The sequence below is a fragment of the Salmo trutta genome, chromosome 12 (assembly GCF_901001165.1).
Source record: "Salmo trutta chromosome 12, fSalTru1.1, whole genome shotgun sequence".
Classification (NCBI taxonomy): domain Eukaryota; kingdom Metazoa; phylum Chordata; class Actinopteri; order Salmoniformes; family Salmonidae; genus Salmo; species Salmo trutta.
The window spans coordinates 87947891-88019979 of record NC_042968.1 but is presented as its reverse complement, the minus strand read 5'-3'; the positions used below and the strand labels follow the sequence as shown (position 1 = coordinate 88019979).

General features: G+C 44.9%; 2 protein-coding genes across 2 annotated transcripts; both read right to left on the bottom strand.

The window, feature by feature from the left end:
• Positions 1-1351: 1351 nt before the first annotated feature.
• Positions 1352-9725, bottom strand: LOC115204599 (olfactory receptor 10A4-like). Its single transcript, XM_029770260.1, has 6 exons — positions 9503-9725; positions 5525-5702; positions 4441-4543; positions 3067-3270; positions 2575-2723; positions 1352-1754 (listed from the first exon to the last, which is right to left on the bottom strand). Exons 1-6 carry the CDS (start codon positions 9723-9725, stop codon positions 1610-1612), a joined length of 1002 nt encoding a protein of 333 aa, XP_029626120.1. The 3' UTR covers positions 1352-1609.
• A 12296-nt stretch (positions 9726-22021) lies between these two features.
• Positions 22022-55272, bottom strand: LOC115202662 (uncharacterized). The gene is made up of 14 exons (XM_029766736.1): positions 55050-55272; positions 54118-54295; positions 48419-48583; positions 48109-48247; positions 46800-46948; positions 45945-46041; positions 33277-33393; positions 31380-31385; positions 30566-30794; positions 29665-29842; positions 25564-25728; positions 25258-25396; positions 23050-23179; positions 22022-22176 (listed from the first exon to the last, which is right to left on the bottom strand). Exons 1-14 carry the CDS (start codon positions 55270-55272, stop codon positions 22022-22024), a joined length of 2070 nt encoding a protein of 689 aa, XP_029622596.1.
• Positions 55273-72089: the final 16817 nt, after the last annotated feature.

Sequence of the window (72089 nt, the reverse complement as noted above, 5' to 3'; positions counted from 1 at the left end):
TCACACTGTTAGTAGTCTGTTGTTATAATGTACCTCACACTGTTAGTAGTCTGTTGTCCTCGTTGTCATAACGTACCTCACGCTGTGCGAGTGGTCTTGTTGTTTTGTAACCAGTTGTTTCACTATGCCACTGTGGTTTCATCTAAGCGTCACTAATCGTGTGGAGAAGCTGGCATTAGGTGGGACTGGGTGTGTGGTCCCTGATGTTATTATGACATTGTACTTCTTTTTGGCGGTGCTGAAATGGATTACTGTGACAATGTGATCACGGACAGTAAATCTCACATGGTGTGTGTTTCTGCTTCATGGTGTGTGTGTGTGTCTGCTTCATGGTGTGTGTGTGTGTGTGTCTCTGCTTCATGGTGTGTGTGTGTGTGTCTCTGCTTCATGGTGTGTGTGTGTGTGTGTGTGTGTGTCTCTGCTTCATGGTGTGTGTGTGTGTGTGTGTGAGTCTCTGCTTCATGGTGTGTGTGTGTGTGTGTGTGTGTGTGTGTGTGTGTGTGTGTGTGTGTGTGTGTGTGTGTGTGTGTGTGTGTGTGTGTGTGTGTGTGTGTGTGTGTGTGTGTGTGTGTGTGTGAGGGGGGTGTTGGACACCATAGTGTTTTTTAAGGTCAGCTAGTGACACTCCCTCCTGTGAACAAACCTCCATTGTGCTGCTGATAATAATGTAATCATTGTGTAGGTGTTTATATCCAAAGCAGTGAACACATAGGGCTATTGACTGGAATTTGTAACCTGACTTACACTACCTGATTCCCCCAGAAGTGATTCATCCATTTGACTTGAATTGACTCTATGAGGCCATCTGAACCACTTTCATGTTCCAGTGGTTTATACTCAGGCCAGGATTCAAACCTCAGCGCAGCTTTTAAAAGCAACGTTCCCGAGTTAGCGTGGACCACATTCACAATAAATGCTGCATCTGTCTGATATTACCTTTTTAGATAGGGCATCCCGCTGAATTCCAGACGTGCTTTAAGCATACACACACTGTAATGTTATTGGTAGATGGTAGCACCAAACTCAAGCTAATGTGCTCTGTCTTCATCAGCAGTGATCACAGGATTCATACTGGCAGGTAAATGTATGCATTAGTATCTGGCGCCATCTTCTGGCTAGAACATGGTATGACTCTGGTTGAGAATTAAATAAAAGACCAGCAGAGGGCTTTTTGTAATGAGTTTTATAGAGGTAGCCTCCCTTGTTCATTAGACGTGATCAATATTAAAAAATATTTAAAATAAAATAAATAAAAAATCAATACTGGTTGAGACAGACAACACAAGCAGAGGGCTTTTTGAAAATTAGATTTATAAAGATGCTATTTGAATGTCTAGTTTCATCTCCATTATATTCTTGGAGAATAGTAGCATCTAACAAAGCCAGAGCGATAAGATGACTCTGTAGCCTTATAACCCCGAATGAACATGTTATAGCCCCGAATGAACGTTATAACTCCGAATGAACATGTTATAGCCCCGAATTAACGTTATAACTCCGAATGAACATGGTATAACCCCGAATGAACATGCTAGAACCACGAATTAGTATGTTATAACCCCGGATGAACATGCTATAACCACGAATTAACATGTTATAACCTAACCCGTCATTTAGTGATAACAGCCACAGTGTTGAGTTTACTCGGTTCTGTCTGGCTGTTCCTCCAGCCCTGTCTCCAGCGCCCCAGGATGGCTCTGATCTCCTTGGTCCTGAAGCTATAGATGAACGGGTTGGCCACCGGCGGGAACAGGCTGTAGAATAGAATAGGAGAATAGGTAGAGAAGATTACTTTACTTTGTCGGTTGTCACAGAAATCCTGAAATATTTTCCCTTTAAAATCTCTACAGGATTGGTGTGTCCCCCCCGCGGGATGGTTGAGCTAACGTAGGCTAATGTGATTAGCATGAGGTTGTAAGTAACAAGAACATTTCCCAGGACATAGACATATCTGATATGGGCAGAAAGCTTAAATTCTTGTTTATCTAACTGCACTGTCCAATTTACAGTAGCTATTACAGTGAAATAATACCATGCTATTGTTTGAGAAGAGTGCACAGTTATGAACTTGAAAATTTATTAATAAACCAATTAGGCACATTTGTGCAGTCTTGATACAACATTTTGAACAGAAATGCAGTGGTTCATTGAATCAGTCTAAAACTTTTCACATACACTGCTGCCATCTAGCGGCCAAAATCTAAACTGCGCCTAACCTGGAATAGTACATTATGGCCTTTCTCTTGCATTTCAAAGACAATGGAACAAAAAAACACCTATTTTACCAGATCTAATGTGTTATATTCTCCTACATTAATTTCACATTTCAACAAACTTCAGTGTTTCCTTTCAAATGGTATCAAGAATATGCATATCCTTGCTTCAGGTCCTGAGCTACAGGCTTGTAGATTTGGGTATGTCATTTTAGGCAAAAATTTAAGAAAAAAAAAGGGTCCGATCCTTAAGAGGGTTTAGTGACTTGCTCAAGGGCACAACCTTTTTATCGCTGGCACAGGACTTGAACTAGTGACCTTTGAAATCCTGGTCCACATCTCTAACCTGTGTTCTACCTACCTGTAGAAAAGGGTGAGGCCGATGCGGAGGTCGTGGGTCATGGTCAGGTTGGGGATGTAGGGTGTAGCGTACACTACGAAGCGGGGGATGTAGTAAATAAGAATGATACAGCCCTGAGTAGCACAGGTAGAGAAGGTCTTCAGCCTGCCCTGGGTTAGAGAGGGAAGAGTAGTGGGTTAGAGGAAAGGTTTAGTTTAGATAAGAATGATACAGCCCTGAGTAGCACAGGTAGAGAAGGTCTTCAGCCTGCCCTGGGTTAGAGAGGGGAGAGATGGAGAAATGTTCTCAGTGGGTTAGGGTTAGGAGAGAGTAGTTAAAATTAGGGACACAGACAGGACAGGAAACACACACACCCCGCCACTCCTCCCACCCAGATCCGCTGTACCCCCTACCCACCCAGACCCCCTGCACCCCCTACCCACCCAGACCCCCTGCACTCACTACCACTCCTCCCACCCAGCCCCTCTGCACCCCCACCCCCTGAATTCTGACCTGTGCGTTAGCCATGCGCATCACGGTGACGATGATGTTGACATAGGAGAAGACGATGAAGGAGAAGGGGACGAGGAGCACAAAATAGGCCAGGCCAATGGAGCTGCCCTGGATCGCCGCCATGTCAGAGCAGGACAGTTTAGTCAGGGACAGGGCGTCACAGTAGGCATGGAGAATTCGGTTAGGACCACAGAATGCTACTTTCTGGGAGATAAAACACACACAAAAAAGTAATTGTCAATTTGTCAAATGTATTCAGAAAGCCCTTTTTACATTAGCAGTACGTAACCCGGCCTAGACCCCAAAGAGCGTCACAGTTAATGTGAAGGAGCAGGTTGGGCCCATCAAACGCTACTTTCTGGGAGGTGAAGCAAGGACACGTTTAGAGGAGATGCTGTGTAATTCTCAATCAATACCATTTATTTATAAAGGGTTCTTTTTACATCAGCAATGTCCTTTAAACAGTAACCTAGACTACAAAGAGAAAACTGAATCAGAGTGGCAAGGATAAACTCCCTAAAAGGAAGACAATGGTCAAAGGACCATAGGCCCATTCTCTTCTGGCTGCAGCATGTGTTTTATTGTAAAAGTTTCAAGTTTAAATGTCACGTGCACAAAGTACAGTGAAATGCCTTTCTTGCAAGCTACAGTACAAACCCAACAATGCAGTCATCAATATCAATGTAACACTAAAAATAACAAGGTAGAACAAAAACACAGGAGATATAAACACAAGAAATATGAAGACAAGAATGTAATAAGCTATATATCCATTCCAATACCATATTTCCAATGTGCAAGGATCCTGGGGTGGTAGGGTTAGATATGTATAGAGGTAAGGTGGCATCAGGATATATGACAAACATAGTAGCAGCAGTGTATTTGATTTGATTGTGAGCGGGTGTACGTGTGTGTGTAGTATGTATGTGTGCATGTTATGTGTCTGTTGGAGTGTGTGAATGTGTGTACTCCTGTGATTGGGTATAGAGAAAATAATAAAATACAAAGGTTTGTACTTCGGCAAAAAAATACCTACGTTCGTTTGTTTATTTAAAAAAAAATATTGTGGGGGGGTACTTAAATAATATGTATATTTAACCTTTATTTAGCAAGGCAAGCCAGTTAAGAACACATTTTTTTTTACAATGAAGGCCTACCCCGGCCAAACCCGGATGATGCTGGGCCAATTGTGATAAAGATATGCCAATTTGATTGACCTAGACTTTTTTTTTATTTAACAGTAGTGCCCTGGAACATTGTTTTGTGATGTGTTACCTTGGTGAACTCTTTGCTGCAAACATTCTCGGGCTGTTAGGCCCTCTAATGGCTGTAGTAACACTACTATCATTATACATTATTTTATCATGCCAGTACCCTGGTGAAGTCCATGGTGCCGATGCTAGGTGAGACTGTGGCTGACATCCAGGAGAAGACTGTTAGACCACTCATTATCTGGTTGGTCATCAACATAGGGTATCTAGAGAGGGGGTGGAGGGAGATAGGGGGAGTGGGAGAGGACCCAAAAAAATTATGAAATACTTTCCAACCTAACACACTTTATTTATTTTGCATCAATAAAATCATAACGCATAATATGTGCTGTTGTTGTTGTTACCTGAGAGGGTAGCAGACAGCCAGGTATCGGTCCATAGCCATGGTCAACATGAGGAGAGAGTTAGGGTAAGGGTTAGGTAGATCTATGTCACCTGAGAGGGTAGCAGACAGCCAGGTATCGGTCCATAGCCATGGTCAACATGAGGAGAGAGTTAGGGTAAGGGTTAGGGTTAGGTAGATCTATGTCACCTGAGAGGGTAGCAGACAGCCAGGTATCGGTCCATAGCCATGGTCAACATGAGGAGAGAGTTAGGGTAAGGGTTAGGTAGATCTATGTCACCTGAGAGGGTAGCAGACAGCCAGGTATCGGTCCATAGTCATGGTCAACATGAGGAGAGAGTTAGGGTAAGGGTTAGGTAGATCTATGTCACCTGAGAGGGTAGCAGACAGCCAGGTATCGGTCCATAGTCATGGTCAACATGATGAGAGAGTTAGGGTAAGGGTTAGGGTTAGGTAGATCTATGTCACCTGAGAGGGTAGCAGACAGCCAGGTATCGGTCCATAGCCATGGTCAACATGAGGAGAGAGTTAGGGTAAGGGTTAGGTAGATCTATGTCACCTGAGAGGGTAGCAGACAGCCAGGTATCGGTCCATAGCCATGGTCAACATGATGAGAGAGTTAGGGTAAGGGTTAGGGTTAGGTAGATCTATGTCACCTGAGAGGGTAGCAGACAGCCAGGTATCGGTCCATAGCCATGGTCAACATGATGAGAGAGTTAGGGTAAGGGTTAGGGTTAGGTAGATCTATGTCACCTGAGAGGGTAGCAGATAGCCAGGTATCGGTCCATAGCCGTGGTCAACATGATGAGAGAGTTAGGGTAAGGGTTAGGTAGATCTATGTCACCTGAGAGGGTGACAGATAGCCAGGTATCGGTCCATAGCCATGGTCAACATGATGAGAGAGTTGAGCGTTCCAAAGTAGTGGATCATTTGTTCCTGGAACAGACAGGTATGGAAGGAGATCCTCCCATCGTCCCACCACCACCGAGCTATCACTTTGGGAAGGGCCACTGTGGCAAAACCTGGAAGGGAGGGGAGGGGAAGGGAACGGAGAGGAGAGCGGAGAAACGAGGAGCAGAGAGAGGAGAGAGGAGAAGAGAGGAGAGAGAGGAGAGGGTTGGAGAGAGGAGGAAGAGAGAAAAGTGCAGCAGAGAGAGGAGAAGAGAGAGGAGGAGAGAGGGGATGAGGGAGGGGAGGGGCGGGGCGGGGGAAGGGAGAGGAGAGAGGAACAAAGAGGAGCGGAGAGAGGAGAGAGGAGGAGAGAGGAGAGGGGAGGAGAGGACAGAGGAGAGCAGAGAAAAGAGCAGCAGAGAGAGGAGAAGAGTTGAGAGAGGAGAAGAGAGGAGAGAGGAGGAGAGAGGAGAGGGGAGGAGAGGACAGAGGAGAGCAGAGAAAAGAGCAGCAGAGAGAGGAGAAGAGTTGAGAGAGGAGAAGAGAGGGGTTGAGGGAGGGGAGGGAAGGGAAGGGAGAGGAGAGCAGAGAAAAGAGGAGCATAGAGAGGAGAGAGAGGATGAGAGAGGAAGATGGGAGAGGAAAGGAGAAGAGTGGAGACCATGTTAGACTATTTAGACAGTGATGGAATGAAATCCTCTTGTTGTCCCACCAGCACCAGTCTATCACCTAGGGCAGGGCCACTGTGGAAACATTCTGGGCCCCTTGTTCTAGCCTCTGTCTCTGAGAGGGAAATGGAACACAGCGGCCATGTTTAAGTGCTCATCCTTTTTTGTAAGTAATCACTGATTGATTACAGATCTGTACATGACTGTCTGATGTCAGAGAAGGACTCTCCACATGATTAAAGACGGAGGGACACATACGAGACACATTTAACCTGTTTGGTATAGGGGGCAGTATTGAGAATTTTGGAAAAAATATGTTCCCATTTTTAACTGCCTCCTACACCAACTCAGAAGCTAGAATATGCATATTATTGTTCAGGTTTGGATAGAAAACACTCTGAATTTTCTAAAACTGTTTGAATGGTGTCTGTGAGTATAACAGAACTCCTATGGCAGGCAAAAACCTGACAAGGCTTCAAGCAGGAAGTACCCTGTCTGACAAGGAGTCGTGCGTCTTACCTCTTTTTATTGAAAAGTAAGGATCTTAGCTGTAACGTGACAATTCCCAGGGCTCCAATAGGCTCTCAGAGCCCGCGAAATAACTGAAGGTTTACGAGGGAACCTCAGGTTGAAATATATTATCGCCTTTTGTAAGTGGATGCTCGGAGGACCTTTCAATGATGCGCGTGCATGAGTCGCTTCTGAGGAGAAATTTTATTCGGCTGTTTAGGCTCAATGCATACTCCCGGTCGGAATATTAACACTTCTCTATGACATAAATGGCATAAAAATTGGTTTTAAACAGCGGTTGACATGCTTCGAAGTACGGTAATGGAATATTTAGACATTTTTGACACGCCAATGCGCCATGCGCGACACCGCGAAGAAGCATTCTAGAACTCACGAACAAAACGTCGCTGTTTGGATATAACGATGGATTATTTGGGACCAAACCAACATTTGTTATTGAAGTAGAAGTCCTGGCAGTGTATTCTGATGAAGAACAAGCAAGGTAAGAACATCTTTCTTATAGGAAATGTGATTTTGGTGGATGCTGACCTGGGTGGGTATCTAAATAGCTAGCCCTGTAATGCCGGGCTATGTACTTAGATTATTGCAAAATGTGCTTCATCCGAAAAGCTATTTTAAAATCGGACATATCGAGTGCATAGAGGGGTAATGTATCTATAATTCTTAAAATAATTGTTATGCTTTTTGTGAACGTTTATCGTGAGTAATTTAGCAAACTGTTAGTAAATTCACCGGAAGTTTGCGGTGGTTATGCTTTTTCTGAACGTCACATGCTAATGTAAAAAGCTGGTTTTTGATATAAATATGAACTTGATTGAACAGACATGCATGTATTGTATAACACAATGTCCTAGGTGTGTCATCTGATGAAGATTATAAAAGGTTAGTGCTGCATTTAGCTGTGGTTTGGGTTTATGTGACATGATATGCTAGCTTGAAAAATGGGTGTCAGATTTTCTCTGGCTGGGCACTCTGCTGACATAATCTAATGTTTTGCTTTTGTTGTAAAGCCTTTTTGAAATCGGACAGTGGGGTTAGATTAACGAGATTCTTGTCTTTAAATAGCTGTGAAATAGTCATATGTTTGAGAAATTGAAGTTATAGCATTTCTAACGATTCAAAAATCGCGCCACTGGATTTCAGTGGCTGTTACGTAGGTGGGACGAGTTCGTCCCACATGTACTAGAGAGGTTAAACAGGACACTCTTTCTCTCATGACCTCTCCTCTCTCATTAATGCCTGAGCACCAGCAAGATATATTTAAACTCGATCGGCAGTCACATTGGGGAAGGAGAGAAAGAGAGTGTACACATTTGAATATTCTACCACGGCCCCTTACATGTATCTGACACAACCAGGCTGAGTATCTTACCTGTATCTGACACAACCAGGCTGAGTATCTTACCTATATCTGACAGAACCAGGCTGATTATCTTGACCTATATCTGACAGATCCAGGCTGAGTATCTTACCTATATCTGACAGAACCAGGCTGAGTATCTTACCTATATCTGACAGAACCAGGCTGATTATCTTGACCTATATCTGACACAACCAGGTTGAGTATCTTACCTATATCTGACAGAACCAGGCTGAGTATCTTACCTATATCTGACAGAACCAGGCTGATTATCTTGACCTATATCTGACAGATCCAGGCTGAGTATCTTACCTATATCTGACACAACCAGGCTGATTATCTTACCTATATCTGACAGAACCAGGCTGAGTATCTTACCTATATCTGACACAACCAGGCTGAGTATCTTACCTATATCTGACAGAACCAGGCTGAGTATCTTACCTATATCTGACAGAACCAGGCTGATTATCTTGACCTATATCTGACATATCCAGGCTGAGTATCTTACCTATATCTGACAGAACCAGGCTGAGTATCTTACCTATATCTGACAGAACCAGGCTGATTATCTTGACCTATATCTGACAGATCCAGGCTGAGTATCTTACCTATATCTGACAGAACCAGGCTGATTATCTTACCTATATCTGACAGAACCAGGCTGAGTATCTTACCTATATCTGACAGAACCAGGCTGATTATCTTACCTATATCTGACAGAACCAGGCTGAGTATCTTACCTATATCTGACAGAACCAGGCTGATTATCTTGACCTATATCTGACAGATCCAGGCTGAGTATCTTACCTATATCTGACACAACCAGGCTGAGTATCTTACCTATATCTGACAGAACCAGGCTGAGTATCTTACCTATATCTGACAGAACCAGGCTGAGTATCTTACCTATATCTGACAGAACCAGGCTGATTATCTTACCTATATCTGACAGAACCAGGCTGAGTATCTTACCTATATCTGACAGAACCAGGCTGATTATCTTGACCTATATCTGACAGATCCAGGCTGAGTATCTTACCTATATCTGACATATCCAGGCTGATTATCTTACCTATATTTGACACAACCAGGCTGAGTATCTTACCTATATCTGACAGAGCCAGGCTGATTATCTTACCTATATCTGACAGAACCAGGCTGATTATCTTACCTATATCTGACAGAGCCCAGCTGAGTATCTTACCTATATCTGACATAACCAGGCTGAGTATCTTACCTATATCTGACATAACCAGGCTGATTATCTTACCTATATCTGACAGAACCAGGCTGAGTATCTTACCTATATCTGACACAACCAGGCTGAGTATCTTACCTATATCTGACATAACCAGGCTGATTATCTTACCTATATCTGACAGAGCCAGGCTGAGCATGATGATGTACATGGGTTTCTGCAGGCTGCGCTCCAGGGCAAACAGCACCACCAGCAGAATGTTCCCCACCACCGTGATCACATAGATGAAGAAGAAGAACCAGGCCACCAGCTGGTAGAAGGATGGATGGAGTCCCGGGAAGCCCACGATCACAAACTCTGACACGCGCGTGTAGTTCTCATTCACCTCAAACATACTGTGCTGGGGGAGGTGGGGGGATGGTGGAGGAGAGATAAAGCCTCTTATAATCCTTACCTCCCAAGTTAGAGAGAGAGATAATGAGTGAGAGCTACACACACACAGAGAGAGAGAGAGATGCTGAAGACCCTGGAGGATCCCTCTTCATCCTTACCTCCCAGGTTAGCGAGAGATATTTATTTTACCATTATTTAACTAGGCAAGTCAGTTAAGAACAAATTCTTATTTTCAATGACAGCCTAGGAACAATGGGTTAACTGCCTTGTTCAGGGGCAGAACAACAGATGTGTACCTTGTCAGCTCAGGGATTTGAACTTGCAACCTTTCAGTTACTAGCCCAAAGCTCTAACCACTAGGCTACCCTGCCACCCCAAACTATTACTCTCTCCTTCTTAGGAGTCAAGGATGGAGAGAGAGAGTTCATCCAGGGTCTTCAACATCTCTATGCATAAGGATTTGCTGGGAATATAACTAAACATAGACACAACCATAGAGAGAGATCCATCTATAGAGAGAGATCCATCTCTCTCTCTCTCTATTACTCTATTACATCTCTATTACATCTCTATTACATCTCTCCATCATATAGCATGATGGAGAGATGGATCTCTCTCAGAGAGAGATCGATCTCTCCATCATGCTATATAAAGAGACCCTACATCCTCCATCATTACCTCCTAAGATGGAGAGAGTAATAGAGAGAGAGAGAGAGTTACATAAAAGAGAACAGAGACAGACAAGACAAACAAGCCATGTTTAATTCCATGGACATATAATCTAGTCATTCTATGTCTATGTTTAGTTATATTCCCAGCAAATCCTTATGCATAGAGATGTTGAAGACCCTGCATGAACTCTCTCTCCATCCTTGACTCCTAAGATGGAGAGAGTAATAGAGAGACAGTGAGAGAGAGTTACATAAAAGACAGAGACGTTGAAGACCCTTGATGATCTCTCTCTCTCCCTCTCTACATCCTTACCTCCTTTCCAACCAGCGGCCACAGAGGTGTGTGGCGTCAGCCGCTCTGTACCTCCCAACTTTATACCTAACATGCCTTCTGACAAGACAGTCAACAGCCAATCAGAGACCTCCACCCTGGTGAGGTCATCATTCTCACCTCACTCATGATGTCAGTCACAGAAAGTTTTCATCCCTGGCCATCTCTCAAGTCAGTTCGTCAACTTTTTGCCCTCCTTGAGCTGCCCTGGTGAACTGTATGTGCTGTTATTGTAAAGTGGAAACATCTAGGAGCATCAACAGCTTGGGTGGTGTAAAGCTCGCCACCATTGGACTCTGGAGCAGTGGAAACACATTTTCTGGAGTTATGAATCACGCTTCACCAACTGGCAGTCCGACGGATGAATCTGGGTTTGGCGGATGCCAGGAGAACGCTACCTGCCCCAATGCATAGCGCCAACTGTAACGTTTAGTGGAGGAGGAATAATTGTCTGGGGCTGTTTTTCATGGTTTGGGCTTGACCCCTTAGTTCCAGTGAAGGGAAATCTTAATGCTACAGCATACAATGACATTCTAGATGATTCTGTGCTTCCAACTTTGTTGTAACAATCCCATAGATTCCCATTGTGAATTTGCCTCCATGAACATTTTTAAACCATGACATTGTAATAGGACTCTCATTGGAATCCAATGGGTTTCCAATGGGTTGTATGTTCATGGGTTATTCACTACATTTTCTGTGGGTAATTCATGGGATTTATTTAACATAGACATTGGATTAACATTGACATTGGATTACAAAAAATAATCTAGCATAAAAATGAATTCATTTTGACCAAAAAAACGTCTTTATATTAATACATTATTTACATTTATTTTATTCTGCTTTTGGCTTCATTTGGGTGACAACGTCCTTTAGCTTGTAGGCCATGGCAGCCGTTAATAAGGACTTGTCCATCCCCTCAAAACATCTCTGAACATTAGCTGAAAGTAAAATGAAACAAACATTAATAATGACATCTCATTGATCAACATCTCAACTAAATATTACCCAATCATCCACACTGAAATTATGTAGTGTTCTCAGTGGGATGGTTCTAGGTAGACTAGCTGGGTAGATTGAAAAAAAAAACCCAGGTAGGCAACAGTTTGTTAACACGATTTCCTCTAGAATTCGCTCACTGTAGGCTTACATAATTCACATCACCACTGTAAATTACATAGCCTAATTCAAAAATATTCTATATTCTCTTGAAACCGATTGAGATCAAATGGTTGCCATGCAGATTCTATATGGACGTTTCACTGATAAAACTTGAAGAATAATCTGCCTATCGTTTACGGTTGACAGTGATAAATGTGAGCATAAAAATGTTGCGTAAAGTAGAGGTAAAAAACACAGGGGAGTGGAACAGGCAGCTAGTTAACATTTCATTACTGCAGCTTAGGCAGTTACAACATGAATTATGTTAGCAGGAGACAAGGCTTTTGTCACGACTCCCGCCGAAGTCGACCCCTCTCCTTGTTCGGGCGGCGTTCGGCGGTCGACGTCACCGGCTTACTAGTTGCCACCGATCGATGTTTCACTGTTCGTTTGGTTTTGTCTTCATTGTGTACACCTGTTTTGATTTTCCCTAATTATGTTCATTATTTAAACCTCTGCATTTCCTGTTTGTCTTGTCGGTAATTGTTTTCTGTTGTGTGTGAACGGAGGTGTTTTCTCCGCGATATGTATTGTCCTCGGAGAAGATTTATTGATTATTTAAGTAAACACATTTGTTTACATTGATCCCTGTGTCCTGCGCCTGACTCCTCTACTTCTCCTAAATATAATCATGACAGCTTTAGACAAATCTAACACACCGGTAGAGATATAAATCTGAATGTAACGATGCCTTACTTGAAAAAGTAAATGTACTAATACCACAATATTTGAACACCCGTTATATTACTACGTACACTGCCTTCAGAAAGTATTCAGACCCCTTGACTTTTTCCACATTTTGTTACATTACAGACTTATTTTAAAATGTATTTAATGAATACAAATCCGCAGCAATCTAAACACAATAACCCATAATGACAAAGTGAAAACAGGTTTTTTGACATTTTTGCTAAAGTATTAAAAATAAAAAACAGTAGTACCTTATTTACATAAGTATTCAGACCCTTTGCTATGAGACTTGAAATTGAGCTCAGGTGCATCCTGTTTCCATTGATCATCCTCGAGATGTTTCTACAACTTGATTGGAGTCCACCTGTGGTAACATGATTTGTAAAGACACACACCTGTCTATATAAGGTCTCCGAGACAGCATTGTAGGACCCCAAGGACAAAGTGGCCTCCATCATTCTTCCTAGAGCTGGCCACCCGGCCAAACTGAGTAATTGAGGGAGAAGGGCCTTGGTTTGGGAGGTGACCAAGAAGCCGATAGTCACTCTGACAGCGCTCTAGAGTTCCTCTGTGGAGATTGGAGAACCTTCCAGAAGGACAACCATCTCTGCAGCACTCCACCAATCAAGCCTTTATGGTAAAGCACACAGTCAAGACAACACAGGAGTGGCTTCGGGTCAAGTTTCTGCATGTCCTTGAGTGGCCAAGCCAGAGCATGGACTTGAACCTGATCGAATATCTCTGGAGAGACCTGAAAATAGTTGTACAGTGTTGTGAGCCATCCGACCTGACAGAGCCTGAGAGGATCTCCAGAGAAGAATGGGAGAAACTCCCCAAATACAGGTGTGTCAAGCTTGTAGCGTCATACCCAAGAAGACTTGAGGCTGTAATCGCTGCCAAAGGTGCTTCAACAAAGTACTGAATAAAGGGTCTGAATACTTATGTAAATGTAAAATGTCCATTTTAAATGTTTTAATTAGTTAGCAAAAATGTCTGAAACCTGTTTGTGCTTTGTCATTCTTGGGTATTGTGTGTAGATTGATGAGAAATAAACAACAATTTAATCCATTTTAGAATAAGACTGTAACCTAACAGAATTTGGAAAAAGTCAAGGGGTCTGAAAACTTTCCAAAGACACTGCATGTTATATTACTCTGCTAAATTAAATTTGTGTCTTATCCAGAGCGACTTAGTGTATTTAACTTAAGATACATATCTAGGTGGGACAACTACATATCACAGGCATAGTAAATACACTTTTCCTCAATAAAGTAGTTAGTCAGAGCTAGAAAGGTGAGAGGGTCAAGTGTTGAGTTAGGAAAGGGAGGGGGATTGAGGTGAGAAGGGGGATTATTTAAGATACTCTGTGAAGAGGTAGGGTTTCAGATGCTTTCAAAAGATGGGCAGGGACTCTGCTGTCCTAGCTTCAGGGGGAACCTAGTTCCACCATTGGGGTTCCAGGACAGAGAAGAGCTTGTGCTGGGCTGAGCGGGAGCTGCCCTCCTATAAGGTTGGAAGGGCCAAGAGACCAGAGGTGGCAGAACGTAGTGATTGGGTTGGGGTATAGGGGTTTGACCGTAGCCTGAAGGTAGGGAGGGGTAGTTTATTTTGCTGCTCTTTAGGCAGGCACCATGGTCTTGTAGTGGATGCAAGCCTCAACTGGAAGCCAGTAGAGTGTGTGGAGGAGCGGGGTGACAAGGGAAAACTTGGGAAGGTTGAAAACTAGGTGGGCTGCAGCATTCTGGATACATTGTAGGAGTTTGATGGCACAAGCGGGGAGCCTAGCCAACAGTGAGTTGAAGTAGTCCAGACGGGAGATGACAAATGCGTGGATTAGGACCTCTGCCGCCCTTCTGTGTGAGGTAGGGTTGTACTCTACGGATGTTGTAGAGCATGAACCTGCAGGACGAGTCACTGGTTTGATGTTTGCAGAGAACGTCAGGATGTTGTCCAGGGTCACGCCAAGGTTCTTTGCACTCTGAAAAGGAGACACTGTGGAGAGGTCTTTGAGCGGGCAGGCCTTCCCCGGGAGGAAGAGCAGCTCCATCTTGCCGAGTTTGAGCTTGAGGTTGTGGGCCGACATCCAAGTTGAGATATCTGCCAGGCAGACGTGTCGCCACCTAGGTGTCAGAAGGAGGGAAGGAGAAAAGTTGAGTGTCATCCGCATAGCAATGATAGGAGGCCATATGAGGATATGATGGAGCCGAGTGACTTGGTGTATGGAGAAAAGAGGAGAGGGCCTGAGCCCTGGGGGACACCATTAGTGAGAGTACATGGTCCAGACACAGATCCTCTCCACGTCACCTGGTAGGAGTGGACTGCCAGGTAGGATGCAATCCAAGAATGTACAGAGGCTGAGATGCCCAGCCCTGAGAGGGTGGAAAGGAGGATCTGATGGTTCACTGCGTCGAGAGCAGTGGATAGATCTTGGATGAGAACAGAGTAGAGAGATTCCGCTTTTGCAGTGCGGAGAGCCTCCGTGACACAGAGAAGAGCAGTCTAGGTTAAGTGACCCGTCTTGAAGCCTGACTGGTTAGGGCCAAGAAGATTGTTCTGAGAGAGATAACGAGAGAGTTGATCAGAGACGGCACGCTCAAGCGTTTTGGAAAGAAAAGAAAGAAGGTATACAGGTCTGTAGTTTTTGACGTCAGATGAGTCAAGTGTTGGTTTCTTGAGGAGGGGAGTGACTCTGGCCATGTAGAAGTCAAGAGGGGCCGCAGCCAGTGTTCAGGGATGAGTTGATGAGGGAAGTGAGGAATCTCAGATGGTCTCCCGAGATGGTCTGGAGAAGGGTGAAGAGATATTGTATTTTATACCATCTATTGCGTCTTGCATATGCTGCTCTGTCATTGCTCATACATATATTTATATGTATATATTCTTATTCCATTCCTTACTTCGATTTGTGTGTATTAGGTAGTTGTTGTGGAATTGTTAGATTACATGTTAGATTTTGCTGCACTGTCTGAACTAGAAGCACAAGCATTTCGCTACACTTGCAGTAACATCTGCAGATGGAGTCCTCATCTGCTAACCATGTGTATGTGACCAACAACATTTGATTTGATTTGATTTGGGATGGGGCCTAGCGGACAGCTTGTCAGACAGCCATATCTTACTAATCGCAGGATTTTATCTGGAGAGAGGAAGGAGAAAGAGGTCAAGGCGTAGGGAAGTTCTGTGTGAGTGAGACCAGTGGACTCAATAGGCTGAGTGAATAAGGAGCGGATGTCGTCAAACTTATTTCTCAAAGTGGTTGACAAAGTCATCCACAGAGAGGGAGGAGGGAGGGGGACGGGGTGGAGGATTAAGGAAGGCTGAGAAAGTGGAAAAGAGTTTACTAGGTTTAGAGGCAGAAGCTTGAAATTTAGAGTGATAGAAAGTGGCTTTAGCAGTGAATACAGAGGAAGAGAAGGTAGAGAGGAAGGAGTGAAAGGATGAGAGGTCCTCCGGAAGTTTTGTTTTTCAAAATTTTTGCTCAGCTTCCCTCAGCCCTGTTATGTAAGCTCGCAATGAGTCACTTGGCCATGGAGCAGGAGGGGAGTGCCGAGCCGGCCAGCCGGGAAGAAAGGGGACGGTGTGAGTCATAGGATGAGGAAAGGGAGGAGAGTAGGGTCAAAGAGACAGAATCGGGAACAGGAGGGCAAAGGATTTAGCAGCAGGGAGAGATGATAGGATAGAAGAGGAGAGAGTCGTGGGAGAGAGAAAGCAAAGATTGCAAAGGAGCACGGCCATCTGGGTAGGGGCTGAGTGGCTAGGGATGGAGGAAAGGGAGACAGAAAAGGAAACAAATTAGTGATCAGAGAACTGGAGGGGGTTTCAGTGAGATTAGATAAAGACAAAAATTATAATATCCATAGTTGGTGGGAGATTCTGTCACGGTTGTCGTCGGTAATGGAGGACCAAAACGCAGCAGGTATGTGTATGCTCATCTCGACGTTTTAATGAATACAAAAATGAACACCAAAATAACAAACAGAAATAACGATCGACAAAACAGTCTGCCAAAGCATAAGGCTTACACACAGAACAATCTCCCACAAAATACAAGACAAACACACCCAACTAATATAGGACTTCCAATCAAAGGCAACACCAACCAGCTGCCTTCAATTGGAAGTCCAACCCCAATTAACTCAACATAGAACCACACACACTAGACTAAACATAGAATACATGAAAACCAAACAGTGCCCAAAAACCCCGGAATATTTAAATCAAACACCCTTTTAACAAACACACCACCCCGAACCACATAAAACGAATACCCTCTGCCACGTCCTCACCAAACTACAATACCAATTAACCTTATACTGGCCAGGACGTGACAGGCGGATACTTTTAGAAAGAGTGGGTCCAGATTGTCTAGTCCAGCTGATTTGTAGGGGTCCAGATTTTGCAGCTCTTTCAGAACATCAGCTATCTGGAGAAATGGTGAAGGCTTGGGCAAGTTACTGTGGGGCGTGCAGAGCAGTTGACCTGGGTAGGGGTAGCTAAGTGGAAAGCATGGCCAGCCGTTGAAAAATGCTTATTGAAATTGGTGGTGACAGTGTTTCCTAGCCTCAGTGCAGTTGGTAGCTGGGAGGAGGTGCTCTTATTTTCCATGGACTTTACAGTTCCAGAACTTTTGGGAGTTTGTGCTACAGGATGCAAATTTCTGTTTGAAAAATCTAGCCTTTGCTTTCCTAACTGCCTGTGTGTATTAGTTCCTAACTTCCCTGAAAAGTTGCATATCGTGGGGACTATTCAATGCAAATGCAGTACGCCACAGGATGTTTTTGTGCTGGTCAAGGGCAGTCAGGTTTGGAGTGAACCAAGGGCTATATCTGTTACTGGTTCAACATTTTTTAAATGGGGCATGCTTATTTACAATGGTGAGGAAAGCACTTTTACAGAATAACCAGGCATCCTCTACCGACGGAATGAGGTCAATATCTTTCCAGGATACCCGGGCCAGGTCGATTAGAAAGGCCTGCTCGCTGAAGTGTTTTAGGGAGCTTTTGACAGTGATGAGGGTGGTTGTTTGACCGCAGACCCATTACGGACACAGGCAATGAGTCAGTGATCGCTGAGATCCTAGTTGAAGACAGCAGAGGTGTATTTAGAGGGCAGGTTGGTCAGGATGATATCTACCATCGGCCCGTGTTTACGGATTTGGGGTTGTACCTGGTAGGTTCATTGATAATTTGTGTGAGATTGAGGGCATCTAGCTAAGATTGTAGGACGGCCGGGACGTTAAGCATGTCCCATTTTAGGTCACCTAACAGTACGAGTTCTGAAGATAGATGAGGGGCAATCAATTCACATATGGTGTCCAGGGCACAGCTGGGGGCTGAAGGTGGTCTATAACAAGCGACAATGGTGAGAGACTTGTTTCTGGAAAGGTGGATTTTTAAAAGTAGAAGCTCAAATTGTTTGGGCACAGACCTTCATAGTATGACAGAACTGTGCAGGCTATCTCTGCAGTAGATTGCAACTCCGCCTCCTTTGGCAGTTCTATCTTGACGGAAAATTTTATAGTTAGGGATGGAAATGTCAGGATTTTTGATGGCCTTCCTAAGCCAGGATTCAGACACGGCTAGGACATCCGGTTGGCAGAGTGTGTTAAAGCAGTGAATGAAACAAACTTAGGGAGGAGGCTTCTAATGTTAACATGCATGAAACCAAGACTTTCACGGTTACAGAAGTCAATAAATGAAGTTAATCAACTGCTGCTTGCTGCTGCTTGCTTAGGGACAGAAACATTAGCCAGGAGTAGCCACTCGGATAGCAGCTAGTTAGCTGCAATGATCCGTTGTACAGGTTCAGAGCTTGCGGTAGGAATCCGGAGATGTGGAGATGTGGTAGGGAGAAAAAAAACAGTCCGATATGCTCTAGATAGCTAGCGGGACGCGACTAGCAGGCTAGCAGATGGGCCTTCCAGTCCTTCATGAATTAAGTTTTCCAGGACATAATCAACCAGTTTCTCATCATGTACATTGACGATATCTTGATCTACTCTCACTCCATTGCAGAACACATACAGCATGTGCAACAGGTCCTTCAATGGCTACAGGACCACCAAAGTGCCTTTCACGTTACTACGGTAACATTCCTACGTTTCGTGTTGACACCAGGAGGGGTCAACATGCACGAAGGCGAAGACACGGCCGTGCTTAACTGGCCCAAACCTACCACTGTAAAGGAACAACAACATTTCCTAGGATTTTCCAACTAATACCGCGGGTTCATCCGAAACTGCAGCTGCACAACCACTCCTCTCTCAGCTCTCACCAGTCAAAAAACCCTTACCCTCCAATGGACCGACAGCGCCCTTACTGCATTTGAGAGCTTGAAATGCCTCTTCACCTCTGCACCCATCCTTAGGCAGCCAGATCCTACCCTTCCTTTTGTTCTGGAGGTTGATGCATCTGAGGTCGGCGTAGGAGCGGTTCTCTCTCAGCGGGTAGGGTACCTCCCAAATTACACCCCTGTGGCTTCTTTCCAAGAAACTGTCACCCGCTGACAGGAACTGTGATGTCGGGAACCGAGAGCTCCTCGCCATTAAGCTGGCTATCGTAGACTGGTGGCACTGATTAGAGGGAACTCATCACCCATTCCTTGTCCTTGCCAACCACCGCAATTTAGAGTACTTAAGAAGTGGTAAGAGGCTCAACCCCAGACATGCTCGCTGGGCACTCTTCTTCACCCGATTCAACTTCGGGTCTACGCTGTCGTGCCACCTCATAGCAACTTCGTCACATATCTGCCTTGCAAGAAAAATGTAAAGGCTGATTCCTTAACCCGTCAATTCACTCCCCTTCCTCTAACCCAGTTCCCGAGCCCATCCTGCTTCTGTCTTGTGTTGTGGGACCCATACAGTGGGAAAGCCAATCAGCCATCCAAGAGTCCCTACGCCACGACCCAGCACCTCCCGACACCACTGCAGGCAAGACCTACGTTCCGGCTTCCGTCAGACCCCAACTAATGCAGTGGTGCCATACCTCGCTGAGTTCTGGCCAACCTGTGATCCCCCCCGACCACGGAGCTACTGACACGCAAGTTCTGGTGGTCATCCCTAACAGCAGATGTCTGAGATTACGTTCTTTCCTGTCCTGTCCTGTCTCGAGCCTTTACCTACACCACACAGACCATGGTCCCAGATCGCCATGGATTTCCTCACTGATCTGCCAGACTCTTCGGGCTTCACTACTATTTTAGTTGTAGTGGACCGGTTCTCCAAGATGTGTTGACTCATCCCCCTTCCTCATCTACCTGATGCCATGGAAATGGCCGAGTACATGTTGCAAGAGGTGTTTCGTCTGTATGGTATTGCGGAAGACATCATTTCGGATCGGGGACCTCAGTTCGTCTTCAGAGTGTGGTGAGCCTTTTGCAACCGACTGGGGGTCTCCATCAGCCTATCCTTCAGATACCATCCCCAAACCAACGGGAAGATGGAACACCTGAATAAGGAAATAGGGAAGTACCTTCTCCAACACTGAACCTGCCAACCACATGAGTGGAGTCGCTATCTACCCTGGGCCAAATACTCCCTGGTGCATTCCTCACTCCATCTCACTCCTTTTCAGTGTGTCCTCGGATACCAACCCCCTTTGGTCCCATGGGAGACAGAACTGTGCCTGCCGTTGATGAGTGGTTTCGACAGACTGAGCAGGTTCGGGAGACCGCATATTGACACCTGCATCAAGCTTCCCTCTCCCAGAAACGGTTCGCTGACTGGCATCGCCGACCCACTCCACTCTTCCACCCTGGGCAACGTGTGTGGCTCTCTACCCGGGACATCCGGCTTTGTGACCCCTGCAAAAAGTTCCGTTCCCGGTTCATTGGTCCCTTCAAAATAACACACCGCATCAATCCTGTCATCTACCGTCTCCAGTTGCACCGCCATTACCGGATCTCCTCATCCTTCCATGTGTCCCTTCTGAAGCCTGTGAGGTACAGCCCTCTCCATCCTCCAGTGGTGCACTTCGGCACACCCCCTCCGTTTGATGTTGGCAGTGCAAGGGCTTATTCCATCCAAGCCCTTATTGACTCCAAGCACCTGGGTGGTCGCATCCACTACCTGGTTGATTGGTAGGGGTACGGACCCGAAGAATGGTCCTGGGTCTCCGCCCAGGACATCCTCAACCCAGCCATGATCCTGGCTTTCCACCGTAACCGTCCTGACCGCCCAGCTCCACGTCCCTGGGGAAGGTCCCCTGCTCAGCTTCCTAGGCCGTCAAGAGCAGTCCGTGGAGGGGGAGGGGGGGATATCGTAACATCTGCTTCCAACTCACACTCGCAAACACGTAGATCCCCTGAACGAAGCTCACTGTTCACCCACCTGCATGTCATTATCACACACTATTTAGTTCAGTTCTTTGCACCCCATCTTTGTGAGGTATTATTTGTTTTGTGACACACTTCTATTCAGAGCGCTGTTTTTCCGTAGTCTATTCCTCCCGTGTATGATAGTTTTGGCCTGCCTCACTAACGATGCCTTTTGCCTATTCCCTGCCTGTACTGTTGCCTTTTTGGACCCCCTGTTTATGACCTTCTGCCTGCCCCTGGACCCAGCTACCTGCCTCCTCCTGTGGTCCTTTACCAATAAACACCTGCTGCACCCTGCGCTTGAAACCAGCTCTCTATCTCTCATGGTGTTCATCACAGTAACACATTAAAGGTTACCCCCAACATCGGTCATTACACACTACTTGCTTTGATACAGCATTTAGATGACAGTAGGTTACCTGCAATATGATATACAGTAACTTACTTACCAATGAGCTGCTTGTCATATTCACAGCAACCCCTTTACAGTGCATCCATGAGATCAAAAGTCTAGTTTTAACCATGTTTTGAAACTATACAGTGTTCATTTACACTGACCTTGTTTACACGTGGAGTAAACAAGTTTATATTTTGGGTTCTGTTGGGGAACGGCAGTTCTGATTGAGCACAGCCGTTGAACTAAGCTCATGAGGCATTTATAAATTATATTCTTCAAGAATCAATGGCTAATATATGATTCATTTTAAAGTAAAAAAATGATGTACCAATTCTGGATTGCCCCTTTAAGGGTTATACTGCAGGTTGGAAAATGTATCAAATGGGATTTGATGACATCAGTCTTGAGTGATGTGACATTTCAAATGAAGATATGATTGTTGCTGTCTGAATGTGCTGTGGCCTCTTCTTTCACAGCACACTCAGTACATGGGAACAAAAACTACCAGACAGCAAAAACAAGTGTAAATGTTTATTGTTTTCCATATTGAATGATGAAATGTAAAAAACATATCAGATTTGTTTAAAATGATTCAGGTCTGGGGCTCAACACCTGCATGACCAGATGACCTTTCAGCTAATGGCTTCCTTCATAGGGGAGAGAACAGGAGAAGTGTGCAATCAAAACGCCTCGTGTGTGATTTTTTAAGCAGCAGGCTGCCTGAGTGCCTGTCAGCGGGCTATGGGGTGGATGGAGGGTTTGTGATGTGCGTTGGACTGCCCTCGGTAGACCCACTTGGCCAGGAAAGCCTTGATCTCCTTGGTACGGAGGCAGTAGATGAAGGGGTTGAGGAGGGGTGGCAGCAGACTGTAGAATAAGAAGAATACTTTACACACACACACACACACACACACACACACACAACACACACACACACACACACACACACACACACACACACACACACACACACACACACACACACACACACACACACACACACACACACACACATAGAGAGAGAGAGGCTGGAGCAATGTGCAGCTACTAGTGTAGTGCCCAGGGAGGAGATTAGGGGTTAATTGCCTTGCTCAAGGGCACAACAGCAGGTGATGGCATCTAGGACACAGATGCCAGCAACCCTCCACTCCCAACCACATTTTTCCCTGGCAAACATGGGATTCAAACTGACAACCATCTGGTTGCTGGCCCGCTTCTCTAACCTCTAAGCAACCTGCCTGTAGAGCAGGGTTAGGCCGATAACAAAGTCCTGGCTGATGGAGAAGTAGATGATGCTGCTGGTATAGACACAGCACCGGGGGATGTAGTACAGAGAGATGATACACAGCTGGGAACTACAGGTGGAGAAGGTCTTCCACTGACTCTGGATGGCAGGTGGGGAGAAGGGAGAGGGCAAGAAATGGACAGGATGGGAGACAGGGACAGGAGGGGAGGGAGAGTGGGACAGGAATGAAGGGGAGGGGGAGAAACAGACAGGAGGGGAGGAGGAGAGAGGGACAGAAGGGAGACAGGAACAGGAGGGGTTCAATTCAGACAGGGGAGACCCTGGATGGATAGCTGTTTTTGGGATGAGTGCCTTTCTCAAGGGCACAATGGCAGTGATGGTAATGTTCTGACAAAATAGCCAGATCATTCCACACTTTTGCGTCACCCGGCCCGGGACTTGAACTAGCAACCTTTGGGTTCCCAGCCCACCTCTCTAACCTGGGGTCTACCTACCTGTGTAAAAGGGCGAGGCCGATGCGGAGGTCAGGGGTCATGGTCAGGTTGGGGTTGATGGGTGTAGCGTTCACTATAAAGCGGGGGATGTAGTAAATAAGGATGATACAGCCCTGAGTAGCACAGGTAGAGAAGGTCTTCAGCCTGCCCTGGGTTAGAGAGGGGAAAGATGGAGAAATGTTCTCAGTGGGTTAGGGTTAGGAGAGAGTAGTTAAAATTAAAGACAGAGACAGGACAAGCAATGTGTTATGTAAAGTTGAAATGGTGAACCTGGCAGTCCAGGTTTAGTGCAGAGGAGGCTCCTCAGATGAGGATGGGGAGGAACATACTCCTCAGTTAATTTCATTAAAATAAAAATAGTGAAACATGAAAAAAGTTATAATTTTAAGATAAAACTGTAGTAAATATATTCACGTCAGAAAATATTTGATTAAAACACACTGTTTTGTAATGAAGGTGCAACGATCGTCAAAAGGAGTAGACCAAGGTGCAGCGTGGTGAGTGTTCATCTTTATATTTATTTAAAATAAGAACACTTAAACAAAATAATAAACAAATGACAAACGACCGTCACGTCTTGCAGGCTATAACGAGCAGTACAAAAATAAGATCCCACAACTCAAGGAGGGAAAAAGGGTTCCCAATCAGAAACAACGATAGACAGCTGCCTCTGATTGGAAACCATACCTGGCCAAAACATAGAAATAAAATACATAGAATGCCCACCCCATATCAAACCCTGACCTAACTAAACAGAGAAAAACGTCTCTCTCAGGTCAGGGCGTGACAAAAGGTCTACAGTAGCCTCAACAACACTTTGTAGGGTAGCACCAGGGTGTAGCCGGAGGACGGCTAGTTTCCGTCCTCCTTGGGGTACATTGACTTGAATACAAAATCTAGGAGGCTCATGGTTCTCACCTCCTTCCATGGAGTTACACAGTAATTATGACAACTCCTGGAGGATGTCCTCTTGCAGCATGAACTGACATTGTCCACCAAATCAAAGGATCAGAGAATGAATCTAGTACTGAAAGCATAAGCTACAGCTAGTGAGCACTGCAGTGCACAAAATGTGGTGAGTAGTTGACTCAAAGAGAGAGAAAGACAATAGTTGAGCAGTTTTGAACAAATGAAGGAGAAGCAAGAGAGAGAGAGCAAGCTATATTTCATTGTATTTTTTTTCACTTTCACGTACTTAGCTAGCAAATGCAGCTAGCTAGTTTAACCTACTCAAACACCCAGCTCAAACAAAGAGAGATACTATGTTAGTTGGCTGGCTATGGATATCCAACACTGGAACTCTTCCAAGTCAAGGTAACCTTTTGGTCTTATGAATTTATTGCCACCGGGGCCCACCGATGTAACTGCTAACCTGCTTGCTGACTGTACACTGTAGTGCATGATTGTAGCGGGTTTACTAACGTGTGAATTTTAATAGCTATGTTGACTATGACATTAGCTAATATGGTAACAATGATGTAGGCGGTGTGTAGCAGTTAGCGGTTATGAAATTAAGGGTGGCTTGGAAAGGTTTTTTCACCTGGTCACAGACAGCTGATGTGTTGTGCACTGAAGTTCACAAGTGAAGGGAAAATGTGAGAGGAGGAGAGCGCGTAGATGCGAGAAGGATTTATACAACGAGCAAAGTGATCATGCTGTTTGTACGTGGCTGCTATGAAAGTGTTTGCTTGTGATCAGGGATGAATTCATTTTGCCGATTCTGTTGAAAACCATTTATTAAACGGAAGCAAACAGAACGAAATGGGGATAAACATGCCTGAATTTGTCCAATGGAAACTCTCGTTTACAACTGTTGGACTAATGATTACACCCGAGATCAACTAGACCCAGGCAAGCGTGTTCACTGTCAGCTTGATTACTCCAATTTTTCTCTCGACCAGTGTAAACTTTCATTCATGTTGTAGCAACCTCACGTTGGGTATAGTGTAGTAGCCTAAACCTATTGATGTTACATTGAGCTTGTAACAGAAATAAGGCCATGCTCATAAACATTTAGTGGTGGGGTCACACACCCACCACCCCTTGCCCCTCCTCCCACCCAGCCCCCCTGCACCCCCACCCCTCCTTCCACCCAGCCCCCCTGCACCCCTCCTCCCACTCAGCCCCCCTGCACTCCCCACCCCTTCTCCCACCCAGCCCCCCTGCACTACTCACCCCTCCTCCCACCCAGTCCCCCTGGACCCCCCACACCTCCGGGAATTCTGACCTGTGCGTTAGCCATGCGCATCACGCTGACGATGATGTTGACATAGGAGAAGACGATGAAGGAGAAGGGGAGGAAGAGGACGAACATGGATAGTGAGACGGATAGTCTGCTCTGGGACGAGATGTCAGCACACGACAGCCTGTTGAGTGAGTGAGTGGTTGGTTGATTGGTTGACTGAATTTATTTGATAATTAAAAAAAAGACATATACTGTTTGTACATCAAGTATAAGCCAATAAAGTCACTAGGGGTCAAAAGTAGTGCACTTTAAAGAGAATATGGAGCAATTTGGGATGAGGGCACTGACTGGTTCATTGACACGGTGTTGCAGTAGCAGTGGATGATGCGGTTGGGCCCACAGAAAGGCATCTGGGATGTCTGGATGGTGGTGATGCCTGGAACTATCATGGCTGACACCCAGGACAGGGCTGTTAGGAGAGACATGGTCCTGTTGGTCATCAGCTCTGTGTACCTGGTAGAGAGGGAGGGAGGGAGGGGTGGGATAGGGGGGAGAGATGGGTGGGATAGGGGGTGAGAAAGAGAGAAAGAGACAGAGAGTTATCTGTGAGTTGCCTGCTGTAAAAGGTTGGTCCTTATCGTATTAACACGTGAGAGGGAAATACCGGTAGTTACAGGTAAGTATATCTATAGTATACTGAACAGGAATATAAACGCAAAATGCAACAATTTCAAAAATGTTACAGTTCATATAAGGAAATGAGTCAATTCTAATAAATTCATTAGGCCCTAATCTATGCTTTTCACATGACTGGGCAGGGGCGCAGCCACGAGTGGGCATAGGAGGGCATAGGCGCACCAACTTGGGAGCCAAGTCCACCCACTGGGGAGGCAGGCCCAGCCAATCAGAATATGTTTTTCCCCATGAAACGGCTTTATTACAGACAGAAATACTCCTCAGTTTCATCAGTTGTCTGGGTGGCTGGTCTCAGACGATCCCGCAGTGTCATAAGCTTCGTCTTCTGATAAGGAGAAATCAGTATCGGACCAATACGCAGCGGATTGAGTGCTCATATTTACTTTTAATTTGAATAGAACACAAAAAACAAGGAAAAAAACACACGAAGCTAAACAGTCTTGCAGGCTATACACAGCAGTGCAAAAACAATCTCCCACAAAGGGACAGGTGGAAAACAGGCTCCCTAAGTATGACTCTCAATCAGAAACAACAATGTACAGCTGTTCCTGATTGAGAGCCACACCAGGCCAACAAAGAAATACACAACATAGAAACCCTAGAATACAAAACAAGAACATAAACCAAAAACCCCGGAACACATAAATCCAACACCCCTCTACATACACACACACCCCGAACCATATAAAACAAATACCCCCCTGCCACGTCCTGACCAAACTACAATAACAAATAACCCCTTTACTGGTCAGAAGGTGACACGCAGGTGAAGAAGCCGGGTGTGGAGGTCCTGGGTTGGCGTGGTTATACCTGGTCTGCGTTTGTGAGGAAGGTTAGACGTATTGCCAAATTCTCTAAAACAACTTTGGAGATGCCTTATGGTAGAGAACTTAACAATCAATTGTCTGGCAACAGCTCTGGTGGAAATTCCTGCAGTAAGCATGCATTTGCACACTCCCTCAAATCTTGAGACATCTGTGGCATTGTGCTATGTGACAAAGCTGCACATCTTAGAGTGGCCTTATATTGTCCCCAGCACAATGTGCACCTGTGTAATGATCATGCTGTTTAATCAGCTTCCTGATATGCCACACCTATCAGGTGGATGGATTATCTTGGCAAAGAATACATGCTCACCAAAAGGGATATAAACACATTTGTGCACATAATCTGAGAGAAATAAGCTTTTTGTGCACACTCTCCATAGCCAATGTGAGCAAGACCTTTAAACAGGTCAACATTCATATGGCTGCGAGGCCAGACGGATTACCAGGACGTGTACTCAGACAATGCGCCGACCAACTGGCAAGTGTCTTCAATGACATTTTCAACCTCTTCCTGACCGAGTCTGTAATACCTACATGTTTCAAGCAGACCACCGTAGTCCCTGTGCCCAAGATAGCGAAGGTAACAAGCCTAAATGACTACCACCCCGTAGCACACACATCGGTAGCCATGAAGTGCTTTGAAAGGCTGGTCATGACTCACATCAACTCCATCATCAAAGAAACCCTAGACCCACTCCAATTCGCATACTGCCCAACAGATCCACAGATTACGCAATCTCAATCGCACTCCACACTGCCCTTTCCCACCTGGACAAAAGGAACACCGACATTTTGTGAGAATGCTGTTCATTGACTACAGCTAAGCGTTCAACATCATAGTGCCCACAAAGCTCATCACTAAGCTAAGGACCCTGGGACTAAATACAACGCACTGAAACTGGATCCTGGACTTCCTGACGGGCCGCCCCCAGGTGGTCATTGTAGGCAACAACAGATCTGCCATGCTGATCCTCAACACTCAGGGGTGCATGCTCAGTCCCCTCCTGTACTCCCTGTTCACCCATGACTGCGTGGCCATGCACGACTCCAACACCATCATTAAGTTAGCTGACAACACAACAGTGGTAGGTCTGATCCCCGACAACAATGAGACAGCCTATAGGGAGGAGGTCAGACACCTGGCAGTGTCGTTCCAAGACAACAACCTCTCCCTCAATGTGAGCAAGTCAAATGAGCTAATCGTAGACTGTAGTAAAAGGAGGGCCGAACAGGCCCCCATTAACATCACCAATAAACGATCATGGTCCAAACACACCAAGACAGTCTTGAAGAGGGCATGACAACACCTTTTCCCCTCAGGAGACTGAAAAGATTTGGCATGGGTCTCCAGATCCTCAAGAAGTTCTACAGCTGCACCATCAAGAGCATCCTGACTGGTTGCATCACTACCTGGTATGTTAACTGCTCGGCATCCGACAATAAGGCGCTAGAGAAGGTACTGCGTACGGCCCAGTACATCACTGGGACCAAGCTTCCTGCCATCCAGGACCTCTATACCAGGCGGTGTCAGAGGAAGGCCCTGAAAATGGTCAAAGTACAGACAAATAACAGTAAGGACTAGCTGTTGTTCCATACAGTGAATCTGTTATTCAATGCATTTGTATGGGCTAATAACATTAAGGACTATCTGTTGTTCCATGCAGTGAATCTGTTATTCAATGCGTTTGTATAGGCTAATAGCAGTAAGGACTATCTGTTGTTCCATGTAGTGAATCTGTTTTTCAATGTGTTTGTATGGGCTAATAACAGTAAGGCCCAAACTATTTTTTCATCACATAATTTTTCAAATATATCTTACAATGTTTCAAGGGGTCTTAAAACCTCTCTAGAGTACGTGGGACGGTAGCGTCCCACCTGGCCAACATCCGGTGAAATCGCAGAGCGCGACATTCAAAATACTCATTCAAATATTTAACATTCTTGAAAATATTTGTGTTATACATCAAAATAAAGCTTAACTTCTTTTTAATCCAGCCGTTGTGCCAGATTTCAAAAAGGCTTTACGGCCACAAAAGTCAGAAATAGCGATATAATTAATGCCTTACCTTTGAAGATCTTCTTCTGTTGGCACTCCAAAATGTCCCAGAAACATCACAAATGGTCCTTTTGTTCGATAATATCCTTCTTTATGTCCCAAATATGTCAATTTATTTGGCGAGTTTGATTCAAAAATACACCGGTTTCAACTCGCCCAACATGCCTACAAAGTATCTAATAAGTTACCTGTAAACTTGGTCCAAACATTTCAAACAACATTCCTAATCCAACCTCAGGTACCCTCAAATATAAATAATTTATAAAATTTAAGACGGAATAAACTGTTTCTAATACCGGATAAAAACAACTTGGAGCGAGATCCTGTTCACGTGCACCTAAACAGTAGAGGCCACCTGGAGTGACACTTACAATGAATAGGACTACTTCTTCGTCTTTCAAAAGAAAAACATAAAACAATTTCTAAAGACTGTTGACATCTAGTGGAAGCCATAAGAACCGCAACCAGTTTACTAATAATAAGGGCATCCCATAGAAACCCATTGGAAAATCCTATGACCTCAATTTTTTTCCCCCCGGGATGGTTTGTCCTCGGGGTTTTGGCTGCCAAATCAGTCCTGTTATACTCACAGACATTATTTTAACAGTTTTAGAAACTTTAGAGTGTTTTCTATCCACATCTACTAATTATATGCATGTCCTAGCTTCTGGGCCTGAGTAACAGGGAGTTTACTTTGGGCACGCTTTTCATCCGGATGTCAAAATACTGCCCCCTACCCAAGAGAGGTTAAAATTAAAAATCAAATAGTAAATTGAACCTTGGTATGACCTTCTGAAAACAATTCAATATAGCTTAGACAGGGCTTATACTCTTATGAGTTAAGGTTAGGGTTGGGTAGATCTATGTTACCTGAGAGGGTAGCAGATAGCCAGGTATCGGTCCATAGCCATGGTCATCATGATGAGAGAGGTGAGCGTTCCAAAGTAGTGGATGAGTTGTTTCTGTATCAGACACGTATAGAAAGAGATGCCAGCGTCGTCCCACCAGTACCGAGCTATCACTTTGGGAAGGGACACCGTGCATACGCCTGGGACATGGACAAGTACCACAACATATCAACATTTTTAAAGAAATATAAATCAATTGATTAGTGAATTTTCTGGTGCTATGCAGATTGGAGAACAGGCCACACATTTGAACAGGAAGTTCATGGTAACATGTCATTACAGACACACATTTTAACATGATAACCTTTCTGTAATGATGACTTCTGTCTCTTACCTATATCTGACAGAGCCAGGCTGAGTATCTTACCTATATCTGACATAACCAGGCTGATTATCTTGACCTATATCTGACAGATCCAGGCTGAGTATCTTACCTATATCTGACAGAGCCAGGCTGAGTATCTTACCTATATCTAACACAACCAGGCTGAGTATCTTACCTATATCTGACAGAACCAGGCTGATTATCTTACCTATATCTGACAGAACCCAGCTGAGTATCTTACCTATATCTGACAGAGCCAGGCTGAGTATGTTACCTATATCTGACAGAGCCCAGCTGAGTATCTTACCTATATCTGACACAACCAGGCTGAGTATCTTACCTATATCTGACATAACCAGGCTGATTATCTTACCTATATCTGACAGAACCAGGCTGAGTATCTTACCTATATCTGACAGAACCAGGCTGAGTATCTTACCTATATCTGACATAACCAGGCTGAGTATCTTACCTATATCTGACATAACCAGGCTGATTATCTTACCTATATCTGACAGAACCCGGCTGAGTATCTTACCTATATCTGACAGAGCCAGGCTGAGCATGATGATGTACATGGGTTTCTGCAGGCTGCGCTCCAGGGCAAACAGCACCACCAGCAGAATGTTCCCTACCACCGTGATCACATAGATGATGAAGAAGAACCAGGCCACCAGCTGGTTGAAGGATGGATGGAGTCCCGGGAAGCCCACGATCACAAACTCTGACACGCGCGTGTAGTTCTCATTCACCTCAAACATACTGTACTGGGGGAGGTGGGGGGATGGTGGAGGAGAGATAAAGCCTCTGTTCCAGACAGGTACAGAAGATAATCTAAGGTTTTTTAAGACACTTTTTTTTTGCAATTACTGGTGTTTTTCTTAAATGATTCTGGCGGTCAGTTGTACATAGACAGGGCTTATAGGAAATAACAATTTACAGTAACTCATGTCTGGTCAATGATTAAATTAACCTACATGCAGCCAAATGTTCTATGACTGTCATTGAATAATGCATCCCAAGTTAGAGAGAGAGATAATGAGTGAGAGAGAAAGAGCTACACGAGAGAGAGAGAGCTACACGAGAGAGAGAGAGAGAGAGAGAGAGAGAGAGAGATATGCTGAAGACCCTGGAGGATCCCTCTTCATCCTTACCTCCCAGGTAAGAGAGAGAAAGTGAGTGACATATAAAGTGACATATATATAAAGAGAGAGATCCATCTCTCCATCATACTATATAAAGAGACCCTACATCCTCCATCCTTATCTCCACCTAAGATGGAGAGAGTAAGAGAGAGAGAGAAATATACATAAAAGAGAGAATCTGGTGACCCTCCATCTCTCCATCATTACCTCCACCTAAGATGGAGGGAGTAATAGAGAGATAGTTAGAGAGAGTTACATAAAAGAGAGAGATGTTGAAGACCTTGGATGAACTCTCTCTCTCCCTCCTTAACTCCTAAGATGGAGAGAGTAATAGAGAGAAAGTCAGAGAGAGTTACATAAAAGAGAGAGGTGTTGAAGACCCTGGAATATCTCTCTCTCCCATGCTCTCTCGCTCTCTCGCTCTCTCCCTTTCGCTCTCGCTCTCTGTCAATCCTTACCTCCTTCCCAACCAGTGGCCCCAGAGTTGTGTGGCGTTAGCCGCTCTGTACCTCCCAACTTTATACCCAACATGCCCTCTGACAAGCCAGCCAACAGCCAATCAGAGACCTCCACCCTGGTGATGTCATCATTGTCACATTACTCATGATGTCGATTACAGAACGTTTTCATCCCTGGCCACCCCTCTCTAGTGCTATGCAAGTTCTCTCTATCTTTTTTTGTGTACAAAAGTATGTGGACACCCTTTTAAGTTAGTGGATTCGGCTATTTCAGCCACACCCGTTGCTGACAGGAGTATAAAATCGAGCACAGCCATGCAATCTCCACAGTCAAACAGTAGAATGGCCTTACTGAAGAGCTCAGTGACTTTCAACGGGACACCGTCATAGGATGTCACCTTTCCAACAAGTCAGTTCGTCAACTGTCTGCCCTGCTCGAGCTGCCCCAGTGACTTGTAAGTGCTGTTATTGTGAAGTGGAAAAATCTAGGAGCAACAACGGCTCAGCCACGAAGTGGTAGGCCATGCAAACTCACAGAAGGGGACCGCCGGGTGCTGATGCGCGTTAAAATAGACTGTCCTTGGTTGCAACACTCACTACCGAGTTCAAAACTGCCTCTGGAAGCAAATAGCACAAGAACTGTTTGTCGGGAGCTTCATGAAATAGGTTGTAATGGCCGGGCAGCCGCACACAAGCCTAAGATCACCATGTGCATTCCCAAGCATTGGCTGGAGTGGTGTAAAGCTCGCCACCATTGGACTCTGGAGCAATGGAAACAAATTTTCTGAAGTTATGAATCACGCTTCACCAACTGGCAGTCCGACGGATGAATCTGGGTTTGGCGGATGCCAGGAGAACGCTACCTGCCCCAATGCATAGCGCCAACTGTAAAGTTTAGTGGAGGAGGAATAATGGTCTGGGGCTGTTTTTCATGGTTTGGGCTTGACCCCTTAGTTCCAGTGAAGGGAAATCTTAACGCTACAGCATACAATGACATTCTAGATGATTCTGTGCTTACAACATTGTTGTAACAATCCCATAGATTCCCATTGTGAATTTGCCCCCATGAACATTTTTAAACCATGACATTGTAATAGGACTCTCACTGGAATCCAATGGGTTTCCAATGGGTTGTATGTTCATGGGTTATTCACTACATTTTCTGTGGGTAATTCATGGGATTTATTTAACATTGACATTGGATTACAAAAAATAATCTAGCATAAAAATGAATTCATTTTGACCAAAAAAACGTCTTTATATGAATACATTATTTACATTTATTTTATTCTGCTTTTGGCTTCATTTGGGTGACAACGTCCTTTAGCTTGTAGGCCATGGCAGCCGTTAATAAGGACTTGTCCACCCCCTCAAAACATCTCTGAACATTAGCTGAAAGTAAAATGAAACAAACATTAATAATGACATATCATTTGAATAATTTACATTCACACTCTCATATTCCTAATCTATGAAAGCAATGTTATGAGAGGGGTCAAAACTGGAATAAAAAACGATGTATTGAATTTAAGACATAGCTAATTATAATCATATCAAAAAGATCGAGCACTTTGTTGCTTGACAAAGCTGGCTTTGCCACAGAATCTTGAACGATGTTTTGATTTCCTGCCCGACATGGAGGACACCGCCATCTCCTCCCTGGTGAAGAGCTCCATCAGGTCTTGCATCATCCTTTTGAAGCTTGTTTTCTTGATCAGTGACATCTTCTCCTTGGCCACCTGAACGCCAAAGCCCAGATCAACCTAGAATTTAAGAAACAGATCACATGTTGTTATTGTTTTCCAATAACTCATGAGCTCTGTAGTGATTTGTTAGTAGAAACCTACATATAAATTATTAATTTGATTTATTAAGTTAGATTTATTTTTGTCCTATTGTTTAACTTTGATTGTTGGTTGAGATGGAGATGTGAATCCAACATATACATGATTAATTTGTCGACATAAAGGAATTAAAACCAGACTAAATCAGTGGCACAAAATATACATTTCCTTCAATTGTTGATATTTGGTTGTGTTGACAACCAAACACAACTCAATATCACTTTTGCAAAAAAATAAATAGCCTGTTAACTTGTCGACAAGTTAACACATGATATATTGGATTCACGTCTCCAACTAAACCAAAACTAAAAGTTAAAGAATATGATTAAGCCAGTGGCTCAGATGAAACTATCCAAGCATTAGATATATTTCAAATGTTGATATGTTCAACTAAAACACAATTCAATATTACTATTTTTATACAATAAATAATCTAAAGTCTAGGCTATTTTTACAAACTAATGTAACAGTATTTATTCAACCTTAAAATGAGCAATGCATCTATGGCCACATTCTGAGGTAACTGTAACAGGGCGGTAGGTCGCCTAGAGTTAACAGCATTGGGCCAGTAACTAACAGCTTGATGGTTTGAATGCCCAAGAGCGGCAAGGTAGAAAACTGTGCCAGTCTGCCCTTAAGCAAGGCAGTTAACCCCCAACAACAACTGCTCCCGGGTGCTGATGATGTGGATGTCGGTTAAATCAGCCCCCCCCTGCACCTCTCTGATTCAGAGGGGTTAGGTTAAATGCGGAAGACACATTTCGGTTGAATGCATTCAGTGGTGCAAATGACCAGGTATCCCTTTTCCCTAACTATTATTGTCTTCTTAAGTAATCAATGTGAGCATTTTCAATAGAGCACACAGTGTTGGCGATGCTTCTCTGAAAATATAGTTTACCAAGCACCAATTACTTCACAATGGCAGAAGTCAATCTGAAATTACCTTCATATTTCTATAGTGGAATCTGTAACACTTCAGTTTTACAGAATGAATAGAGCCCTAAGTTGTATAAATACAAAATATCTGACTTTGTATTCCCATTTGAACATTATTGAGCTTTCAAAATTCAATTCTGCCTTTTTTGGGGGTGAATAAAGTTTGAAATCTCATTGATCAACATCTCAACTAATTATTACCCAATCATCCACATTGAAATGACGTAGTGTTCTCAGTGGGATGGTTCTGGGTAGACTAGCTGGGTAGATTTAAAAAAAAAACAGGTAGGCAACAGTTTGTTAACACGATTTGCTCTAAAATTCGCTCACTGTAGGCTTACATAATTCACATCACCACTGTAAGTTATATAGCCTAATTCAAAAAAATTCTATATTCTTTTGAAACTGATTGAGATCAAATGGTTGCCATGCAGATTCTGCATGGACATTTCATTGGTAAAAATTTAAGAATTTGCCTATCATTTACGGTTGACAGTGATAAATGTGAGCACAAAAATGTTGCGGTAAGTAGAGGTAAAAAACACAGGGGAGTGGACAGGCAGTTAGTTCACATTTCATTACTGCAGCTTAGGCAGTTACAGCATGAATTCTGTTAGCAGGAGACAAGGCTTTAGAACGATCTAACACACCGGTAGAGATATAAATCTGAATGTAACGATGCCTTAATTGAATAAGTAAATGTACTAATACCACAATATTTGAACACCCGTTATATGACTACATACACTGCCTTCAGAAAGTATTCAGACCCCTTGACTTTTTCCACATTTTGTTACATTACAGACTTATTTTAAAATGTATTTAATGAATACAAATCCTCAGCAATCTACACACAATAACCGATAATGACAAAGGGAAAACAGGTTTTCTGACATTTTTGCTAAAGTATTAAAAATACAAAACAGTAGTACCTTATTTACATAAGTATTCAGACCCTTTGCTATGAGACCCAGAATTGAGCTCAGGTGCATCCTGTTTCCATTGATCATCCTTGTGATGTTTCTACATCTTGATTGCAGTCCAGCTGTGGTAAACATGATTTGTAAAGACACACACCTGTTTATATAAGGTCTCCAAGACACACAATGGCCTCCATCATTCTTAAATTGAAGAAGTTTGGAACCACCATGTCGTGTCTTTGGCATCATTAAAAGTAAAGACTTGTTTTATCAAATCAATTCCTTGTAATTATTATTACTTGATTAAACTAATCATGTAAATGTAATTAACTAGGAAGTCGGGGCACCAAGGAAAATATTCGGATTAGAAAGTCATAATTTTCCTAATATAACTCTTCAGATATTTTAATATCTGATCAATTAGTCTTCTAATTAAGGAATTATTCTTTACCTCGCGTTAGTCTCATTCCAAACGTCGTAAATTCTTGGTTATCTGCACAAACCCAGCCTTTACTATGAATCATCCATACACCAATTGACTTAATAATTTATTTACTAACTAACTAAATAATCACAGAAATGCATAACGAACAACAGTAGATATGGTTACAAGGAAATTATAGGGAAGATTCCCTAGTGGGCCAAGCCGATATAACGGCTTGGTGGACAAAGGAAAGTGGCTGTGGACTGAGCGAGAAAGACAAAAGGGATCACTACACACTGTTGATAATTATATTAATTGAATTGCTAATCCTTTGCACATGAACGCTCACTCATTCGGGAATAACTGCAATCAATATATATATTCACGGTGTATGTCATGGTTGTCTTCTCTGTTGGAATCCGGTCCATCTGCGAGATAGTTCATCCTAGTCTCCCTCTCTTTCTTTCTGTTTCCCCGAAGTCTTTCGTGGTCAGAATGGATACTTCAGAGTACTATTCAGCAATGTTCTCATAGACTAGATGTTTCGGCGGTTGTCTGTATTCTCAATCCCAGGTTTACATAATTTCTAGCTGCAGACTAATAATTAGTATCTAAGATTGCTCTTGTTCTGTAGGGATTGATAGTCTCAGAGTGTAACCATTGCCAGTCGTGTAGCCAATGCTTCACGTTGTATGGTTTTCTAGTCTTGGTACTCAATTATTCGCAATCACAGCTCCAGCTGTGGGTTTGCTTCGTCTCTGTACTCAACCTGTGCCACCTCGGCGGACACCAAGGTATGCGTAGTCTGAAGAGGATTTCCTCAGGAAGAGGTTTTATTCGTAACAATAGAAAAGGCGGGTCTATGACGCAAGATCATGTCTGTGCTCATGGGGGCGTAGCCGGTGACTAGTTAAACTTTACAGGGAATACAATTCTCTCAAAATTAAAGGTTATCATCACATTACATCCTTTCACAAATAGTTTCATCTTTACTCATTAATTTTATACAAGAATACAAGAATTAGATGCAAACACCATAATTGAGAAATGTGCTCATTCAGAGATATATTTATGTGTGGTTCCTATCCTTCGTGAGGTCACCAAATGAAACAAAATGGGCCGGGTCGTAGCTGGCTTCTTCACCGACCGTTTACACATCCTCCAGAATATGGATATTGTTCAGTTCTCATATTCTGTTATGTAGAAGAAGTTCCTTTGTTCTACTGTGAAACTCTCTCTCTCTATACTGCATTGCCAGGAGAAGAGAGTCTCCGCCAGGAATTAACGACCTGAGATAACAGAACCTGGATGTAGGAGCGAGTGAGTGAGAGGGACGCCATGATCTATACCCAGGAAGGGCCACGTCATGACACTCCCATCTGGTGGTTTGGATCTTGTGATTATCCTGCAAGTTACAAATCAACATAAAAATAATGACCACGTGATGTCCTGTTTCTAGATCATCGTTGAAGTCCCCCACTGGTGGTTGAACTTGGTAGGCTCTCTGAAAGTGGAGTGGTCGACCACAAGGATGGGCAGTAGTTGTCCATTTGGTGATCGCCGTTGCGGTCCCCCTCTAGTGGTTTGCTTTGGTAGGTATCCTGGAAGCTGCAAAGTACCACAGGAATGGCCAGGGGATGTCCTTGTTAGTGATCGCCGTTGCGGTCTCCCCCTCTGGTGTTTACCTTGGTAGGTTCTCTGACAGTGGGGCAGGCCGCCAGAAGGATGGGCAGTGGGTGTCCGGATTTGGTATCGCTGTTCCGGACGCGTCGCCTGGTTGTCCAGACTGGAAGATCTGGGCAGTAACTTAGGCAGATGTTAACAACGCACGCACACACACTAACGGAATATATATAATTACACTCATTCCCCAAAGAAGTGGCATTGTGGCACTAAGTGATGGTTGTATGTGGACTTTGTTTATGGCTCTATCACTTCCTAAGTGTCAAAGGAATAGAACTGAAAAGGAATGAAAGCATAAACAAGAGATATACAAAATATAGTTCTCACACCAAAATCATCTAATTGGACTGAATTCTATATACGTCCAAGGTCCTGGCAAAATTACTATCATGGCATTGTCTTTAATGTCATGTCTCGGGTTTTCCTACATGGTGTTTGTTGCTTAGGCACTAAGTTGATAACTATATGATAAGTCTACAGCTGTAAGGCACTAGTTTTGGGTCGTCTACAGGGACCTATGGACTTCTGGGAAGAAAACTGGTGAGTACCGTAGCTGTATAATCAAAGGCCTCAGAGTAAATGTTCAACTTTACTAAGGCTGGTATTTTGCTCGGAACCTTAAGTGATCCTATTATAAATCCTAATTGGATGTTCCGTTGTACATGTGCGTTTATGCTTACACGAGCGCATGTCAAGGGAAGAAAATCAAGTATCCTGGCAGATTACAATTTATTCAGAATGAGTCTGTAATCAGGTCAATGCCTTGAGGTCAGTCAGAATTGGTGTCGAGGGAGTCTGTATTGGTTTTACTACAAGTCACTGCGTCTTCCACTATTTTAGTGGCGATAGGTATGTGGCGATAATTTTGAAGAAGTCTATTTCATAACTATGTTATCAACGGAGGAGCTAACCTCACAACGGAAGTACTCTATTTGCACTTTAACTATACATTCATGTACATACTACCTCAATTGGGCTGACCAACCAGTGTATATAGTCTGTATTTTTACTGTTGTTTTATTTCTTTACCTACCTATTGTTCACTTAATACCTTTTTTGCACTATTGGTTAGAGCCTGTAAGTAAGCATTTCACTGTATGGTCTACACCTGTAGTATTCGGCACACGTGACAAATAAACTTTGATTTGATTTATAAGCACTATATCAGTCTTATGCGGTGTCATCATGGTTCATGACTTCTAATAACTTTCCTCCTGAATGGAGGGTTCTATTTATTAGTGGCATGTGTGTTGACCATTGGAAGAGTGCTCTGGAGATTCCCTTCCTCGTGTTGCACTCTGAGTGATTCTGACTACTCTGTCGCTGTTGTCAAGGGTAATTTGATTAGTTAGGTCTCTAACCTTCTTACTGATTGTAGCTGGACTGACTGTTAATGGCATTGGTACTGGTACTCAACAGGACCAGTTATCCTACCAATTAATTCTGAACTATTATCCTGCCAGAACACATGATTAGAGCATTTTACTAGTTGTATTGTAGTTGAACCTACACATGGCAAGGCATGACTATTTTTGCCATTTGTTTTAGGTGGAAGTCCACTGGACTTCTTCTATGACCAGTGTGGTACACCTCAGTAATCTCTTAGATGTGTTCTAAGGTAACCTCCGTCTTGGGGCCTGTCTGCTCCTCACTGTTCTCATAGGGGAGTTTACAACTAGATTTGTTTTATGCTATGGCAGCCTCGTACGGTGTTGCACGTAGTCTCGACCCCCCCACCGGCCTCGATGAGGCTCATCATGGGTCTGGGCTACTATTCCCCCCCTTTGTGTCTCGGGACCCCCCCACCAGCAGATGGTGTAGGTATCCGAGGCACAAACGAAAAGGTCAAACCCTATGTACGAGTTGTCAGCGGCCACGTTGTTATGAAAATGGCTGTAACCATTCAACCAAATCTCCTGGTGTTTGTGCTTCAAAAAGCTCAGTGGCTGTCGAGGCCTGTCAGTCACCACCAAATCCGCGTGTGGCAATCTCTTCAGTACCTGCGAACTGAGATGAGTATATCTGTCTATGATATTGCAAAGTGTTGCACCAGTGGGAGTTATCGGGTCAGTTGCAGGACTGACACCATTAGTGTCATTGTAAGGGGTGACAGTCCCCCACAAAAGCGAAAGGTGTATCATCGAAAGCAGCGTACACTCGGTGCATCAATGTTTTTCTTGCTGAGACGGCCACAGTTCTTGCGGAAGTGTCCACAGGCGAAGAGAAGTTCCTCTCAACTACTGTATTGCACAACTGCAAGGAGGAGGAAAGTTGCTCATTCACAGAGATGGCTGGCTTGAAAAGAAGGGTCAATCAGGTATGCCGAAGGAATGTGTCGAGATATCGTAATATCTCCTTGGATATGATTCTGCACCAAGAGGTTTTGAAGCGTCTTTTTCCCAAGGGGTGCTTTCGACAGATACCCCTCGTGAATGACTGTGTTGCAGCTAACGTTAGGGGAAGACAGTGTGGTCAGTGGAGTAGGCACTGTGGCCTGTGACCATACATGGTTGGTTTTCCAATCCATCAGTGGAAGTAGCCGATCCATCAAGTCTGCTCCGAGTAGCAGGGGTACAGATTTGAGGCTGGTAACATACACAGGGTGAACGAGCGATACGTCCTGGAAGTGTAGTTTCAGCATGACTCTCAATGTGAGAGGCGAGGAAGTCTGAGTGACTCCTTAAAGTGTAGTATCGCATCGTTCCACTTTTAACCAACGTTTAGTTGGCTTCAAAGCCCTTTTGAGATCATCGACCAATGTTTGAGAGATGAACGACATTGTCGCACCCGAATCAATTAGCCCTCCAAGACTGTTTCCAGGTATGGGGGTTTAGATTCGTGTTTAGTGGACATGTTCCCCACAAAGTGGAGTGTTTGTTCGCAACGATGTGATGTGCCATTTCTGTTCAAGGAGGAAGTAGATCGACTTGTCGGATTTTAAGTGGGCTTGGCTTTACCGAAGCTTTTGATCTTTTTCTTCGCAACCTTTGTATCAGAGTCTATAGACAAAGCCTGTGGGCTTGTTTTTTGATCAAGTGGGCCCTGGATAGGGCCTTGAGTCAGAGCGGGAGAAATTTGAATTTTAACGTCCTTTTTATGGCTATTAATTCCTGCGGACCTGGTGTCCGGTAATTCCTTGTCTAGTCCTTCCCCATTTAGTCCTTTAGTTCTTCACGTAGTGGACCTTCTGGAGAACATTGGTCTACGTTTTGATTGTCCTTTAACCCTTTGTTAACCTTGTGCTCTGACACTTTGTATGGGTTGGATGCAAGAACGTAGCGAACAGGTTGATTGTAGCGGTAGTCGTTTCGATGGCGACGTACTTTACAGTTATTTTGACCGCGGAGGTTATTGGAATCGTGTTTTTTTGGTAGAAACCGTTGTTGTGCATCATCTCTCAACGCTCCAATACCTGATAATGCACCCTCTAACTGGAGTGAGTGCCCCTGGTCAAACTTCAGAACCGAGTGGTCAGTGTTGTGAACTTTTGATGCCTCAAAAGCTGTGCTTGCAAGCTCTCTGAGTTGTAAGATAGGCAAGCCAACATGGGCTGCAGGGCCCAAGTAGGTTATGAAGGTGGGATACATGTTCGACAGAAACATTTGTTTGAATGGTAACAGCTCTTCCATTCCTGTTTCAGTGAGTAAGCCAAAGTAAGCTGAACGAAGCCTATGATAGTAAGCTTGTGGGTGTTTGTTCCGAGCTTGTTTGACAGTGTTAGCCAGTGAGCTATCGTGTTTGCGAGTCGCAGAACCACTAAATTCTAATTTCAAAGCTGTGGCAAGTTTAGCGTAGTCATCTAGCACGTGCTGTTGTTGTAGACGAATGAACCTTGTCACGTGTCTATTAGACATTCGCTTCAACAGGTAAACCCGCTCAGAACCCATAGCGTTCGGGTAGCCATCCAATGCGTCCTCTATGTCAGCTAGGAACATCTCAGTATCGTTTGGCTGACCTGGAACGGGGTCAAAGATGGGGCCATTCTTGACGAGTTTGTCAAGGTATTATGCGCCAAGGAAAGGGATGGCTTCATCCTGTGGGCCAAGGTGAGAAGCCAAGCTTCTGCTTTGTTGGCCAAGAGGCACCATATCACTCAGTGCCGAATGGCCAAGAGGAGAAGACTGAGGGACACATGAGGGAGGCAAAGTCTGAAACCTATCATCTTTACTCCTTTGAGTACCGGGCTCCGGTTGCTTGGATGGGTAGTTACACTGTAGAGCATGACCATTCTGGACTTCTTCCAGATGGTACCTAAGGGTGGTATTCTGCAACATTGCAGAGTCCACTTGAGCCCTTAGAGTATTGGTTTTCGACACGTGAGTGTCGCACTTGCTCCTTTCGGTCTCAAACTTATCTGTCATGGTTTGCAGATAGAGGTCTTGAGGACAGAGCGAGAGATTCTGTGATGAGATTTCCTCCGCCTGCTTAGAAATCAATATTTCCATCTTCATCACCTGTTCTCTCATCATTCATTTGGTCAGTGACTTCAATGAGTTCTGCTGATCTGTCATCCAACTTAGTCATTGTGTTCATTAACTGATCGTCTTTGGTCTGCAGTATTTTGAGTTGAACCGTGTTACTTTGAGTAACGTTCAACAAAGCTACATGCATGTTATCAAGTTGAGCGCTCCTGTTTGTAGATAACTCGTCAGATTTATCTAGTTTGGCATGGACGTCATCGTATTTAGTTTTGGCAAAATTCAGTTGTTCCCGTAGAAAGCGATTTTGTTCCTGTAGAAGATTATTTTGTTGATGAGTTTGTGCTCGTTCATCATCATAAGTTTTTGCAATTACATTTAATTGTTCTGTTTTCAAACGCAGCTCCATAGCTAGAATCATTTTTCCCTTTTCTGCATTTGTTATTGGTTTCCCGGTTCTCTCCATCTGTCAGTTTATGTCTACCGTTACCTGCTCATGCTTCAGCTGTGTACTGCGGTATTGAACCGATGCCGATCTCGGATAACAAGACATCAGGGCTAGACTGGAGAGAACCTTTACGAGGCCTGAGCCCGATGGTTGATTTTGGAAAGGGTTTTACTGAATGTGCTTTGCAAAAGCAGATTTTACTGTTTGATCCATTGTAATGATAAATCAAACCTGTATAGCCATTTGGGAATTAAACTTTAATCACGTAATAATAATTACAGGGAATTGATTTGATAAAACAAGTCTTTACTTTTAATGATGCCAAAGACACAACATTTATGGTGCCCCGTGTGAGGAATCTAAGATAGAATTGGACTTTGCTGTTGAACTATGTATATTTCAATTGTGCAAACAGAATTGTGCAAACAGACTGTTGTATGTGAATAGAGAAAGATGTTGGTTGTGTGCGTTTCCATTTGAACAAGCTACGGGAAGCTCCTCCGGTCGTGTGTCGATAGCGTCAGAGCAATGAGTTATAAATTCCAGATTTAGTCCGTTAGGCCAAACGGTACTGTTTCTGTCGGTCAATGTTAATTTCTAGAGCAAGGGCATAGAGCCAGTCTTTTAAATAATATCCAAATTGATTGTTTTTCCACAATGAGACAATTTAAACTTTACACATTAACTTAGATGAAGCAACGCTCTCAGGTTAATTTAACCTGTTATGGCTAGGGGGCAGTATTTTCACGGCCGGATAAAAAACGTACCCGATTTAGTCTGATTATTACTCCTGCCGAGAAACTAGAATATGTATATAATTATTAGCTTTGGATAGAAAACACCCTAAAGTTTCTAAAACTGTTTGAATGGTGTCTGTGAGTATAACAGAACTCATATGGCAGGCAAAAACCTGAGAAGATTCCAAACAGGAAGTACCCTCTCTGACCATTCCTTGAGCTTCTTGGCTCTGTTTATTGAAAACTTAGGATCTTTGCTGTAACGTGACACTTCCTATGGCTCCCATAGGCTCTCAGAACCCGGGAAAAAGCTGAATGATGTAATTCCAGCCGCTGGCTGAAAAACATTAGCGCCTTTGGTAAGTGCTCTATCAGGGGACCATCAGACTGAGGCTCGTGCACGAGGGGATCCCATGTTTTTATTTTCTCTCTCTTTGAACGTAAACACGCTTTCCCGGTCGGAATATTATCGCTTTTTTACGAGAAAAATGGCATAAAAATTAATTTTAAACAGCGGTTGACATGCTTCGAAGTATGGTAATGGAATATATAGACATTTTTTGTCACGAAACGCGTCGGGCGCGTAACCCTTATTTACCCTTTCGGATAGTGTCTTGAACGCACTAGCAAAACGCTGCTATTTGGATATAACTATGGATTATTTGGGACCAAACCAACATTTGTTATTGAAGTAGAAGTCCTGGGAGTGCATTCTGACGAAGAACAGCAAAGGTAATAAACATTTTCTTATAGTAAATCTGACTTTGGTGAGTGCTAAACTTGGTGGGTGTGTAAATAGCTAGCCCTGTGATGCCGGGCTATCTACTCAGAATATTGCAAAATGTGCTTTCACCGAAAAGCTATTTTAAAATCGGACATAGCGAGTGCATAGAGGAGTTCTGTATCTATAATTCTTAAAATAATTGTTATGTTTTTGTGAACGTTTATCGTGAGTAATTTAGTAAATTCACCGGAAGTTTGCGGGGGGTATGCTAGTTCTGAACATCACATGCTAATGTAAAAAGCTGTTTTTTGATATAAATATGAACTTGATTGAACAAAACATGCATGTATTGTATAACATAATGTCCTAGGGGTGTCATCTGATGAAGATCATCAAAGGTTAGTGCTGCATTTAGCTGTGGTTTGGATTTATGTGACATTATATGCTAGCTTGAAAAATGGGTGTCTGATTACATTTACATTTACATTTAAGTCATTTAGCAGACGCTCTTATCCAGAGCGACTTACAAATTGGTGCATTCACCTATAATATCCAGTAGAACAACCACTTTACAATAGTGCATCTAAATCTTTTAAAGGGGGGGGGGGTTAGAAGGATTACTTTATCCTATCCCAGGTATTCCTTAAAGAGGTGGGGTTTCAGGTGTCTCCGGAAGGTGGTGATTGACTCCGCTGTCCTGGCATCGTGAGGGAGCTTGTTCCACCATTGGGGTGCCAGAGCAGCGAACAGTTTTGACTGGGCTGAGCGGGAACTGTGCTTCCTCAGAGGTAGGGAGGCGAGCAGGCCAGAGGTGGATGAACGCAGTGCCCTTGTTTGGGTGTAGGGCCTGATCAGAGCCTGAAGGTACGGAGGTGCCGTTCCCCTCACAGCTCCGTAGGCAAGCACCATGGTCTTGTAGCGGATGCGAGCTTCAACTGGAAGCCAGTGGAGAGAGCGGAGGAGCGGGGTGATGTGAGAGAACTTGGGAAGGTTGAACACCAGACGGGCTGCGGCGTTCTGGATGAGTTGTAGGGGTTTGATGGCACAGGCAGGGAGCCCAGCCAACAGCGAGTTGCAGTAATCCAGACGGGAGATGACAAGTGCCTGGATTAGGACCTGCGCCGCTTCCTGTGTGAGGCAGGGTCGTACTCTGCGAATGTTGTAGAGCATGAACCTACAGGATCGGGTCACCGCCTTGATGTTAGTGGAGAACGACAGGGTGTTGTCCAGGATCACGCCAAGGTTCTTAGCACTCTGGGAGGAGGACACAAGGGAGTTGTCAACCGTGATGGCGAGATCATGGAACGGGCAGTCCTTCCCTGGGAGGAAGAGCAGCTCCGTCTTGCCGAGGTTCAGCTTGAGGTGGTATTACTGTAACACATTAAAGGTATCCCCAACACCAGTCATTACACAGTACTTGCTTTAATACAGCATTTAGATGACAGTAGGTTACCTGCAATATGATGTACAGTAATTTACTTGCCAATGAGCTGCTTGTAAGTTACTGTCAAATTCACAGCAACCCCTTTACAGTGCATCCATGAGATCAAAAGTCTAGTTTTAACCATGTTTTGAAACTATACAGTGTTCATTTACATTGACCTTGTGTACACATGTGGAGTAAAACAAGCTTTTATTTTGGGTTCTGATTGGGCACGGCCATTGAACTAAGCTCATGAGGCATTTATAAATTATATTCTTCAAGAATCAATGGCTAATATATCATTAATTTTAAAGTCAAAATAATGATGTACCAATTCTGGATTGCCCCTTTAAGGGTTATACTGCAGGTATGAAAACGTATCAAATGTGATTTGATGACATCAGTCTTATTTGAGTGATGTGACATTTCAAATGAAAATATGATTGTTGCTCTCTGAATGTGCTGTGGCCTCTTCTTTCACAGCACATTCAGTATATGGGAACAAACACTACCAGACAGCAAAAACAAGTGTAAATGTTTATTGTTTTCCATATTGAATGATGAAATGTAAAAAACATATCAGTTCTGGGGCTCAACATCTGCATGACCAGATGACGTTTCGGCCAATGGCTTCCTTCATAGGTGACAGAACAGGAGACGTGTGCAGTCAAAACGCCTCGTGTGTGATTTTATAAACGGCAGGCTGCCTGAGTTCCTGTCAGCAGGCTATGGGGTGGGTGGAGGGTTTGTGATGTGCGTTGGACTGCCCTCGGTAGACCCACTTGGCCAGGAAAGCCTTGATCTCCTTGGTACGGAGGCAGTAGATGAAGGGGTTGAGGAGGGGTGGCAGCAGACTGTAGAATAAGAAGAATACTTTACACACACACACACACACACACACACACACACACACACACACACACACACACACACACACACACATAGAGAGGCCCAGTGACGAGTATAGGGGTTAATTGCCTTGCTCAAGGGCACAACAGCAGGTGATGGCATCTAGGACACAGATGCCAGCAACCCACCACTCCCAACCATATTTTCCCCTGTCAAACATGGGATTAAAACTGACAACCATCTGGTTGCTGGTCCCCTTCTCTAAGCTACCTGCCTGTAGAGGAGGGTTAGGCCGATAACAAAGTCCTGGCTGATGGAGAAGTTGATGACGCTGCTGGTATAGACACAGCACCGGGGGACATTGTACAGAGAGATGATACACAGTTGGGAACTAAAGGTGGAGAAGGTCTTCCACCGACTCTGGATGGCAGGGGGGAGAAGGGAGAGGGCAAGAAAGGGACAGGACGGGAGGAGGGACAGGGACAGGAGGGGAGGGAGAGAGGGAGAGAGGGACAGGAATGAAGGGGAGGGGGAGAGAGGGACAGAAGGGAGACAGGGACAGGAGGGGTTTAGTTCAGACGGGGGAGCCCCTGTATGGATAGCTGTTTTGGGATAAGTGCTTTTCTCAAGGGCACAACGGCAGTTGTTGTAATGATCTGATAAAATAGCCAGATCATTCCACACTTTTGAATCGCCCGGCCCGGGACTTGAACTAGCAACCTTTGGGTTCCCAGCCCACCTCTCTAACCTGTGGTCTACCTACCTGTAGAAAATGGCGAGGCCGATGCGGAGGTCAGGGGTCATGGTCAGGTTGGGGATGTAGGGTGTAGCGTACACTACGAAGCGGGGGATGTAGTAAATAAGGATGATACAGCCCTGAGTAGAACAGGTAGAGAAGGTCTTCAGCCTGCCCTGGGTTAGAGAGGGGAGAGTAGTGGGTTAGAGGAAAGGTTTAGTTTAGATAAGAATGATACAGCCCTGAGTAGCACAGGTAGAGAAGGTCTTCAGCCTGCCCTGGGTTAGAGAGGGGAGAGATGGAGAAATGTTCTCAGTGGGTTCACTTATTTTGCTAGCGAATGCAGCTAGCTAGTTTAGCCTACTCAAACACCTGGCTCAAACAAAGAGAGATGTTATGTTAGATCGCTGGCTATGGCTATCCAACACTGGAACTCTTCCAAGTCAAGGTAACCTTTTGGTCTTATTAATTTATTGCCACCGGGGCCCACCGATGTAACTGCTAACCTGCTTGCTGACTGTACACTGTAGTGCATGATTGTAGCGGGTTTACTAACGTGTGAATTTTAATAGCTATGTTGACTATGACATTAGCTAATATGGTGACAATGATGTAGGCGGTGTGTAGCAGTTAGCGGTTATGAAATTAAGGGTGGCTTGGAAAGGTTTTTTCACCTGGTCACAGACAGCTGATGTGTTGTGCACTGAAGTTCACAAGTGAAGGGAAAACGTGAGAGGAGGAGAGCACGTAGATGCGAGAAGGATTTATACAACGAGCAAAGTGATCATGCTGTTTGTACGTGGCTGCTATGAAAGTGAACTGTGTTTGCTTGTGATCAGGGATGAATTCATTTCGCCGATTCTGTTGAAAACCATTTATTAAACGGAAGCAAACAGAACGAAATGGGGATAAACATGCCTGAATTTGTCCAATGGAAACTCTCGTTTACAACTGTTGGACTAATGATTACACCCTAGATCAACTAGACCCAGGCAAGCGTGTTCAACGTAGTATTGAATGTCACTGTCATCTTGATTACTCCAATTTTTCTCTCGACCAGTGTAAACTTTCATTCATAGGCTATGTTGTAGCAACCTCACGTTGGGTATAAGGAAAATTAGAGTATCATGTGTAGTAGCCTATACCTATTGATGTTACATTGAGCTTGTAACAAAAATAAGGCCATGCTCATAAACATTTTGTGGTGGGGTCACAGACCCACCACTCCTTACCCCTCCTCCCCAGACCCACCCAGCCCCCCTGCACCCCCCACCCCTCCTCCCACCCAGCCCCCTGCACTCCCCACCCTCACACTCCACACCCCCGGAATTCTGACCTGTGCGTTAGCCATGCGCATCACGGTGACAATGATGTTCACATAGGAGAAGACGATGAAGCTGAACGGGAGGAGGAGGACGAACATGGCTAGTGAGAAGGATAGTCTGCTCTGGGACGAGATGTCAGCACACGACAGCCTGTTGAGTGAGTGAGTGGTTGGTTGGTTGATTGGTTGACTGAGTTTACTTGACCATTTAAAAAAATACAGTTACTGTATGTACATCAAGTATAATACAGTAAAGTCACTAGGAGTCAAAAGTAGTGCACTTTAAAGAGAATAGGGAGCAAATTAGGATGTGGGCACTGACTGGTTGAGAGATATGGTGTCGCAGTAGCAGTGGATAATACGGTTGGGCCCACAGAAAGGCATCTGGGATGACTGGATGGTGGTGATGCCTGGAGATATCATGGCTGACATCCAGGACAGGGCAGTTAGGAGAGACATGGTCCTGTTGGTCATCAGCTCTGTGTACCTGGTAGAGAGGGAGGGAGGGAGGGAGGCAGGCCCAGCCAATCAGAATATGTTTTACCCCACAAAAGAGGTTTATTACAGACAGAAATATTCTTCAGATTCATCAGTTGTCTGGGTGGCTGGTCTGAGACGATACTGCAGGTGAAGAAGCCAGATGTGGAGGTCCTGGGCTGGTGTGGTTACACCTGGTCTGCAGTTGTGTGGCCGGTTAGACGTATTGCCAAATTCTCTAAAGCAACTTTGGAGGCGGCTTATGGTGGAGAAATTAACAATTAATTGTCTGGCAACAGCTCTGGTGGAAATTCCTGCAGTCAGCATGCCAATTGCACACTCCCTCCTAACATGAGACATCAGTTACATTGTGCTGTGTAACAAATCTGCACATCCTAGAGTGGCCTTATATTGTCCCCAGCACAATGTGCACCTGTGTAATGATCATGCTGTTTAATCAGTGTCCTGATATGCCACACCTGTCAGGTGGATGGATTACCTTGGCAAAGTGGAAATGCTCACTAAAAGGGACACATTTGTGCACACAATCTGAGAGAAATAAGCTTTTTGTGCACGCTCTCCATAGCCGATGTGAGCAAGACCTTTAAACAGGTCACCATTCATAAGGCTGTGGGGCCAGACGGATTACAAGGACTTGTACTCAGAGCATGCGAGGAACAACCGGCAAGTGTCTTTACTGACATTTTCAACCTCTCCCTGACCGAGTCTGTAATACCAACATGTTTCAAGCAGACCACCCTGTGCCCAAGATAGCGAAGGTAACAAGCCTGAATGACTACCGCTCCGTAGCACACACGTCAGAAGCCATGAAGTGCTTTGAAAGGCTGGTCATGACTCACATCAACACCTTCATCAAAGAAACCCTAGACCCACTCCAATTCGGACAGAAATATTATTTTTAGTCGTCACCGGCCTATTAGCTGCCACAGATCCACAGATTACGCAATCTCAATCGCACTCCACAATGCCCTTTCCCACGTGGACAAAAAGAACACTGACAATTTGTTTGAATGCTGTCCATTGACTACAGCTCAGCGTTTAACACCATAGTGCCCACAAAGCTCATCACTAAGCTAAGGACCCTGGGACTAACTACAACGCTCTGCAACTGGATCCTGGACTGACGGGCCGCCCCCAGGTGGTCATGGTAGGCAACAACAGAACTGCCATGCTGATCCTTAACACTGGGGCCCCTCAGGGGTGCATGCTTAGTCCCCTCCTGTACTCCCTCTTCACCCCCGACTGCGTGGCCAGGCACGACTCCAACACAATCATTAACGTCTTACATATAGACATTCCGCTAGCGGAACACCGCTCCAATATCCAATGATAGGGCGTGGCGCGAAATACAAACTCCTCGAAAATCCGAAAACTTCCATTTTTCAAACATATGACTATTTTACACCATTTTAAAGACAAGACTCTCATTTATCTAACCACACTGTCCAATTTCAAAAAGGCTTTACAACGAAAGCAAAACATTAGATTATGTCAGGAGAGTACCCAGCCAGAAATAATCAGACACCCATTTTTCATGCTAGCATATAATGTCACAAAAACCAAAACCACAGCTAAATGCAGCACTAACCTTTGATGATCTTCATCAGATGATACTCCTAGGACATTATGTTATACAATACATGCATGTTTTGTTCAATCAAGTTCATATTTATATCAAAAACCAGCTTTTTACATTAGCATGTGACGTTCAGAACTAGCATTCCCACCGAACACTTCAGGTCAATTTACTAAATTACTCACGATAAATGCTCACAAAAAACATAACAATTATTTTAAGAATTATAGATACAGAACTCCTTTATGCAATCGCGGTGTCCGATTTTAAAATAGCTTTTCGGTGAAAGCACATTTTGCAATATTCTGAGTAGATAGCCTGGCCATCACAGGCTAGCTATTTTGACACCCACCAAGTTTGGTACTCAACAAACTCAGATTTACTATAAGAAAAATTTGATTACCTTTGCTGTTCTTTGTCAGAATGCACTCCCAGGACTTCTACTTCAACAACAAATGTTGGTTTGGTTCCAAATAATCCATAGTTATATCCAAACAGCGGCGTTTTGTTCGTGCGTTCAAGACACTATCCGAAGGGTAACGAAGGGTGACGCGCCCGCGCGTATCGTGACAAAAAATTTCAAAATATTCCATTACCGTACTTCGAAGCATGTCAAACGCTGTTTAAAATCTATTTTTATGCGATTTTTCTCGTAAAATAGCGATAATATTCCGACCGAGAGTCGTTGTTTTCGTTCAAAGACTGAAAATGTAAAATGGACTCTTCACGTGCATGCGCACGCCCGTCTCATTGTTCTCAGATCGACCACTATCCAAATGCGCTACTGTTTTTCAGCCATGGACTGCAAAGTCATCATTCAACGTTCTGGCGCCTTCTGAGAGCCTATGGGAGCCTTAGAAAGTGTCACGTTACAGCAGAGATCCTCTGTTTTCAATAAAAGAGGCTAAAGAAGGCCAAGAAATGGTCAGAGAGGGCACTTCCTGTTTGGAATCTTCTCAGGTTTTGGCCTGCCATATGAGTTCTGTTATACTCACAGACACCATTCAAACAGTTTTAGAAACTTTAGGGTGTTTTCTATCCAAATCAAACAATTATATGCATATTGTAGTTTCTGGGCAGGAGTAATAAACAGATTAAATCGGGTACGTTTTTTATCCGGCCGTGAAAATACTGCCCCCTATCCATAACAGGTTAAGTTTGCTGACGACACAAGTGGTAGGTCCGATCCCCGACAACAATGAAACAGCCTATAGGGAGGAGGTCAGAGACCTGGCAGTGCCGTGCCAAGACAACAACCTCTCCCTCAATGTGAGCAAGACAGGAGCTAATCGTAGACTGTAGTAAAAGGAGGGCCGAACAGGCCCCCATTAACATCACCAATAAACAATCATGGTCCAAACACACCAAGACAGTCTTGAAGAGGGCATGACAACACCGTTTCCCCCTAAGGAGACTGAAAAGATTTGGCATGGGTCTCCAGATCCTCATGAAGTTCTACAGCTGCACCATCGAGAGCATCCTGACCGGTTGCTTCACTGCCTGTTATGTTAACTGCTTGGCATCCGACCATAAGGCGCTAGAGAGGGTAGTGCGTACGGCCCAGTACATCACTGGGCCGTGGTGATGATGGTGTTGATGTGAGTCATGACCAGCCTTTCAAAGCACTTCATGGCTACTGACGTGTGTGCTACGGGGCCGCAGTCATTCATGCTTGTTACCTTCGCTATCTTGGGCACAGGGACTATGGTGGTCTGCTTGGCCATGTTCTGTTATAATCTCCACCCGGCACAGCCAGAAGAGGACTGGCCACCCCTCATAGCCTAGTTCCTCTCTAGGTTTCTTCCTAGGTTTTGGCCTTTCTAGGGAGTTTATCCTAGCCACCGTGCTTCTACACCTGCATTGCTTGCTGTTCGGGATTTTAGGCTGGGTTTCTGTACAGCACTTTGGTATATCAGCTGATGTAAGAAGGGCGATATAAATGAATTTGATTTGAAATAAATTTGATTTGGGGCCAAGCTTCCTGCCATCCAGGACCTCTATACCAGGCGGTGTCAGAGGAAGGCCCTAAAAATGGTCAAAGACTCCAGCCACTCTGGTCATAGACTGTTTTCTCTGCTACCACATGGCAAGTGGTACGGGAGCGCCAAGTCTAGGTCTAAGAGGCTTCTAAACAGCTTTTATCCCCAAACCATAAGACTCCTGAACATCTAATCAAATGGCTACCCAGACGGTTTATATACATTGCCCCCCTCCTCGTTTATGCTGTTGCTACTCTCTGTTATTATCTATGAATATTCAGTTTAATAACTTTACCTGCATGTACATATTACCTCGACTAACCGGTGCCCCCACACATTGACTCTGTACTCTGACTGTACCTGTGTATAGCCTCGCTATTGTTATTTTACTGCTGATCTTTAATTATTTGTAACTTTTATTTCTTATTTAATATATATTTTTAGTATTTGTTATATTTTTTTTAAACTGCATTGTTGGGCAAGCATTTCACTGTAAGCATTTCACTGTTGTATTCGACGCATGTGACAAATACAATTTGATTTGATATGATTTGAAAGACGAGACTCTCACAAACAAGATGGTGTTTTCCGTCTTGGGACAAGTCTGAAGTCGGCACAGACGATCTGCCAACTTCTGTCTTTAGGGGGTGAACAGTTTGGGCTACACACTAATCTGTGTAAAGGTGAGACTCTCAGGAACATGTACAATTCAGTTGTTTTCTCTAGGACACCTACAGGCCTGTCACGATTCCCACCGATGGTGGCGCCCCCTCCTGCTCGGGTGGCGCTCGGCGGTCGTCGTCACCGGCCTATTAGCTGCCACCGATTCCCTTTTGCTTTTCCCTTTTTTTATTTTAGACACCTGTGCTCAATTAGCCATTAGAGGGGCTATTTAGTTTAGCTGGCCCGCTCCTTGTCGTGCGGGATTAATTGTTGTATTTGACTGTCTAGTTCGTGTCGGCTTGGCATTGTCGTACCTTATATTTATTCCCCTGTGTTTGGGAACTTTGTTTTCTTCTTTCAAAGTGTTATTAAAAAACAACACTCCCTGTGCTCGTTGCTTCCTGCGCCTCATTCCTAACAACACGACTACCAACGCCGTTACAAGGCCTCACAAGACTTGTCTGAAGGTCCCCTGGTACCAGTCAAAAAAATGTATGGAATTATATATGGAAACTTTTTAGTGACAAAAATAAAGGGGTTAAATACATGTCAAAATGTTGGCTGATCTTTCTTTAATCTCTAAGACACTTTTTTGAGGGGGACTCTGTTGTTCCATGCAGTGAATCTGTTATTCAATGCGTTTGTAAAGGCTAATTGCTGTGAGGACTATATGTTGTTCCATGCAGTGAATCTGTTATTCAATGCATTTGTATGGGCTAATAACAGTAAGGACTATATGTTGTTCCATGCAGTGAATCTGTTATTCAATGCGTTTGTAAAGGCTAATTGCTGTGAGGACTATATGTTGTTCCATGCAGTGAATCTGTTATTCAATGCATTTGTATGGGCTGATAACAGTAAGGACTATCTGTTATTCATTGTGTTTGTATAGGCTGATAACAGGCCAGAGGCCAAAGGCCAAAACTATTTCTTCATCACATTATTATTATTATTATTTTTTTAAAATATTACGATGTTTCAAGGGTTCCTAAAATTCAAAATCAAATAGTGAATTGAAACTTGGTATGACCTTCTGAAAACAATTCAATATAGCTTAGACAGGGCTTATACTCTTTTGAGTTAAGGTTAGGGTTAGGTAGATCTATGTCACCTGAGAGGGTAGCAGACAGCCAGGTATCGGTCCATAGCCATGGTCAACATGATGAGAGAGGTAGGGTAAGGGTTAGGGTTAGGTAGATCTATGTCACCTGAGAGGGTAGCAGATAGCCAGGTATCGGTCCATAGCCATGGTCAACATGATGAGAGAGTTAGGGTAAGGGTTAGGGTTAGGTAGATCTATGTCACCTGAGAGGGTTGCAGATAGCCAGGTATCGGTCCATAGCCATGGTCATCATGATGAGAGAGTTGAGCGTTCCAAAGTAGTGGATGAATTGTTTCTGTATCAGACACGTATAGAAAGAGATGCCAGCGTCGTCCCACCAGTACCGAGCTATCACTTTGGGAAGGGCCACCGTGCAGAATCCTGGGAAATTACAAGCATCGGAACATATCAAAATTTAAAATAAAATAAATCAATTGAATTGTGATTTTTTTAATGCTATGTAGATTGGAGAACAGACCACACATTTGAACAGGAAGTTCATGGTCACATGTCCTTACAGACACACATTCTAACAGGATAACCTTTCTAACAGGATAACCTTTCTGTCTCTTACCTATATCTGACAGAACCAGGTTGAGTATCTTACCTATATCTGACAGAACCAGGCTGAGTATCTTACCTATATCTGACAGAACCAGGTTGAGTATCTTACCTATATCTGACAGAACCAGGCTGAGTATCTTACCTATATCTGACAGAACCAGGTTGAGTATCTTACCTATATCTGACAGAACCAGGCTGAGTATCTTACCTATATCTGACACAACCCAGCTGAGTATCTTACCTATATCTGACACAACCCGGCTGAGTATCTTACCTATATCTGACAGAACCAGGCTGAGTATCTTACCTATATCTGACAGAACCAGGCTGAGTATCTTACCTATATCTGACACAACCAGGCTGAGTATCTTACCTATATCTGACAGAGCCAGGCTGAGTATCTTACCTATATCTGACAGAACCAGGCTGAGTATCTTACCTATATCTGACAGAACCAGGCTGAGTATCTTACCTATATCTGACAGAACCAGGCTGAGTATCTTACCTATATCTGACAGAACCAGGCTGAGTATCTTACCTATATCTGACAGAACCCGGCTGAGTATCTTACCTATATCTGACAGAGCCAGGCTGAGCATGATGATGTACATGGGTTTCTGCAGGCTGCGCTCCAGGGCAAACAGCACCACCAGCAGAAAGTTCCCCACCACCGTGATCACATAGATGAAGAAGAAGAACCAGGCCACCAGCTGGTAGAAGGATGGATGGAGTCCCGGGAAGCCCACGATCACAAACTCTGACACGCGCGTGTAGTTCTCATTCACCTCAAACATACTGTACTGGGGAAGGTGGGGGGATGGTGGAGGAGAGATAAAGCCTCTTATAATCATTACCTCCCAAGTTAGAGATAGAGATAATGAGTGAGAGAGAGAGAGTTACACAAAGAGAGAGAGAGAGAGAGAGAGATATGCTAAAGACTCTGGACAATTCCTCTTCATCCTTACCTCCCAAGTTAGAGAGAGAGAGAGATAGTGAGTGAGAGAGAGCTACACAAAAAGAAAGAGAGAGATCCTGGAGGTCCTAAATGTCTCCATCCTTATCTCCACCTTAGATGGAGAGAATAAGAGAGAGAGAGAAATATACATAAAAGAGAGAGAAGCTGTTGACCTTACATCCTCTATCATTACCTCCTAAGATGGAGAGAGTAATAGAGAGATAGTTAGAGAGAGTTACATAAAAGAGAGAGATGCTACATAATGTTACATAAAAGAGAGAGACATAAAACAGAGAGACCCTGGATGATCCCTCTCTCACACTCTCTCTTCGTCCTTACCTCCTTCCCAACCAGTGGCCCCAGAGGTGTGTGGCGTTAGCCGCTCTGTACCTTCCAACTTTATACCCAACATGACCTCTGACAAGACAGCAAACAGCCAATCAGAGACCTCCACCCTGGTGATGTCATCATTGCCACATTACTCACGATGTCGATCACAGAAAGTTTTCATCCCTGGCCACCACTCTCTAGTGCTATGCAAGTTCTCTCCATTTTTTTGTAAAAAAGTATGTGGACACCCCTTCAAGTTAGTGGATTCGGCTATTTCAGCCACACCCGTTGCATATAGGAGTATAAAATCGACCACAGCCATGCAATCTACACAGACAAACATTGTTAGTAGAATGGCCTTACTGAAGAGATCAGTGACTTTCAATGTGGCACCGTCATAGGATGCAACCTTTCCAACAAGTCAGTTCGTCAACTTTCTGCCCTGCTCGAGCTGCCCCGGTGAACTGTAAGTGCTGTTATTGTGAAGTGGAAACGTCTAGGAGCAACAACGGCTCAGGAACAAAATAGTATGCCACACAATCTCACAGAACTCGACCACCAGGTGCTGATGCGCGTTAAAATAGACTGTCCTTGGTTGCAACACTCACTACCGAGTTCCAAACTGCATCTGGAAGCAACATCAGCACAATAACTGTTTGTCGGGAGCTTCATGAAATAGATTGTAATGGCCGGGCAGCCGCACACAAGCCTAAGATTACCATCCGCATTCCCAAGCATCGGCTAGAGTGGTGTAAAGCTCGCTGCCATTGGACTCTAGAGCAGTGGAAACACATTTTCTGGAGTTATGAATCACGCTTCATCATCTGGCAGTCCGATGGACGAATCTGGGTTTGGCGGCTGCCAGAAGAACCACACCTGCCCCAATGCATAGTGTCAACTGTAAACTTTGGTGATGGAGGAATAATGGTCTGGGGCTGTTTTTCAAATCAAATTTTATTGGTCACATACACATGGTTAGCAGATGTTTATGCGAGTGTAGCGAAATGCTTGTGCTTCTAGTTCCGACCGTGCAGTAATATCTAACAAGTAATCTAACAATTTCACAACACTTGTGCTTAAGCACAAGTGTAAGGGAATGATTAAGAAATATATATATATATATATATGGATGAGCGACGGCTGAACGGCACAGGCAAGATGCAGTAGGTGGTATAGAGTACAGTATATACATATGAGGTGAGTAATGTAGGGTATGTGAACATTATATAAATTGGCATTGTTTAAGTGACTAGTGATACATATATTACATTCAATTATTAATTATTAAAGGGGCTAGATATTGAGTCTGTATGTTGGCAGCAGCCACTCAATGTTAGTGATGGCTGTTGACCAGTCTGATGGCCTTGAGATAGAAGCTGTTTCTCAGTCTCTCTGTGACAATCGTCGTAGAGAGGAGACCAAGGTGCAGCGTGGTAAGTGCTCATGATTAATATTTATTATATCTCAGAACACTAAATCAAAACAACAAACAAAGGAAAACGAACGTCATGTTCTGCAGGCTTTACTGAGCTGTACAAAAACAAGATCCCACACTGAAGGAGGGAAAAAGGGCTGCCTAAGTATGATTCCCAATCAGAGACAACGATAGACAGCTGCCTCTGATTGGAAACCATACTCAGCCAAAACAAAGAAATACACAAACTAGATTGCCCACCCCACATCACACCCTGACCTACCCAAACTAGAGGAAATAAAATGTCTCTTTAAGGTCAGGGCGTGACAGTAACCCCCCCAAAGGTGTGGACTCCCGGCCGCCAACCTGAACCTATAGGGGAGGGTCCGGGTGGGCATCTATCCTTGGTGGCGGCTCCGGTTCAGGGCGTAGCCCCCGCTCCGCCCGCTGATCCCTCCGCTTTTGTTTAACCGGAACATGGATTGTCGTCGGCGGAACCGGACCGCGGATCATCGGCGGAGGCTCTGGACTGCAGACCGCCGCTGGAGACTCTGGACTGCAGACCGCCGCTAGAGACTCTGGACTGCAGACCGCCGCTGAAGACTCTGGACTGCAGACCGCCGCTGAAGACTCTGGACTGCAGACCGCTGCTGAAGACTCTGGACCGCCGCTGCAGGCTCCGTGCCATGGGTCGTCACTACAGGCTCCGCGCCATGGATCATCACTGGAGGCTTCGTGCCATGGATCATCACTGGAGGCTCCGGGCCATGGATCATCACTGGAGGCTTCGTGCCATGGATCATCACTGGAGGCTCCGGGCCATGGATCATCACTGGAGGCTTCGTGCCATGGATCATCACTGGAGGCTCCGGGCCATGGATCATCACTGGAGGCTTCGTGCCATGGATCATCACTGGAGGCTCCGGGCCATGGATCATCACTGGAGGCTTCGTGCCATGGATCATCACTGGAGGCTCCGGGCCATCGATCATCACTGGAGGCTTCGTGCCATGGATTATCACTACAGGCTCCGGACCATGGATTATCACTGGAGGCTTCGTGCCATGGATCATCACTACAGGCTCCGGGCCATGGATCATCACTGGAGGCTTTGGACCATGGATCATCACTGGAGGCTTCTTACGTGGAGCTGAAACCGGTCTCACCGGACTGGGGAGATGCATTGGAGACCGGGTGCGCAGAGCAGGCACAGGGTATACTGGGCCATGGAGGCGCACTGGAGGTCTGGAGCATGGGCTGGCACAAGCCGGCCTGGCTGGATGCTTGCTTTAGCCCGGCAAGTGCGGGGTGCTGGCACAGGACGAACTGGACTGTGAAGGCGCACTGGCGACACAGTGTGTAGAACTGGTGCAGGATATACTGGGCCGTGGAGGTGCACTGGATGTATGGAGCGTATGGCTGGCACAACCCGTCCTGGCTGGATGCTCAGTTTAGGCCGGCAAGTGCGGGTCGCTGGCACACGACGCACTGGGCTGTGAAGGCATACTGGCGACACAGTGCGTAAAGCTGGTGCGGGATATCCTGGACAGAGGAGGTGCACTGGAGACCAGGAGCGCTGAGCCGGCACAATCCGTCCTGGCTGAATGCCCACTCTAGCACGGCAAATGCGGGGCGCAGGCACAGATCGCACCGGGCTATGAATGCGCATTGGCGATATAGTGCGCATCACAGCATAACTCGATGCCTGACTGGTCACCTGCTCCCTACGGTAAGCACGGGGAGTTGGCTCAGGTCTGAACCCTGACTTAGCCAATCTCCCCAGGTGCCCCCCCAAAATTGTTTGGGGGGCTGCCTCTCGTGCTTGCCTCGTTGCCGTGCTAGTTCCTCATCTCGTTGCCGCTCTGCTCTCGCTGCCTCCACCTGTTCCCATGGGAGGCGATCCCATCCAGCCTGGATCTCCTCCCACGTCCAGGATCCCTTGCCGTCCTGGATGTCTTCCCAGGTCCATGTCTCCTGACCACGCTGCTTGGTCCTTTTGTGGTGGGATCTTCTGTGACGATCGTCGTAAAGAGGAGACCAAGGTGCAGCGTGGTAAGTGCTCATGATTAATATTTATTATAACTCAGAACACTAAATCAAAACAACAAACAAAGAAAACCAAACGTCACGTTCTGCAGGCTTTACTGAGCTGTACAAAAAAAAGATCCCACACTGAAGGAAGGAAAAAGGGCTGCCTAAGTATGATTCACAATCAGAGACAACGATAGACAGCTGCCTCTGATTGGAAACCATACTCTGCCAAAACAAAGAAATACACAAACTACATTGCCCACCCCACATCACACCCATACCTACCCAAACTAGAGGAAATAAAATGTCTCTCTAAGGTCAGGGCTGACACTCTCGGTCCCAGACTTGATGCACCTGTACTGACCTTGCCTTCTGGATGATAGCAGGGTGAACAGGCAGTGGCTCGGGTGGTTGTTGTCCTTGATTATCTTTTTGGCCTTCCTGTGACATCGGGTGGTGTAGGTGTCCTGGAGGGCAGGTAGTTTGCCCCTGGTGATGCGTTGTGCAGACCTCACTACCCTCTGGAGAGCCTTACGGTTGTTGGCGGAGCAGTTGCCGTACCAGCCGGTGATACAGCCCGACAGGATGCTCTCGATTGTGCATCTGTAAGTTTGTGAGTGTTTTTGGTTACAAGCCAAATTTCTTCAGCCTCCTCAGGTTGAAGAGGTGCTCTTGATGATTGAGTTGGAGGCGTTCATAGCCACACAGTCATGGGTGAACAGGGAGTACAGGAGAGGGCTGAGAATGCACCCTTGTGGGGTCCCAGTGTTGAGGATCAGCGGGTGGAGATTTTGTTTCCTACCCTCACCACCTGAGGGTGGCCCGTCAGAAAGTCCAGGACCCAGTTGCACAGCGCGGGGTTGAATGCTGAGCTGTAATCGATGAACAGCTTTCTTACATAGGTATTCCTCTTGTCCAGATGGGTTAGGGCAGTGTGCAGTGTGATTGCGATTGCATCGTCTGTGGACATATTGGGGCGGTAAGCAAATTGGAGTGGGTCTAGGGTGTCAGGTAGGATAGAGGTGATATGATCCTTGCACTCACTTCATGACGATGGAAGTGAGTGCTACAGGGCGATAGTCTTTTAGCTCTGTTACCTTAGCTTTCTTGGGAACAGGAACAATGGTGGCCCTCTTGAAACAAGTGTGAACAGCAGACTGGGATAGGGATTGATTGAATATGTCCGTAAACACACCAGCCAGCTGGTCTGCACATGCTCTGAGGATGCGGCTGATGCCGTCTGGGCCGGCAGCCTTGCGAGGGTTAGCACATTTAAATGTTTTACTCACGTTGGCTGTGGTGAAGGAGAGCCCGCAGGTTTTGGTAGCGGGCCGTGTCAGTAGCACTGTATTGTCCTCAAAGCGATCAATGAAGTTGTTTATTTGGTCTGGGTGCAAGACATTGGTGTTCGCGACGGGGCTGGTTTTCTTTTTGTAGTCCATGATTGACTGTTGACCCTGCCACATATGTCTCGTGTCTGAGCCATTGAATTGCGACTCTACTTTGTCTCTATATTGACGCTTAGCTTGTTTGATTGCCTTGCGGAGGGAATAGCTACATTGTTTGTATTCGGTCATGTTTCCGGGTCGCCTTGCCATGATTAAAAGCAGTGGTTTGCGCTTTCAGTTTTGTGCGAATGCTGCCATCATTCCACAGTTTCTGGTTGGGGAATGTTTTAATATTCACTGCGGGTACCACATCACCGATGCACTTGCTAATAAACTCGCTCACCGAATCAGCGTATACATCAATGTTATTGTCCGATGCTATCCGGAACATATCCCAGTCCACGTGATCGAAGCAATCTTGAAACGTGGAATCAGATTGATCGGACCAGCGTTGAAAAGACCTGAGCACGGGCTTTTCCTGTTTTAGTTTCCATCTATAGGCTGGGAGCAACAAAATGGAGTCATGGTCAGATTTTCCGAAAGGAGGGCGAGCGAGGGCTTTGTATGCATCGCGGAAATTAGAGTAGCAATGATCCAGAGTTTTACCAGCCCGGGTCGCGCATTCGATATGCTGATAAAATTTAGGGAGCCTTGTTTTCAGATTAGCTGTGTTTAAATCCCCAGCTACAATAAATGCAGCCTCAGGATATGTGGTTTCCAGTTTGCATAGAGTCCAATTGTCACGTCCTGACCAGTAAAGGGGTCATTTTTTTATTGTAGTTTGTCAGGACGTGGCAGGGGTGTTTGTTTTGTGTGTTTCGGGGTTTTTGGTTTATGTTCTATGTTTTCTATTTCTATGTGGGTTTTCTAGTTTGTCTATTTCTATGTTAGTTTTGGGAACGACCTCCAATTAGAAGCAGCTGGTTGTCGTTGCTTCTAATTGGAGGCCATATTTAAGTGGGTTGATTTTCTCTTGTGTTTGTGGGTGGTTGTTTCTTTCTATAGCTGTGTAGCTTTACAGGACTGTCGTTCGTTTTCTTGTTTTGTTTAGTGTTCACATTTAAAAAATAAAAGTATAAGTATGGACACTTACCACGCTGCGTATTGGTCCGATATTTCTTACTCCTCAGAAGACGAAGAACCTGACACCAATGAAGTTCTTTCAGGGCAGTCGAGGTGGCTGCTTGGGGGGATATACACGGCTGTGATTATAATCTAAGAGAATTCTCTTGGTAGATAATGCGGTCGGCATTTGATCGTAAGGAATTCTAGGTCAGGTGAACAAAAGGACTTGACTTCCTGTATGTTGTTATGATCACACCACGACTCGATAATCATAAGGCATACACCCCCGCCCTTCTTCTTACCAGAGAGATGTTTGTTTTTGTCGGTGCGATGCGTGAAGAAACGGGGTGGCTGTACCGACTCTGATAATGTGTCCCGAGTGAGCCATGTTTCCGTGAAACAAAGAATGTTACAATCTCTGATGTCTTTCTGGAAGGCAACCCTTGCTCGAATTTTGTGTACCTTGTTATCAAGAGACTGGATATTGGCGAGTCGTATACTCAGGAGCGGTGGGCGATGTGCCCGTCTACGGAGCCTGACCAGAAGACCGCTTCGTCTGCCCCTTCTGCGGCGCCGTTGTTTTGGGTTGCTTACAGGGATCCGATCCATTATCCTGGGTGGTGGTCCAAACAGCATACGCTTCGGGAAATTCGTATTCCTGGTCGTAATGTTGGTAAGTTGATGTTGCTCTTATATCCAATAGTTCCTCCCGGCTGTATGTAATAAGACTTAAGATTTCCTGGGGTAACAGTGTAAGAAATAATACGTAAAAAAAAAAGTACTGCACAGTTTCCTAAGAACGCGAAGCGAGGACTCCATCTCTGTCGGCGCCAAGTGTTCATGGTTCGGGCTAGGCCCTTTAGTTCCAGTGAAGGGAAATCTTAACGCTACAGCATACAATGACATTCTAGATGATCCTGTGCTTCCAACTTTGTGGCAACAATCCCATAGATTCCCCATTGGAAATTAACAAGAATACCATTGAGTTTCATATGATTATCTCATATTCAGATTGGATCTTAATGGGTTGTTCATTTAATTTTCTGTGGATATTTCATGGGATTTATTTAACATTGACATTGGATTAGAAAAGATAATCTATCATAAAAATGACTTAATTTTGACAGAAAAACATTTTTATTAATACATTTTTTAAATTTATTTGATTCTACTTTTGGCTTCAGTTGGGTGACGACGTCCTTTAGCTTGTAGGCCATGGCAGCTCTTACTAAGGCCTTGTCCACCCCCTCAAAACATCTCTGAACATTAGCTCAAAGTAAAATAAAACAAACATTAATAATGACATATCATTTGAATAGTTCACAGTCACACTCTTACATTCCTAATCTATGAAAGCAATGTTATTAGGGAGCTCTACATCTTGAATTATGTTTTGATTTCCTGCCCGACACGGAGGACACCGCCATCTCCTCCTTGGTGAAGAGCACCTCCATCAGGTCTTGCATCATCCTTTTGAAGCTTGTTTTATTGATCAGTGACATCTCCTTGGCCACCTGAACGCCAAAGTCCAGATCAACCTAGAATTTAAGAATGAATAGAGCCCTAAGTTGTATAAATACAAAATATCTGACATTGTATTCCCATTTGAACTTTGTTGTTCTTTTTAAATTCAATTCTGCCTTTTTTTGAGGTGAATAAAGGTTAAAATGTCATTGATCAACATCTCAACTAAATATTACCCAATCATCCACATTGAAATGACATAGTGTTCTCAGTGGGATGGTTCTGGGTAGACTAGCTGGGTAGATTGAAAGAAAACCCAGGTAGGCTACAGTTTGTTAACACCATTTGCTCTAAAATTCGCTCACTGTAGGCTTACATAGTTCACATCACCACTGTAAATTACATAGCCTAATTGAAACATTTTCTAGATTCTCTTGAAACTGATTGAGATCAAATGGTTGACATGCAGATTCTGCATGGACGTTTCACTGATAAAACTTGAAGAATCCGCTTATCGTTTATGATTGACAGTGATAAATGTGAGCACAAAAATGTTGCGGTAAGTAGAGGTAAAAAACACAGGGGAGTGGACAGGCAGTTAGTTCACATTTCATTACTGCAGCTTAGGCAGTTACAGCATGAATTCTGTTAGCAGGAGACAAGGCTTTAGAACAATCTAACACACCGGTAGAGATATACATCTGAATGTAACGATGCCTTACTTGAAAAAGTAAATGTACTAATACCACAATATTTGAACACCCCGTTATATGACTACATACACTGCCTTCAGAAAGTATTCAGACCCCTTGAGTTATTCCACATTTTGTTACATTACACTTATTCTAAATTTGATTTAATGAATACAAATCCTCAGCAATCTACACACAATAACCCATAATGACAAAGTGAAAACTGTTTTTTTTGTGACAATTTTGTGAATGTATTAAAAATAAAAAACAGTAGTACCTTATTTACATAAGTATTCAGACCCTTTGCTATGAGACCCAGAATTGAGCTCAGGTGCATCCTGTTTCCATTGATCATCCTTGTGATGTTTCTACATCTTGATTGCAGTCCAGCTGTGGTAAACATGATTTGTAAAGACACACACCTGTCTATTTAAGGTCTCCGAGACACACAATGGCCTCCATCATTCTTAAATTGAAGAAGTTTGGAACCACCATGTCGTGTCTTTGGCGTCATTAAAAGTAAAGACTTGTTTTATCAAATCAATTCCTTGTAATTATTATTACTTGATTAAACTAATCATGTAAATGTAATTAACTAGGAAGTCGGGGCACCAAGGAAAATCTTCGGATTAGAAAGTCATTATTTTCCTAATAAAACTCTTCAGATATTTTAATATCTGATCAATTAGTCTTCTAATTAAGGAATTATTATTTACCTCGCGTTAGTCCCATTCCAAACGTCGTAAATTCTTGGTTATCTGCACAAACCCAGCCTTTACTATGAATCATCCATACACCAATTGACTTAATCATTTACTAACTAACGAACTAAATAATCACAGAAATGCATAACAAACAAAAGTAGATATGGTTACAAGGAAATTATAGGGAATATTCCCTAGTGGGCCAAGCCGATATAACGGCTTGGTGGACAAAGGAAAGTGGGTGTGGACTGAGCGGGAAAGACAAAAGGGATCACTACACACTGTTGATAATTATATTAATTGAAATGCTAATCCTTTGCGCACGAACGCTCACTTATTCGGGAATAACTGCAATCAATATATTGTGGCAAACCTCTTCAAAGCTAGGAGCGTTTGTCACAAATTAAGTGAGAAACTGTCACCAAAGTCAGCCCAGAATTAAAGTTCTTTCAAACATGACAGTACCTGTATGTTTGTTTCTCTGTCCTGGTCCACCCAGGCCGCAGGTAAGGTCAAGGATAGCAGGGTTCGGTACACAAATCTGGTTCTCGGTAGGTCCAGGTCTAAACGCCAACAGGTAAGTCCAAAACAGTCCAGCTCGTACACGGTAAATCCAGCCAATGTAGAATGTCTCTCTCTCTATGGTTCATAGATCCTTCCCGCTCTCTCTCCCTCTTCCTGGTTTTTCTTGACCTTTTATCTGTGGGTCGGCTCCACCTTCTGAGGGTTCCCCTTGCTTCTGGGAATTGTAGTTTTGGCAGTCGGCCATTTTGTGATCTGTAGTTCTGATCGGGGTGGCCATTTTAGTGATCGGGCAGAGCCCGTTTATTAGTTCTGCCCTCACATATCTGCCATTTATCACTCGACCCCCTTCTTTGCCACACATCTCCCCCCCTAGATCCGACCCCCTAGGTCGGGCTACCGCAGCAAAATATGCGTGCATGCGGGATAACCCATCCACATTTCCCATTTCCTTTCCTGCTCTGTGTTTCAAGTCAAAGTGAAACGGTTGGAGACTCAAAAACCACCGCATCACCCGAGCGTTCTTCTCTTTAGCCCTATGCATCCAGGTGAGTGGTGCATGGTCACTGATGAGGGTGAAGTGGCGCCCCAGCAGGTAGTATTTCAGGCTTTCCAGAGCCCACTTTACTGCCAGCGCCTCTTTCTCAACAACTGAGTAGTTGGTTTCCCGTGGTTCCAGCTTCCTGCTTAAAAACAGGATGGGGTGTTCCACCCCTTCTACCTCTTGGGACAGCACTGCTCCCAAGCCGACCTCTGAAGCATCCGTCTGAACCACAAACTCTCTCTCAAAGTCTGGTACCACCAGCACTGGATTACAGCAGAGGGCCTCCTGTAATGTCCTAAATGCTTTGGTGGCCCTTTCATCCCACTTGACCATGTTTGGCCCTCTGGCTCTAGTCATGTCGGTGAGTGGGGCGGCCACTGTGGCATAACTTGGGATGAACTTCCGGTAGTACCCGGTCAGCCCTAGGAAGGCTCGAACCTGCTTCTTATTTACTGGTTTCGGCCATTCTCTAATTGCCTCCACCTTCTTACGTTGGGGTTTGATTAATCCTCTTCCCACGGTGTATCCCAGATACTCCGTTTCCTCTAACCCCACATAACACTTGGCAGGGTTCGCCGTGAGCCCTGCCTTTCTAAGGGCGTCTAACACCGCCTGTACCCGGGGTAAGTGGGATTCCCAATCTGGGCTGTAGATCCCCACGTCATCTAAATAAGCTGCGGCGTATGCTTGGTGCGGTTTTAGGACCTTGTCCATGAGCCGTTGAAAGGTGGCTGGGGCCCCGTGTAGGCCGAATGGCATGACGGTGTATTGAAACAAACCGTCAGGGGTTGCAAATGCTGTCTTTTCTTTGGCCCTGGGGGTCAGAGGAATTTGCCAGTACCCTTTTGTCAGGTCCAGGGTCGTAATGTACCGAGCTTTACCAATTTTCTCCAGTAGTTCGTCTACTCTGGGCATGGGGTAGGCATCAAACTTGGAGATTTCATTTACCTTCCGAAAGTCGTTACAGAACCGCAAAGACCCATCGGGCTTGGAGACCATCACAATTGGGCTAGACCACTCACTATGTGACTCTTCGATCACTCCAGCTGTCAACATTTTCTCCGTCTCTGCTCTAATCGCTGCCTGTCGAGCCTCGGGTACCCGATATGGCCTCATGCTCACTTTTCTCCCTGGTAGGGAAACGATATCATGAGCTGTATCCTCAGTTCGGCCGGGTACTTCTGAAAACACATCTCTGTTTTTCTGGATCAGGGTCTTTACTTCCTGTACTTGTGCTGGGGACAAAGTAGGTGAAATATTTACTTCAGCTGTCTCCTGAGTGTGTGTGGGGTACGTGACCATTAGTGTTTCTCTCTCTCTCCATGCTTTTAACAGGTTTATGTGATAGATCTGTTCCTGGGGCCGTCGACCTGGCTGTCGGATCCGATAATTAACCTCTCCTATTCTCTCCAGTACTTCATATGGTCCTTTCCATGTGGCTAGTAATTTGCACTCTACCGTGGGGATCAGCACTAACACCTTATCTCCCGGTTGAAATTCCCTCAGGGTAGCCTGCCGGTTATAAGTGTGCCGCTGGTGCTCTTGTGCTTGTCTCATGTGCTCTCTGACGATGGGCATGACTGTGGCTATCCTGTTTTGCATTGCCGTGACGTGCTCTATGACACTAGTATACGGGGTGGATTGGTGTTCCCAGGTTTCCCGGGCAATGTCTAAGATTCCCCGGGGGTGCCTCCCATATACCAGCTCGAAGGGAGAAAACCCCAGCGAGGCTTGAGGAACCTCTCTAATGGCAAACATCAGATATGGCAACATGCAATCCCAGTTTTTCCCATCCTTGTCGATTACCTTCCTGAGCATTGACTTCAGGGTCCGGTTGAATCTCTCAACCAGCCCGTCCGTCTGTGGATGGTAAACTGATGTCCTCAACTGTTTCACCTGCCACAATTTACAAAGGTCTGCCATAAGGCGGGACATAAAGGGGGTCCCCTGGTCTGTAAGGATCTCCTTTGGGACCCCAACCCTGGTGAACAATAGCACTAGTTCCTTGGCGATATTTTTGGAAGCCATTGTCCGAAGGGGAATGGCTTCTGGGTAGCGAGTGGCATAATCTAGAATGACCAGAATGTATTGGTGCCCTCTGGCAGATTTGGGTAGTGGGCCCACTATGTCCATCGCTATCCTCTCAAATGGCGTTTCGATTATGGGGAGTGGCACTAACGGGCTTCTAAACGCTGGTCGGGGAGCTGTTACCTGGCACTCCGGGCACTCTCCACAATGCCGAGCCACTTCAGCCTGAATTCCTGGCCAGTAAAACCTCCTTACAATCCGGTCTCGGGTTTTATCGATACCAAGGTGTCCACCCAGAATGTGCCCATGAGCTAGATCCAGTACTGTCTTTCTGTACCGGGTGGGGACCAACAACTGTTCCACCACATCAACCCCTATTTTTGAGACTCTGTACACCAAACCATTTTTCATGATGAAGTGGGGAAAACTATTAGGCATCATCCTATCATTTATGGGAGTACCATCTATGACCTGCACGTCTGCTCTGGCTTGCTGCAGGGTTGGATCCTGGTGTTGGGCCGTCCCAAAATTAGTCATGGACCCTGCCAGGTCTGCTGGTTCTAGATAGTCGTCCTCTGGATTCAGATCGACCCCAGCCCCACTAGTACTGGGCTGTTCATTATCAACGAGGTTTGCCACTTCATCCTCCTCCTCCCCTACTAGTACCTGTGGGCTTGGCCCCTGGGAGACCTCTTTTCTTGGCCTTGGTTGAAGGCCCCATGCTTCTTCCTGCTTGGTCAGGGTTGTTGGCTTCTCAAATATGCCGTTCTTTTGACCTAACTTCGCAAAGTTAGGAAAGTCTCTACCCAATATTACATCATATGGCATCTTTGGGACCACGCCGACCTCATAATCCAGCAGACCGTCCTCTGTTTGTATGCTCACTAATGCTGTGGGGTACAGACGGGTATCCCCATGAATGCACGTAACACTGATATCCTGACTTGTATCCAGTTTATGCGTCGGCACTAGGTTTGCAACGACCAGGGTTAGCATACTGCCGGAATCCAGTAGTGCTTCAACCTCCTTCCCTTCAACCTTCACCCTGCACATATGTTTGTTTCTTGATCTTTCAAGTACAGTGGTTACCACGGGACATGCATACCATATCTCATCTTCTTTTTCACCGAGGTTACATTGCATTGGCTCTTCTTTAATAGGGCAGTAGGCTGCAATATGTCCCGGTCGATTACAATTGTAACAGATAATAGGGTTCCGGGGGGGAGACCTCCTCGACCCCCAGTCCCGGTTTCCGGTTTTTTCCTTAGTGTCTCGGCCCGATTCTGATTCTTTCCTCATGGCCCCACGCTGCTCTCCTCCCCCTCCCCCTGTTGGCACAGTCTTAACCTGTCCGCTGGTTCGCCCAGGCCTGGGGAATGGGAATCTTTCCTCCTGCGCCTGCTCAGCTGTTCCTGCCGTACAATACCGTTCAACCAGGCCCACGAGATGGTCGGCGGAAAGTACCTCGTTCTGGCCAACCCATCGTCGCACTTCTTGGGGTAGACCTCGCTGAAACTGGTTGAGTACGATGGTCTCGACGACCTCGGCGGCCGAACGGGTCTCTGGTCGCAACCATTTCCGTGCCAGGTGAATCAAGTCGAACATCTGTGTTCGGGGGGGTTGTCCCGGTCTGTAGGACCACTGGTGGAAGCGGTGTGTCCTCACGGTATCGGTCACTCCCAGTCTAGTCAGAATCTCTCCCTTGAGTTTATCGTAATCCTGTGCATCCTTCAACTCCAGGTCAAAATATGCTTTTTGAGCATCCCCTGCCAGGTATGGTGCCAGAAGCCCTGCCCATTCTTCTTTTGGCCACTTCTCCCTCTCTGCCGTCCTTTCGAAGGTGGTAAGATATGCTTCCACATCATCCTGCGCTGTCATTTTTTGAATAAAATGATTGGCCCACCTTTGGGTATTTGCAGCTGGTAACTGAGTCCCAATTTGGTCCGCTAGCCCCTTTAGGCCTTCTCTTAACTCCCGGGTGTTTCTCTCTTGCTCTTCTCTGAGCAGCTGGTTGGTGTGGTGCTGGACCTGTAACGTGTCCTGATACATTCGCATTGCATCCTGATGAGCTATTTGTTGAGCTCTAGTTGCCTCTTGTTGGGCGGCCACCGCTTGTAACAGGGCCTGTATGGCTCCCTCCATACTCATTTTCCTGAAAAAACTGTCCTAACCAAACAAAGCCACAAAAAAAAAAAAAAAAAAAAAAACCTGACTCCCCTTTGGAGTGCTAACTAAACTTTTTTTTTTTTTTTTTCTACCTAACCAGCGGTATGGTTAATCCAATGCCCACATTCTCCACCACGTGTGGCAAACCTCTTCAAAGCTAGGAGCGTTTGTCACAAATTAAGTGAGAAACTGTCACCAAAGTCAGCCCAGAATTAAAGTTCTTTCGAACATGACAGTACCTGTATGTTTGTTTCTCTGTCCTGGTCCACCCAGGCCGCAGGTAAGGTCAAGGATAGCAGGGTTCGGTACACAAATCTGGTTCTCGGTAGGTCCAGGTCTAAACGCCAACAGGTAAGTCCAAAACAGTCCAGCTCGTACACGGTAAATCCAGCCAATGTAGAATGTCTCTCTCTCTATGGTTCATAGATCCTTCCCGCTCTCTCTCCCTCTTCCTGGTTTTTCTTGACCTTTTATCTGTGGGTCGGCTCCACCTTCTGAGGGTTCCCCTTGCTTCTGGGAATTGTAGTTTTGGCAGTCGGCCATTTTGTGATCTGTAGTTCTGATCGGGGTGGCCATTTTAGTGATCGGGCAGAGCCCGTTTATTAGTTCTGCCCTCACATATCTGCCATTTATCACTCGACCCCCTTCTTTGCCACAATATATATTTCCGATGTATGTCATGGTTGTCTTCTCTGTTGGAATCCGGTCTGTCTGCGGTAGAGTTCATCCGAGTCTCTCTCTCTTTCTTTCTGTTTCCCTGAAGTCTTTCGTGGTTAGAATGGATACTTCAGAGTACCATTCAGCAATGTTCTCATAGACTAGATGTTTCGGCGGTTGTCGGTATTCTCAATCCCAGGTTTACATAATTTCTAGCTGCAGACTAGTAATTAGTATCTAAGATTGCTCTTGTTCTGGAGGGATTGATAGTCTCAGAGTGTAACCATTGCCATCCGTTGTCACGTCCTGACCATAGAGAGCTCTTATTTTCTATGGTAGAGTAGGTCAGGGCGTGACTGTGGGTTTTATATAGTTTATTTCTTTCTATGTTGTGTTCTAGTTTCTTTTTCTATGTTGGGGTTTTTGTATGATTCCCAATTAGAGGCAGCTGGTCATCGTTGTCTCTAATTGGGGATCATATTTAAGTAGTTGTTTTTCCCACCTGTGTTTGTGGGAGATTATTTTGAGTGTCAGTATGTAGTTCAAGGAAGCAGGAGAGGTAGAGTCAAGCGCAGAAGACAGTAAATTCTTGAACACACTTTTAATCCGTATGCACAAAACAAGGAAAGTCCCAACACGGCAGGGCAGGACGCCAAACAGATACCAAGCTCCAAACCCTTATTAGACGTACAAGAATAGGGACGCAGCCCATAAATACCTCTGTGATGATAAAACACAAACAATCACAGGCAGAGGAAAAAAAAAACACACGTTTCCTCAAGTTTCCCCAAACCTGACAAGGAACAATCACGCACAAACACAGACATACCTCGCTAGACTAAATAACCCCCCCTACTAATAACTAAACCAAAACAGGTGCGTGCCTACATAGACCTAACCAACAGAAAGTGAAACAGAGGATCGATGGCATCTAGTAGGCCAGCGACGACGACCGCCGAGCACCGCCCGGTCGAGGAGGGGCGCCACCATCCGTCGGTGTCGTGACATTGAGTTAGTTCATGTTGCACCTCTGTCATCACGGTTTGTTGTTTGTTATTAGTTTATTGTTTGTCTCGCTAAGTTTCACATTCAAATAAAAGATGTGGAACGATACTCGCGCTGCACCTTGGTCTCCTTCTTCAGATGAATGTGACAGAATCTCCCACCACACCAGGACCAAGCAGGGTGGCCAGGAGGAGTGGACATGGGAGGAGATCCTGGACGGCAAAGGACCCTGGACGCGGATTGGAGAATATCACCGTCCAAGGGAGGAATTAGAGGCAGCAAGAGAGGAACGGCGACGATACGAGGAATTAGCACGGCAACGACGGAAGCCCGAGAGGCAGCTCCAAAACATTTTTTGGGGGGGCACACGGGAAGATTGGCGGAGTCAGGGTTTAGACCTGAGCCAACTCCCCGTGATTACTGTGTGGAGCGTGTGACCAGTCAGGCACCGTGTTATGCGGTGATGCGCACCGTATCTTCAGTGCGCATTCACAGCCAGGTGAGCTCGTTGCCGGCTCCCCGCATTTGCCGGGCTAAAGTGAGCATTCAGCCAGGACGGGTTGTGCCGGCTCAGCGCTCCTGGTCTCTGGTGCGTCTCCTCGATCCAGGATATCCTGTACCGGCTCTACGCACTGTGTCGCCAGTG

Excerpts from the sequence above, each read along its gene's own strand:
- LOC115204599 (XM_029770260.1), bottom strand. The coding sequence starts at position 9,725 with ATGTTTGAGGTGAATGAGAACTACACGCGCGTGTCAGAGTTTGTGATC. Across the intron at positions 5,703-9,502 it reads CCTGGCTCTGTCAGATATAG|GTTTTGCCACAGTGGCCCTT; the intron begins GTAAGATAATCA and ends CCTCCCTTCCAG. Across the intron at positions 1,755-2,574 it reads GGCCTCACCCTTTTCTACAG|CCTGTTCCCGCCGGTGGCCA; the intron begins GTAGGTAGAACA and ends TCTATTCTACAG.
- LOC115202662 (XM_029766736.1), bottom strand. The coding sequence starts at position 55,272 with ATGTTTGAGGTGAATGAGAACTACACGCGCGTGTCAGAGTTTGTGATC. Across the intron at positions 46,949-48,108 it reads TGCGCATGGCTAACGCACAG|GGCAGGCTGAAGACCTTCTC; the intron begins GTCAGAATTCCG and ends TCTCTAACCCAG. Across the intron at positions 33,394-45,944 it reads TCTACCGAGGGCAGTCCAAC|GTTGATCTGGGCTTTGGCGT; the intron begins GCACATCACAAA and ends CTTAAATTCTAG.